Source organism: Oncorhynchus nerka, linkage group LG10 (genome assembly GCF_034236695.1).
Source record: "Oncorhynchus nerka isolate Pitt River linkage group LG10, Oner_Uvic_2.0, whole genome shotgun sequence".
Lineage (NCBI taxonomy): Eukaryota > Metazoa > Chordata > Actinopteri > Salmoniformes > Salmonidae > Oncorhynchus > Oncorhynchus nerka.
In genome coordinates this window covers 33,469,543-33,540,291 of record NC_088405.1, presented here as the reverse complement: position 1 = coordinate 33,540,291, position 70,749 = coordinate 33,469,543, and the positions used below count along the sequence as shown (strand labels likewise).

The 70,749-nt window shown below is 42.9% G+C and overlaps 5 protein-coding genes across 9 annotated transcripts; 2 read left to right on the top strand and 3 right to left on the bottom strand.

The window, feature by feature from the left end:
- Positions 1-19,528: 19,528 nt before the first annotated feature.
- On the bottom strand, positions 19,529-23,094 carry LOC115136350 (steroid 17-alpha-hydroxylase/17,20 lyase). Its single transcript, XM_029671940.2, has 7 exons — positions 22,569-23,094; positions 22,166-22,304; positions 21,552-21,781; positions 21,362-21,448; positions 20,812-21,200; positions 20,616-20,719; positions 19,529-20,496 (listed from the first exon to the last, which is right to left on the bottom strand). The coding sequence occupies exons 1-7, from the start codon at positions 22,881-22,883 to the stop codon at positions 20,216-20,218; spliced, it is 1,545 nt and encodes a 514-aa protein (XP_029527800.1). The 5' UTR covers positions 22,884-23,094; the 3' UTR covers positions 19,529-20,215.
- A 582-nt stretch (positions 23,095-23,676) lies between these two features.
- borcs7 (BLOC-1 related complex subunit 7) lies at positions 23,677-26,310 on the top strand. Its single transcript, XM_029669602.2, has 5 exons — positions 23,677-23,840; positions 24,259-24,321; positions 24,440-24,483; positions 24,654-24,674; positions 24,787-26,310. The coding sequence occupies exons 1-5, from the start codon at positions 23,709-23,711 to the stop codon at positions 24,836-24,838; spliced, it is 312 nt and encodes a 103-aa protein (XP_029525462.1). The 5' UTR covers positions 23,677-23,708; the 3' UTR covers positions 24,839-26,310.
- Positions 26,311-27,875: 1,565 nt separating this feature from the next.
- On the bottom strand, positions 27,876-56,955 carry nt5c2a (5'-nucleotidase, cytosolic IIa). Of its 5 annotated transcripts, none has more exons than XM_029669596.2 (20): positions 56,854-56,955; positions 53,330-53,448; positions 52,644-52,682; positions 45,557-45,630; positions 44,077-44,194; positions 43,660-43,755; positions 43,434-43,525; positions 42,900-42,957; positions 42,715-42,808; positions 42,028-42,081; positions 41,821-41,904; positions 41,695-41,736; positions 41,451-41,558; positions 41,256-41,322; positions 39,236-39,406; positions 39,065-39,116; positions 31,901-31,961; positions 31,587-31,763; positions 31,161-31,393; positions 27,876-30,880 (listed from the first exon to the last, which is right to left on the bottom strand). In XM_029669596.2, the coding sequence occupies exons 2-20, from the start codon at positions 53,425-53,427 to the stop codon at positions 30,829-30,831; spliced, it is 1,770 nt and encodes a 589-aa protein (XP_029525456.1). In that variant the 5' UTR covers positions 53,428-53,448; positions 56,854-56,955; the 3' UTR covers positions 27,876-30,828. The 5 variants fall into 5 exon arrangements, with proteins under 5 accessions (XP_029525456.1, XP_029525457.1, XP_029525458.1 ...); XM_029669597.2 differs by lacking the exon at positions 56,854-56,955 and adding an exon at positions 55,635-55,969; XM_029669598.2 differs by lacking the exon at positions 52,644-52,682.
- inaa (internexin neuronal intermediate filament protein, alpha a) lies at positions 56,487-60,850 on the top strand. The gene is made up of 3 exons (XM_029669600.2): positions 56,487-58,827; positions 59,888-60,012; positions 60,198-60,850. The coding sequence occupies exons 1-3, from the start codon at positions 57,757-57,759 to the stop codon at positions 60,412-60,414; spliced, it is 1,413 nt and encodes a 470-aa protein (XP_029525460.1). The 5' UTR covers positions 56,487-57,756; the 3' UTR covers positions 60,415-60,850.
- A 472-nt stretch (positions 60,851-61,322) lies between these two features.
- pcgf6 (polycomb group ring finger 6) lies at positions 61,323-68,453 on the bottom strand. The gene is made up of 10 exons (XM_029669601.2): positions 67,954-68,453; positions 67,665-67,764; positions 67,463-67,559; positions 65,462-65,517; positions 65,302-65,361; positions 64,968-65,088; positions 64,678-64,705; positions 64,365-64,463; positions 62,053-62,139; positions 61,323-61,932 (listed from the first exon to the last, which is right to left on the bottom strand). The coding sequence occupies exons 1-10, from the start codon at positions 68,113-68,115 to the stop codon at positions 61,882-61,884; spliced, it is 861 nt and encodes a 286-aa protein (XP_029525461.2). The 5' UTR covers positions 68,116-68,453; the 3' UTR covers positions 61,323-61,881.
- Between the last annotated feature and the right edge of the window lie 2,296 nt (positions 68,454-70,749).

Below are 70,749 nucleotides of genomic sequence, written 5' to 3'. Positions count from 1 at the left end.
CCCTCTGCAACTAGATCCTGGACTTCCTGATAGGCCGTCCCCAGGTGGTAAGGGTAGGTAACAACACATCCGCCACGCTGATCCTCAGCACGGGGGCCCCTCAGGGGTGTGTGCTCAGTCCCCTCCTGTACTCCCTGTTCACTCATGACTACACGGCCAGGCATGACTCCAACACCATCATTAAGTTTGCTGATGACACAACAGTGACAACGATGAGACAGCCTATAGGGAGGAGGTCAGAGACCTGACCGTGTGGTGCAAGGACAACAACCTCTCCCTCAATGTGACCAAGACAAAGGAGATGATTGTGGACTACAGGAAAATAAGGACAGAGCACGCCCCCATTCTCATCGACGGGGCTGTTGTGGAGAGCTTCAAGTTCCTTGGCGTCCACATCACCATCAAACTAACATGGTCCAAGCACACCAAGGCAGTCGTGAAGAGGGCACGACAAATCCTATTCCCCCCAGGAGACTGAAAAGATTTGGCATGGGTCCTCAGATCCTCAAAAGGTTTTACAGCTGCACGATTTAGAGCATCCTGATGGGTTGCATCACTGCCTGGTATTGCAACTGCTCGGCCTCCGACCGCAAGGCACTGCAGAGGGTAGTGCGTACGGCCCAGTACATCACTGGGGCCAAGCTTCCTGCCATCCAGGACCTCCATACCTGGCGGTGTCAGAGGAAGGCCATAACAATTGTCAAAGACTCAAGCCACCCTAGTCATAGACTGTTCTCTCTGCTATCGCATGGCAAGCGGTAACGGAGTGCCAAGTTTAGGTCCAAGAGGCTTCTAAACAACTTCTACCCGCAAGCCATAAGACTCCTGAACATCTAATCAAATGGCTACCCAGACTATTTGCAGTGCCCCCCTCCCCCTTCTACGCTTCTCTGTTATTATCTATGCATAGTCACTTTAATAACTCTACCTACATGTACATATTACCTCAATTACCTCGACACCGGTGCCCCTTCACATTGACTCTGTATCGGTACCCCCTGTATATAGTCCCGCTATTGTTATTTACTGCTGCTCTTTAATTATTTGTTATTTTTATCTCTTACTTTTTTTGGTAGGGAATCTGTTTTTATATTTGGTGTGTCATCATAGTGGTCTCTGACTTGTGGTTAGACTCGCTCAGGTGGAACAAACTTAAATTTGCACCTTTTTCAATGCTGATTTGAATGTCATTGATAAAACATAGAGGTGTCAAATATTTTTTTCCGCAAACATCTTTTCTGAATTTAAAAGTATCCTCGAAGTAATCATCTATTTTTTTTCAAAAGTATCTGTATTCTGATTACAATATTTTTACTGGGATTACAGTTACCATCTTTTGTAATCCGATACTCCCCAACCCCACTTAATACCGTTATTTTATTGATAGGAGTGGCAAAAAAGCTGCTTGTGCATTGATAAGCAAGCAATATCCACAGTCGAAGTACAGATTGAGCTGGAGCTGGAATGTGAAGCTAACTGCAGCTGGCTAGCTTTAGAAAACCTTGAGCAGATCTAGCTTCCTTCGTAGTATACCCCTCGGGTCTGGCCAGCGTGTTTCAGTAATAGCCTATACAGGAGTGAGGCTAATCTAAATTCAGGGCTGCTTGGCAGTCGTTGTTGTGATTGCGTGACATCTACTTGTCAAATCTGCATTTGCGATTTTCGAGGCTGCAATTAAAATTGAGACTACATAGGTCAGACATGGGAGTGTCGGTTAGGGTGTACGTGTGTTTATGTGAGACTGTGAAAGAAGGGGCTTGGGTCTTAAACTGGCCTCTGTTGCCCTGTTTACTTGCATTCCCTGGCACCATATTGGGGGTCTATATCCAGAGGGGTTCTGTTGCATTTAAATCGAGACCTCTTCTGGGTTGCTGCTCACTCTGTGCTGCTGGCTACTCAACTAAGTCATTTTGAGTGCACCATACAGCAATGCTGCGTTCAACCACTCCAGTGATCCATGCAGTGCAAAAAAAGGAAAAGCTCAACACAAAATTCTTCCTGACTGGCCTTCCTTTGGTCGCCTCCCTCCTCTTCCTCTCTCCTGCATATTTTGTTGGGTTTGTTATCCCAGCCGAGGGCATTGATGAGACCATGGCATTGTTGCTGGAAATTAAACAGGTATGCTAGCACAGGGCATTTCCATCTGAAAGGACCCATGAGCACCAACGTGTGAAGTTCATAGGAGTATGTCAAATTGGGTGTCAAATGAAAGCTAAGAGTTGATCTTTTTGAGAAATTAAGGGAAATATACATTTTTCAAAAATGTTCTGTCCTAAAAATTGGGAATAAACAAAGGCTTGGATTTCTGATCAAATAGATGGAAAGGGGGTTTTAGAAAACATCTACCAGAAAAAGTCTTACAAGGTATTTGAAATACATCAAAACACAATAATGTTGAAGTAAAGAACCCTACCAACTAAAATCAACACATATTTAGTTTTGAAGAAATGATTTGTGTTTTTGCTGATATCAAGTGTGTTTAGGAATTTTTAAGTGATTAAAAGATACATTGAAAAATCAGTAATGGAATTACTGCAATTGAATTGGCTACAATGGCATGTACAGCTCATAACTATTTTTTTTCTCTTTCTGTCATCTGGTGAACAAAGCAAGACTGAACTGTCTGGACAACCCCTACCTGCCTCTCTATCTCTCCGCTGCTCTCTTTTTCACAATGATCTCTTTCTCTCCAGCTAATGTCACCTCTCCTGGCTCTTACGGACACCTATCACAACACCTACCAGTTGCCCTCTTTCCATTTAATGTAACAAGCACTCTCACCCACTGAACACCGACCAACACCAGACGTCCATAGACGTTGAAAAGTAGTTGAAATTTTGTCATTCGCCCTGGCCGGATCAAATCTGAACCAATCATAGACGTTTATGTTTCACAAGTTTGGTCAGCACAGTAGAGTACAGTAGAGAAAAAACACACACATACTCTAAAACACACACACATTATTCTTTGTAATGTAATATTCTAATGGAGCAATGTAAATTTGTATAATGCTCAATGTTGGACGCCAGGAAGAGTAGCTGCTGCCTTGGTAACAGCTAATGGGGATCCTAAAACTAAGTACAGTAACGTCACAATAAAGAAAAGCAGAGAACAGTAAAGTGCAATACAGCACAGTAGAGTAGAGCACACTAGAGTATAGTATAAGGTACCGTACTCTACTGTGATGTCCAAACTTGTGACATAGATGTCCATGATTGTTTCAGACTTGGTCTGGTCTGGACCAAACAGATTAGGTCTTGTTTGGAGGCGGAGCCAGGATGTAGACTAACTGCCCAGGACCCGGTTTCCGATAGCAATGGAATTTAGGCTTACCATTTTTTGATGATGCATCTTTCCTACAACCTGAAGATAACATGCGTTTCCCTAAACACCACACAGAGAGAATGGTCGCTGGTGCGTTGTTGGAGCGTGTGTTGATAGGATCTGAAGAAAGGATCTAACAATTCCTTAACATTATAATTATTTCACAATACAGACGATGGATTAGCTCCTGAAGAGATATGACCACCTATGGCTGCAAATATTGAGGTGGCTTATTCTAATGCTTACCCGATAAAAATGCACTAAATCACAGCACATCATTGAGCACGTTAGGCTACACATCGTGAAATATGTTGAGATAAATTACAGACAGTACTCTACAAGTAGCAAAATAGAACTCAATTGATTGAACATTAAATGTATTTCAATATGATTGATGTTTATATATTAATGCTGTGATCTCGGTTTTCATTTGAAGCATATTTTGTATACGTCGCTTGTTTGTATCAATTGCAAAGACATTGGCAACTTTGTATTTGTAGTCGACTTTGTTCTGCAGTTCTACTTCATACCTTTCAGACCATCAGTACGGTTGAGAGTATGGATTATATCCCTCTCACTCTGCGTAGGTCACAGTGGGAGCACGACCACGCACGGTTTCTTATTTCTTCTCGCAAAATTGGCTTAGCCGTATTGCGAAAATGTACTGCATCTTCCCAAGTCCCGTTAGGGTAAGCTTAACTCTATGCGAGTTGAGTATACTGTCAGTCTGTCACCAACAGCATGTGGGTCACAGTGCAAGATTCGCCCTCCAAGGCTGTGTGACAGCTCTCCCCTACCTATCTCTTTTACTGGAGGATGCCGGGCTTCCTTGTCTTGTGCTGACTTAGCCCACCAGCTAGCGTATGTATTGGCCACCGTACTCCGGTGCTAACCTTGTCAAGATATCCTCCACTGCTGTGCTCGTTATAGAGGCCACCAGGCACTAGTGCATTCAGGAGGAAATTAAAGCTTATTAGAGCAAAAGAGTGACATTGGCAACTCCGTTTTCTGAGTTTTGGAAACATTTTTGACAGACATTACATCACACCTTAATCAACTGAATGTTAAGCTGCGCGGACGGGAAAACACAGTGTGTGATATGATAACAGCAGTCCGGACTTTCCAGAAGACATTTGAGTTTTTCAAAAATGATCTCCAGAGAGAACTTGTCCACTTCCTCAATTTTCTGATGCAAACACAGGAAGACAAAGATGTTCTCAACCATGTTGATTTCATCCTGAAGCTGATGGATAACTTCACGGCTCGCTTTGATGACTTCAGTGTTGGAAGAGAAGTGCTTCTGCTCATCCAGAACCCCTTCTTGGTCACAAATGTTACAAAGTTGTCAGAAGAAGAAAAATAGATCTTCAGATGGATAGATGTTGCATCACAGCAAATGGAGTTGATTGAACTGCAATAAAATGTGGCTTTAAAGGAGCAGGCTGGTGATTGTGACACTGTCACTTTCTGGGGAAATATTATTGCACCTGCAGCTGATGTCCCTGTTCTCAAGAAACTGGCACTATACATCCTGACCATGTTTGGCTCCACATACAGCGGTGAATCCACCTACTCCATAATGAACTTTATGAAAAACAAATACCCCACCAGGTTCACCAATGAACACCTGCACCAGTGTCTCAGAGTTGCTCTCACACCATTTGTTCCGAAGTTCATAGCATTGGCAGGAGACAGTGTTCTTGGGCTGAGTGGGAGAAAACAAGGATGTCATCGAGGTAGACGAAAACGAACCGGTTCAATATGTCGTGGAGAACGTCATTAACCAGGGTCTCGAACACAGCAGGGGTGTTGGTAAGTGCAAATGCCATGACCAGGTATTTGTAGTGGCCATAGGCCACGTTGAAGGCAGTCTTCCACTAGTCCCCTGCCCGTATCCGCTCCAGATGGTAGGCGTTCCGCAGGTCCAACTTGGAGAAAACGGTGGCGACCAGGGCGGCTCGAAGGCCAAGGTGATGAGTGGTAGCGGGTAGCAGTTCTTCACCGTGATGTCATTGAAGCCCCGGTAGTCGATGCATTGGCGCAGGGTTTTGTCCTTCTTCTAAACAAAGAAGAACCCTGCGCCGGAAGGGGAGGCAGAAGGACGGATACACCCTGCAGCTAGGGAGTCCTCGATGTAGGTCTCAATTGCCTTGGTCTCCGGATGCGACAGAGAGTACAGTCGTCCCCGGGGCAGTGTGGTGCCTGGGAGAAGGTCGATCCCGGCATCATAGGGTTGGTGAAGAGGAAGTGAAGTGGCTAGGGCCTTACTGAAAACCTCCCGGAGGTCCTGGCACTCCGCAGGAATGGCGGAGAGGTCCAGGGCAACTTCTGATCCCACAGGAAGACATCCCGGGGCAGGCTGCGCTGACTTCAGACAATGGGCGTGGCAGAACGGTCTCCAGCCCATAATGGCACCAGCAGTCCAGTCTGAGGGGATTGTGCCGCTGGAGCCAAGAGAATCTCAATACCACGGGAAGCTGAGGAGACTTAATCAGCATAAATTGGATTGCCTCGCTGTGGTTCCCTGACACTCGTAGGTTGATAGGAGTGGTATTGTGAGTGACCCGGCCTACAGAGTGCCTGTCCAGCGCTCTAATGTCCATGGGAATGGAGAGGGGCTGAGTGGGGATGCCCAGCTCGGACGCCAGGGTAGCGTCCAAAAAACTCTCATCATCCCCAAAGTCAATGAGTACCAGGTGAGATTTCGACTGGTTCCCCCACAGCAGGATAGCATGGAAAGGGATGTGAGTAAGGGGAGAGGAAAAGTTATGTATGGCCCACCAGAGTACTCGCCCCTTCTTGATGAGCCTGGGTTTTTAATTGGCAGATAGCTAAGAAATGTCCCGTAGCTCCACAATATAGACAGCTCTGGGTATGGAGTCAGCGGAAGTGCTCAGCCGGAGTCAATCTAGCACTACCCAGGTGCATGGACACCGAAGGAGGCGAGTCAGCAGCCCTCTGTAATTCCCGAGAGAACTCGGGTGACGTTGGGTTCACTTGGACATGTAGACTTCAGGGGTCTCCGGGATTCCTCGGAGGCTAGGTGGGAATCGAGAGCGAACGAGGGCAACAGGGCACAGATTCCCTCTCCCTCCTACGTTCTCGAAGCCGCCCATCAATCCGGATGGTCAAGGCTATGAGGGAGTCAAGGTCCATGGGCAGCTCCCGGGCTGCAAGCTAATCTTTGATCACCTCCGATAATCCGTGAAGGAACATGCCGAACATTGCTTCCGTGCTCCAGGCACACTCAGCCGCCAATGTGCGAAAATCCACCGTGTAGTCTGCCACACTACGGTCTTGACGTAGCTGGTAGGGATGCAATGGTGCGCACCCTATGGTTCGATACTCACACGTGATCGCAGAATTACGATATGCCTTTTCCTATCATTTCCAAAAGTTGCTTATTGCACTGCAGACGACATGCACGTTGTATATTCAGATCCACAGAACCAGACACGCACCTTGTGAACAGGCAAGGCAGACAACTGCTTGGGCCCCCAGGCCGTTAGTGGGCTCTTGAGGGCTGACAAACTTTACTCCACAGCAATGTCTCAAAATGTGGCAATCGCAGTGACCGCAACCCCCTCTACCTTAAACAACCAATGGATGATTTGCAATGACATCTCAGAAGGAAACCTCCCTAAAGGGGGCCCCATGAAGAGAGGGGAAACTCTCGCCTCCAATGTGACAATGGCGAGCGCTAGCGAGACAGAGAGAAGCAAATTTGAAGAGGCACCGGCGCCTTTCAAATCTGCTGTGTGGGAACATTTTGGATTCAACGTTCAATACGATGACGAGGTTAAGAAGACCGTAAACAAAGAAAGTACAGTCTGCAAGCATTGCTTTGTTACTGTCGGCTACTCAAGTGGAAACACTTCTAACATGTTGTGTCATTTACTTGCCATCACCCAGCCGTATCCCTTGCAGGTTGACCTGGTGCAAGGAGAGTCCACTTGTTAGCGAAAACACAACAATCTCTCACTGCTGCCTTCCAACAATAATTTAACCGAGTTACAATGTCCCCTCCCACCCACATTTCAGCAGAAAATTAATTCCCAAACTCTATGAAACATCACAGAGAGAAATTGAAAACGAATTGACACAGACATCCTATCTAGCTCTCTCCACTGATAGTTGGAACTCCAGAGGGACTTAAAGCTACCTCCGGTTCTATATGTACTGGATTGGGAGATGAAGAGCTACGTGTTGCAAAAAGGGTGATGTGTTTATTTTTTTCCTTAAATATAAAGATAGCGAAACCATACCGTTACTGTGGCCCACAAAACGTGATACATACCGAACCATGGGCCACTGTACTGTTGCATCCCTAGTAGGCGGAGCAGCTTAAGAGCAGCCTCTCTCCCGGACAACAGAGAATCAAACACCTTCCGCACTTCCAACTCCTCCAGACTGAGGCAGGCGGCGGACTGTTGCTCCCACACCACCGTAGCCCAGGTGAGTGCCCCCCTGGACATCAGCGTTGAGATACGCTATCCTCGAACAGTCAGAGGGAAACGAAGAAGTGCGAAAATGAGGGAGCACTGGGAGAGAAAAGCCAGCGCTCTGGAGGAGGTAAGCGGGGTTTTCGGGACACTGGGGTAGGCTGGAAGATTACGGATGTGACCCGCTGCCCAGTAGGGAATCCGCGGAATTGCTCCAGCAATGTATCGAACTCCTGGTCATGGCGTTCTGCCAGGGTATGGAGTCCCTCCATAAGACATTGCAGTAACTCCTTGTGTCTTCCAATGGTGTGTCCTTGCAGGGAGACAGCATTGTGGAGCTGGTCTTAGTTTGCTGGGTCAGTCATGGCCAGTTCGTAATATCAGAACTCAGGATAAGACCCAGATGCAGACAGCTAGAGTCACAGATGTTTAGGGGGCAGGCAAAAGACAGGTTAAAGGCAGGCAGAGGTCTGTAATCCCGGGCAGTCAATAAGGTACAGAACAGCAGGCTCAGAGTCAGGACAGGCAGAGGTTTGTAACCGGGTCAGAGTCAGGCAGGTGTAGAACGACAGGCAGGCTCGGGATCAGGGCAGACAGAATGGTCAGAACCGGGAAAACTAGGAAACAGAACTTGAGAAAGCAGGGAGATGGGAAAACACGCTGGTAAGAAAAGACAAGACAAACTGGCAACAGAGAATACAGGTATACATACACTGGGGCTAATGAGGAAGATGGGTGACACCTGGATGGGGGTGGAGATAAGCACAAAGAGGTGAAACAGACCAGGTGTAATTTCTCTCATTAATGCAGGGCAAGGCCCAGCGTGACTTAAACACAAATATTGCATGGCCCACAGTGACGTTCTGTGCACTCAGATTATTATTTTCGTTCAACACTCCTTTGTACTCCATAAAACATGCACTTAGTTTTATTTTAAAATATATAACATATTCAAGGCCCATGTTCAATGGTTCACAGTGTGCTTTCTTGCACAGACAATTATACAACCACTTTTGTTCTTCAGCCATGTTGATGCAATGTTGCACATGTTTACATTTGAAAGAAGTTGTAGTTCATTCAAATTCTTAGTCTCATTTAATGTATTTAATGTACATTTTATATAACAACATGTTTCCTAAGTCGTAGATGATTATGCTTATTACCACAGTGCCGATAAAGGGCGATATCCATCCGGACCTTTGCCACCTAGGACATTTGTGTCGCTGGGCCTTCTCAAAGAGTAGTTGAGTACCCCTGGTTTAGGGGGAAATGCTCTGAGTTTTAAAGATGCTCTAGGCCGGGTCACTCACGCACAGAATACAACAATTGTGACTTTACTGTGAAATACTTACTTAGCCCTTGCAGTTAAAAAGGGAGAAAATTAACAAATAGATTTAAAAAAGAATAGTAACACAATAAAATAACAATAACCAGGCTATATACAAGGAGTACCGGTACCAAGTCAGTGTACTGGGGAACGAGGTAGTTGGACTGATTGATTGAGGTAATATGTACATGATGGTTTGATGGGTGACTGATTGAGGTAATACGTATATGTATGTAGGGGGTGAAAAGCAGAAAGTCCAGGTAGCCATTTAATTAACTGTCTTATGGCTTTGGGGTAGAAGCTGTTCAGGAGCCTTTCGGTCCCAGACTTAGCATCCCCCAGTACCGCTTGCCGTGCGGTAAACCTGGTTCTCAATGTTAGAATGGAAAATCATGAATCAATTATGTATATTTCTGTGCTTTTCTTTTAGAGCAGGTTGGTGTGCCGTGGAGACAACAACCAGAGTTATGTATGTGAATCAGACCACTGCTGTGGAGAGTCTCAGTGCTGCAGCTACTACTATGAGCTCTGGTGTGAGTTACCAGCTTCCTTCTCTCTGCTCCCCTTTCCCCCTTGTCTTTTCTCTCCCTGTACTATTCCATGTCTCCTCTCCTCCATACAGTGTATGCCTAACCAGAGTTATTTGTGTGAGCCTGTTGCTATCTCCTCTGTTCTGCTCTCCCCCTCTATCCTCTCCTCATATCGTATTCCCTGTCTATCCTCTGTCTCCATAGGTTGTGTAACTCTTAAATTAATACTGTGAGAGGGTAGCTCTAGTTGTTTACAGGCAGGGTTGTAGTCTCATGTTACTGGTGCAGTCCCTTTTTATAATAACTCAAGACTGACTGCATGGGCTTTAAAGGTACTGAGTCTGGAGTTTTTCATTTGTTGTTTAGGCCTATGTTGCGCTCAACAAATGATCCTGAGCACTGAGGTGTGTGTGTCAGAGGTTTGAGACCTACAGATCTGTTGGAAATGGATGCTATTGCATTAACACGTAGCTCTGTTTTCAGGGTTCTGGTTGGTGTGGACTCTCATCATCATATTAATGTGCTGCTGTGTATCTCAGCACCGGCGCTACAAGCAGAGCTTCCAGCAGCAGAGGAGACAGAATGAGATCAACCTCATTGTATACAGAGAGGCCCACAACAACACACAGCATCTCCCCCTCTATCTCAGTGAGTGCCTGTGTCTGTCTGTAGCATTTTGATATCCTTTAGTAGTGGTTTCTTTGCAGCAATTCGACCATGAAGGCTTGATTCACGTAGTCTCTGAACAGTTGATGTTGAGATGTGTCTGTTACTTGAACTCTGTGAGGCGCAATCTGAGGTGCAGTTAATTGCCGATTTCTGGAGCTGGTAACTGTAATGAACTTATCCTCTGCAGCAGAGGTAACTCTGGGTCTTCCTTTCCTGTGGCGGTCCTCATGAGAGACAGTTTTTGCAACTGCAGTTCTGTACATTTTCCCTATTGACTGACCTTCATGTCTTAAAGTTATGATGGACTGTCGTTTCTCTTTGCTTATTATTTGAGCTGTTCTTGCCATAATATGGACTTAGTCTTTTACCAAATAGGGCTATCTTCCGCATATCAATCCTACCTTGTCACAACACAACTTATTGGCTCAAACGCATTAAGGAAATAAATACCACAAATTAACTTTTAACAAGGCACTCCTGTTAATTGACATGCATTCCAGGTGACTACCTCATGAAGCTGGTTAAGAGAATGCCAAGAGTGTGCAAAGCTCTCTTTAAGGCAAAGGGTGGCTACTTTGAAGAATCTCAAATATAAAATAGATTTTGATTTGTTTAATTTAAATGCGGAAGACTTATTTCAGTTGAAGGTATTCAGTTGTACAACTGACTAGGTATCCCCCTTTCCCTTAATACTTTTTTGGTTACTACATGATTCCATATGTGTTATTTCATAGTTTTGATGTCTTCACTATTATTCTACAATGTAGAAAATAGTACAAATAAAGAAAATACATTGAATGAGTAGGTGTGTCCAAAGGATTGACTGGTACTGTATACCAAGACATTTCAATTAATATCCGCTCCTTCCCTCTCTCGTTGTATAGGATTCCTGCCTGACTACATGCTGCCAACCTATGAGGAGGTAGTTGACAGCACTGCCACTCCTCCCCCTCCCTACAGTCCCCATCCAGTTAGCCTCTCTGTCCACCCAGCACCCTGACTGCCCTCGTCCTTCCCCCAGACCACCACCACATACCCAGACACAACCCCCACTGCGGCCCCCCGTGTCTACACCGGGGGAGCATGGCAATGGTTTCCCTGACAACAATAACTCGGCGTTGGGCAGGTAACTGCGCTTTACAGGTGGCTCGGCAATCGAGATGTGTGATAACCAGGAACTCTGGGAGGGAGGAGGAAGACACATGCTGGGAAGGGAGGAGGAAGAAAACATCTGTGATAGATGCAGACCCCAGATTCAGATCCACACAGACACCAATATACACACAGACATAGAGACTCAGAGTTGATCCCCCAAACCTGTGAGTGAGAGGTGTGTGTGTGTGTGCCTGTGAATGTGTCCCTCCTTAGAAGAAAGTAGCACAATGCTTGCATCACAATGTGCATTCCTCTGTAATGCAGCCGTGCCATATGTAGCCATATCTTAAGGTGGTGATGCACTCTAAAAGCCTGGCGTCTCACTGCTGTGCCACACAAAGGCCAGTAGATTATAGAGTTCCTGTACAGTTCAAATTATGAATTTATGCCATGTCGAACTGAATAGAAACTAAAAGCGGGCTGGCACGGTTGAGAGCTTTGCTGGAGGTACAAATTGGTTTCATAGAACCGCTTTCAACACTGTAGACTTCCTCATTGGTTTTGGGTCGAATTCAGGCATAACAGCGGCCTCTTGTGTTTATATATATATATATATATATATATATATATATATATATATATATAATCGTTGATTTATTCAGACAAGACATAAATGACTAAATGAGATACACAGTCTAACATCAACATATGATGTAGGAATATACACAACCGGAATTAACAAAGCAAGAGAGATGCGCCAAGAAGGATTACAAGGTATATTCTTATTTTTAATTTTTAGATTAGCATGGAGCATCATCGTCTGACCTCATGTTAAAGAGACACCACGTTTATTGCACAAAAACTCACACACCCAATGCAGTGCGGAGGTTAATGTTTGAAACGGTGAATATGACCGGTTTAATGTGTCTCGGTCATTGTAATGTGTCTTCAGAACTCCCGTTTATTAAGGAATCACGAAGTCTTGTTACGTAGCCTTTCTGTAATATATTATATGATTGAATAGCCTACGCTTTGATTAATACTGTGTAGCCTTATTGGGAACTGTGTTTCACATACCTCTATAGAGTAGTAGAGCAGCTCCCAGAGGCCATGATTGTACTTCCGATGTGGTTTTATTTATTATTATTATTATTATTATTATATATATTTATATATAACAATAATTCTCTAAAGAAAAGTAAAAGAACATTGAAGTAATATATATATAAAAACATTCACTACACATTAATTGAGTTTCAAAAGTTAAAATAAATAGAATAAGGTCAGGGGTTACAGTTGTATAAACCTATGGTAGTGTTGTAAGAATACAATGTTTAAAAAAAAAGAAGTTTTTGACTAATTCTAGAGATTTTATAAAATATTGTATTTCAAGTAAAAATATATTGCATTTGGGAACAGATTTCCAATATGTGTTTTTGTGAATACAACATTTACCAGAGAGAATGAAGAAATGAATGACTAATTCAGCTGTTTTGTTTTCATTTGAGTAATAACAATAACAACATGACATCTTTCATTGTAGATACATGGGTCTTATTAATGAAATAAAACATGTAATTACTTAACTCGCTCCAAAATAACTTCACAGAGTTTCCGATGTGGGTGTGGTAGCGAATCAACCTTTATTTGTATGAGAGGCGAAGCCCAACTTGGCCAAAAAATCTGTCTTCTCCAGCAGTTTGCAATGTTTTGTTTCTTTCACAAAAGCGATGAGTTTTTGTATGGAGGTCAATGAGAGGCTGTGGGAGTTTTATTTGATCAAAGTTTCGTAATGCTGGTTGTTACTAGTGTACTGATAAAAGTCGGTAGGACACGTGACATCTCGGCTACTTTGAGATAAAACACTTTATATCGAAGTTGTTTCAAGATTACTTTGCATATTCATGACATGAGCTTCTTTCTCCATTTAAAACAGGCGGTTGACGTCAACAACAATATTGAAAACTAAATTAAAATAATGAGATGTATCCACCAATCCAAATAGAGGAATAGGTCGCATACACACATTTAACAGATGTTATTGAGTGTGTAGCGAAAAGCTTGTGTTCCTAGCTCCAACAGTGCAGTCATATCTAACAATTCACAACAATACACAAATCTAAAAGTAAAAGAATGGAATTAGGAAATATATAAATATTAGGACGAGCAAAGTCCAGAGTATAAATACAGTGTGTGTGTGTGTGTGTGTGTGTGTATATATATATTATACAGTATTTGGGGGTGTATATGTGTGATAGGATGTATAGACATTATGGACACTGTGGATAGAATATTTAGTGTATCTGTAGAATACGTAGGATAGAATAGTATACATACAGCAATCGTGGAATAGGATGGTATTGACTAGAATACTGTATATACATATGAAATGAGTAAAGCAGTTTAAAGTGACCAGTGTTCCATTATTAAAGTGACAGTGTTCCATGTCTATGTACATTGGGCAGCAGTCTCTAAGGTGCAGGGTTGAGTAACCAGGTGGTAGTCAACTAGTGACAGTGACTAAGTTCAGGGCAGGGTACTGGGTGGAGGCCGGCTAGTGATGGCTATTTAACAGTCTGATGGCCCTGAGATAGAAGCAGTTTTTCAGTCTCTCATCCCAGCTTTGATGCACCTGTACTGACCTCGCCTTCTGGATGATAGCGGAATGAACAGGCCGTGGCTTAGGTGGTTGGTGTCCTTGATTATCTTTTTGGCCTGCCTGTGACATCGGTCCTGTAGATGTCCTGGAGGGTAGGCAGTGTGCCCCCCCCCGTGATGCGTTGGGCAGACTGCACCACCCTCTGAAGAGCCCTGTGGTTGTGGACGGTGCAGTTGCCATGCCAGGCGGTGATACAGCCCGACAGGATGCCCTCATTGTTGCATCTGTGAAAGTTTGTGAGAGTCTTAGGGGATTTCTTCAGCCTCCTGAGGTTGAAGAGGCGCTGTTGCACCTTCTTCACCACACTGTCTGTGTGGGTGGACCATTTCAGATTGTCAGTGATGTGTACACTGAGGAACTTGAAGCTTTTCACCTCCACAATGTGGATGTGGGCGTGCGCCCTCTGCTGTCTCCATGGTCGGCTCACTTGAGAAATACTGCACCGAACATCTTAGTTAGATGTAAAATGGCACAACTAAGTTTTCCTCTGCAAAAACGTCAAAATTAATGACAGATGTCGAGTTATCTTAGATTAATTCTGACTATTATGAGGAAGTGTATACTGGCTACGGTGTCTCAAGATGGACAAACAGTACTACTGTCGCTTTTTCTAGTTTTTCAAGTGAAGATATTTTAAGGGAGTATGCAAGCTAGCCGAACTGGAGCATGAGGAAGCTTTTGAACTCTTTCAACATCTGTATCCATGGGAGCAAGTTTGGTTTTAGAAGTGGGGGGGACATTTTTGTTATTAATATTATTATTACTATTATTATTTTTATCCAGTTGGATAAACACCGACCGCTTGGAGGCGTCCGCATGGTCCTAAAGCACACCGTTTCCTCGTTTTGTATCACATTCCAATGACAAAACTGTGGGGGACATGTCCCCAGTGGAAATTGCACCTACCTGTATCCACTGGTGTACTTAAAAACTGTTTTCTGTTGCAAATGTTGTATTGCAGGAGTGATGCTACCTTGTAGTTCTCTATACCATATGACAAATGAGCAATGGCTAGTCTCACTTTTACATATGCAAAGCTCTGAATGCAAAGCTCTGAATGTGGCATCCATAGACAGACCACTCTCCGCTGAGTCGGCAGAAAGCGGTTGTTTCTGGTTTTCAGGGATACAGTATTTTCAACCTTACTGCTATGGCCCCTGAAAAACAAAAGTGAGGTGTCTCAAGTGTGCATGGCCAGAGCTCTATATAGACCATAATTATTGGCACCCTTGATAAAGACCATAAAATAAATATGCTAATAATGAGCTATATTGTATGCTAAAATATAGGGTTCAAAATGATTGCCACCTCTGTTTTCAATAATCTAGCACCCTCCGCTTGCAAGGATAACAACACTGAGCCTTTTTATAATATGAGATTGGAGAATACATTGGGAGGGATCTTAGACCATCCCTCCATACAGAGTCTTTCCAGGTCCTTGATATCTGTCTGCTCTAATGGACGGCCTTCTTCAATTCAAACCACAGGTTTTCAATGGGGTTCAAGTCCGGAGACTGAGATGGCCATTGTGAAATGTTGATTCTGTGGTCAATTAACCATTTCTTTGTGGATTTTGATGTGTGCTTGGGGTTATTGTCTTGCTGAAAGATCCACGTGTGGCCAAGTGCCCGCCTCCTGGCAGAGGCAAACAGGTTTTTATCTAAAATGTCCTGGTAAGCTACTGGGTAAAGTTAATTACAGTTGAAGTCGGAAGTTTACATACACCTTAGCCAAATACATTTAAACTCAGTTTTTCACAATTCCTGACATTTAATCCTAGTATAAATTCCCTGTATTAGGTCAATTAGGATCACCACTTTATTTTAAGAATGTGAAATGTCAGAATAATAGTAGAGAGAATTATTTATTTCAGCTTTTGTTTATTTTGTCACATTCCCAGTGGGTCAGAAGTTTACACACACTCAATTAGTATTCGGTAGCATTGCCTTTAAATTGTTGAACTTGGGTCAAACTTTTTGGGTAGCCTTCCACAAGCTTCCCACAAAAAGTTGGGTGAATTTTGGCCCATTCCTCCTGACAGAGCTGGTGCAACTGAGTCAGGTTTGTAGGCCTCCTTGCTCGCACACGACTTTTCAGTTCTGCCCACAAATTTTCTATAGGATTGAGGTCAGGGCTTTGTGATGGCCACTCCAATACCTTGACTTTGTTGTCCTTAAGCCATTTTGCCACAACTTTGCAAGTATGTTTGGGGTCATTGTCCATTTGAAAGACCCATTTGCGACCAAGCTTTAACTTCCTGACTGATGTCTTGAGATGTTGCTTCAATATATCCATGTAATTTTCCGTCCTGATGATGCCATCTATTTTGTGAAGTGCACCAGTCCCTCCTACAGCAAAGCACCCTCACAACATGATGCTGCCACCCCTGTGCTTCACAGTTGGGATGGTGTTCTTCGGCTTGCAAGTGTCATGACGTTGCCCTCTTTGGGTACAGCAAGCCCCATCCCCCTCTCCCTGCCTCCCCCCTGCCTCCTTCAACTAGGCTGCTGTGGTCAGAGAGAGGTCGTAAATTCCTGAGAAGACCCTGCCACATGGCCACACAGTATAAGAGGCAGAGTGAATTTTCATAGAGAACAAAGGAATTTCTTCCACCTCACAGAACTTGAGGTACGAACAAATTTCATGTTCCGGGGAAAGTATAAAAGTTCGGTGAAGAATCCAGCTACGAACTGGTCCGTTTGTTATAACTTGGGGAAGCTCATGGGAGACGGTGTGGCCACATTACCATAACGCTATTTATATAATAGCCTCAGATATGAGGTTTACATCTAATTGTTGTATAAGATGAATGAGTGAGTATGATACTGTTTGTAAAATTGTGTAATATGATTTTAGTTCATTTGTTTAGTTCATTTTATTTTTACAGGGACAGTGCACATTAATCAACGTTTCAGTAAAAGTGCCGGTTTTAGCCAGCCGGCTAATTTTCAACCGCAGTCCCTGGGCAGGTTATTAAAAACAATTACAATATAGACAATAGCACCATAGAACAAGCAAGACATAGCAACATAGGACAAGCAAGACATAGCATACAGACAGAGCAACATAGAACAAAAAGCAGCAAGACAAAATTCATAAAAGCAACAAAGTGTTTCCACACCTCACAAGCTACAGACAACAGACAACATGGAAAGCGGCAACACACAGCTAGGGACCATGTTCACAAATCTGATTGACCTTCAGCCAGGTCTTCAAGCATTTTGTGAAAGTGTGATATGTGGTGCAGTTATGTGTGTCTGATGGCAGTGTATTCCAGACATGGGAAGCTCTTTTGGACTGTTTAATGAAGGAAAATCCAATTCCCTTTTGATTTGAGCAGTTAGGGTCAGGCATCCTGGGACTGTCCCTTTTCTGCAATTCCGAATAAAACCCAACTTTGAGAAATTATCACCAGACCATGTTTTTCTCCATTAGGAGGGGACAAAGGTTGCAGACCATTGCTAAATCTTTTAACCATACCACGTGGTTAAACTCTTAGATTATCGATACCGACAGAATAAGAACAAGTCTTTGATATTAATTACTAGTCTGCAGCTAGGAATTCGGTTTCATTGAACGCGAAGAACGACAACCGCCAAAACATCCATTCTATAACGAATGAAGGAATGTCACTCTGAACAAACCACTCTAACCACAACAGAGAGAGAGAGAGGGAGAGAGAAGGACAATTCTACAAAAGAAACAACTTTTCACCAGCGATCAAGACGACACACTGAGCGTAAATATATATATTGATTGTGTAGCCGATGTGAAATGGCTAGCTAGTTAGAGGTGGTGCGCGCTAGTGGCGTTTCAATCAGTGACGTCACTTGCTCTGAGACCTTGAAGTAGTGGTTCCCCTTGCTCTGCAAGGGCCATGGCTTTTGTGGAGTGATGGGTAACGATGCTTCGAGGGTGACTGTTGACATGTGCAGAGCGTCCCTGGTTCGCGCCCAGGTCGGGGTGAGGGGACGGACGTAATTGTTCTGAATGAGTGAGCGTTCATGTGCAAAGGATTAGCATTTCAATTGTTACAATTATCAACTCTGTAGTGACTTCTCAGCTGACCCCCACTCCCCATTTTGTCCACCAAGCCGCGATGCCGGTTTAGCACACTAGGGCACATTTCCTATCATTTCTGGTAACCATATTTACTTTGTTGTTTTGTTCATGCATTTCTGTGAATTACTTAAGTAATAAATAAATGATTTAAGACAATTGATGTATGGATGACTCATAGTGAAGACTGGGTTCGTGCAGATAACCAACAATTAACGACGTTTGGAATGAGACTAACGTGAGGTAAAGTAAATAATTAATTAATCAGAAGACTATGGATCAGATATGAAAATATCTGAAAGGTTATATTGGAAAATTATAACCTTGTAATCTGAATATTTTCCTTGGTGCCCCGACTTTCTAGTTGATTACAGTTACATGATTAATCAGTCTAATCGGGTAATACTAATTACAGAGAATCTTTGAGAAAACTAAGTCTTCAATTTAATGATAGTAAAGACACGACACAAGCGTCCCATTTTCCCCTCCAAACATAACGATGGTCATTACGGCCAAGCAGTTCTATTTTTGTTTCATCAGACCAGAGGACATTTCTCCAAAAAGTACGATCTTTGTCTCCGTGTGCAGTTGCAAGCCGTAGTCTTGCTTTTTTATTGAGGTTTTGGAGCAGCAGCTTCTTCCTTGCTGAGCGGTCTTTCATGTCAATATACGACTCGTTTTACTGTGGATACAGATCATTTTGTACCAGATCTGAATCTCATCTAAAACCTATGGCAAAATCTGACAACAGCATTAAAGAATTGAACAATTTGCAACTGAAGAATGGGCCAAATTGGCAGTAGAAAGTTGCAGCTACAAGAAGCATTATTCTGTAGTTATCTTGGCCAAAGGCTGTGGACAACCGAGTACTTGCTCCAGGGTGCCAATAATTATGTTAATGCAATTAGTTTTTATTTTCAAAATAAAAATGGTAAACTTAAGGTTCCCTTAAAAAAAGTGGGTTCTGCAATGTTGAAAATCCAATTACAGTTATTTTTTTATTTATTATTTCAATGTATTTTAGAAGAAATACGGAATTATTTTTGAAAAATACCAATATATTTCTTCCAATTGAAGAAGCCATTGGTGCTAAATTGCATTTTGATCTTTTCCTCTTTGTTATCATCTGCTGAAGGAAATTGCAATTTATATTTCATTGATAATCTTTTGTACAAATGAATAGATATTAAAGAATGCTGAATATGACATGTGCTTTATGCTGTTGACATTTATTTGTCAGTGAGGCCATTTTGTGAGTGTGTCTTACTTGGAAGGCCAGTATATTGTTAGGATGCCAGCGCCACTAAGGGGACTTCTCTGCAAGAATACGCTCTCACTTGGATTTTCTCTGTAGCTGGAAATACTGTGGTTAGTTTTATTGACCAAACATCAACAGAGTGCTATATGATTTTTTATTTATCACTAAAAGACAGTATTATGTAAAACAGTACTAACACGGAATACATTAGTACAGCTCATTAAGGCAAACAAATATACAGCATTGTTCAACATCAATACACATGCATCAGTGAAAAATAGCAGTCATTACAAGGGCTGTCTCTGCGTAATATATCACAACCTTAGTTCACGCCTGTTTCCATGTTCTATGGTGCATTCGAGAGCTCTCTGAAATGTGGAAATACGAGTTCCCGACTCCAAAATAGCCAGTACAATGCCCTCCAAGTCAATGCCCTCCAAGTTCCAAGTGAGAAACTCAGGCCAGAATGATGATACCTTGAGTATCATCGAGTTCTGACGTTTCATCAATGACCTGTCACCTTTGCGACCAGAAGATGGTAAAACAATGCCTTTAGCTATGTGGATAAAGAAGCTACTTTGACCAATACAGTCTATGGTTTGACACATTGTCAGCTAGTTAACCAACTTATTATTAGAAACACTATCTTGCTTAGCTCTCTAGCTAAAAATATAATTCATTGTAGAGTTGTACCAACCTCAAAAGCACTAGAATGCATTTATATCATCTTCACAACTTGACCAACTGGAGCTATGAGATTCCAAGGTCAATTCGAATGCACCACTATTATTGTTTAAACATTAACACCCATGCATGTCATTCGGTAAGGGTGGGGGTGGAGGGGGGGGGGGTCTAAGAGGTCTGGAGATGGCTCTTCTCCCAGCCTGCTCTTGGTGTGGCATTGACCTTGTATTTGACCGGCTGGAGGACTACCCCAAACTTTCCTTCCAGGCTGGGCAGTGGCTGGCCCGGGGACACGGTCATAGTTAAACGCTGAAGTATCCAGGAGAGGAAGAGGAAGATCTCCATCTTAGCCAGCGCCTCCCCCAGACACACTCTCACCCCTGCCCCAAACGGCAAGTAGCTGGGCGAGGGGATGCACAGACCTGTCCCCTCCTCGTTCAGGAAGCGACCTGTGGAGACACAAGAGAGAAAGACTGAGACACAGAAAACTGAGGACACAGGGAGGACTGAGGACACTAATACACAGAGAATGAGGTATAAATAGTCTATTAACTTGAGACATTCTCACCAGGGTCAAACATCTCTGGGTTCTTCCACTCCTTCTCATCGTGATGCAGGGACCACAAGTTGATGATGATGCGAGCACCTTTCCTAACAGTGAACTTGCCAATACTGCAAATTAAATACATACAGAAACAGAACAGAGTGAACTTGCTATCAGTACAAAGAAACGTCTTTAGATCAAAACAGTAATGTGTGTGTACCTGGTGTCTGTTTGGGCTACATGGGGGATGAGTAGAGGGGCAACAGGCCGGATGCGTAGCACCTCTCTAATGGTGGCTTCCAGGTAGGGCAGGCTCCCCCTGTCACTGAGCTGGGGGGTTCTGTCTCCCCCCACCACACTGTCCAGTTCCTCCTGAATTCGCTTTTGTACCTGTGGATGGTGGATGAGGTAGGCAATTGCCCATTTTAGGACTGTTGATGTGGTTTCCACTCCGGCTCCAAATATGTCACCCACGGTCATGAGCAGGTGGTCTTCACTAAGGCCCACGGTCTCCATGGTGATCTCGGCAGTGTTGTTGTTCTCAGCACTGCGTTTGGCCCTTAGCAGGGCGTCCAGCAGGTCTCTCTGTTCATGATCGCTGTAGTCCGACTGTTGAGGAGGATAACGTAAAGCACGGCCATACAGCATGGCCTGCTGCAACTGGTATTTCCCTGATATTCATAAAAGATGATGAGGTACAATAGATACTTTCATCTATATTCTATTTATATAGAGGAAAGTACCTACTGTACCTACCTGCTGTAGCCTACCTTGTGTTCCTCGTATTTTTTCTGAAGCAGCTTGTCTCTGATTGACACACACTTCTTTAGGAGACGCAGGTCTGCGTTGGGGAAGACCTAAGAGGGAGAAAATAAGACGTGTATAGAGGCACTGAGGAAACCTGAGAGATGTACTGGTCCATTCCATCCAGGTGGCTATAAACAACAAGTTGCACTGTACCTGTAGCCATGGGAAGATGTCCACCAGACTGTCCTTAGCGACCGTATCCACGATGCCCTGGCTGAACTGCAGCATGGCCTCAAACTCGGGGTCACCGCGGCAATAGGAGGAGCTGAAGCAGAGAGAGCAGACCACGTTGGTGACAGCTCTTGTCAGCTCTGGGGACAAGTCCAACGATGCACTTCCTGACTCTCGCAGAGTGTCACACAGGGAGAGAGCTTCCCTACAGACTGGAGAGAGAGAGAGAGAGAGAGAGAGAGAGGGAGAGGGAGAGAGAGGAGAGAGAGAGAGACAGGGAGAGAGAGAGAGAGGAGAGAGAGAGAGAGAGAGAGAGAGAGAGAGGAGAGAGAGAGAGAGAGAGAGAGAGAGAGGAGAGAGAGAGAGAGAGAGAGAGAGAGAGAGAGAGAGACAGGGAGAGAGAGAGAGAGAGAGAGAGAGAGAGAGAGAGAGAGAGAGAGAGAGAGAGAGAGAGAGAGAGAGAGAGAGAGAGAGAGACAGAGAGACAGAGACAGAGAGACACAGAGACAGAGAGGGTTTCTCAGTACACCTGAATCAAAGTGGTCAGATTCAACAACAAATTGTTATAATGGATATAAACTTTGTTTGGTACTCACTAATCTTCTCGATGGAGGCAGAGCCCTCACCAAACATACACAAGGCTCCATGCACTGTTTTACGATGAAATCTCCAAGTGGCACCGTAGTCTGCAAAGGCAATATCTTTACCGTCCCTCGTCAACAGGTCTGTGGTTACCTTGTTAAGAACAAATATTTTATTATGTAGGCTAGGAGAGCATAAGGAGTGAGAAATGCCAATCAATGATTATGTAACAAATGTTAACTGTAAAAATTCACTGCATTACACATTACATTTATTTTAATGTACATTTCAGGCACAATTATATCAATGTTATTATGCATCAAAGACAAGCAAATAAGTGATCAGGCTGACTTTAAATTGTCTCTGTCATATAGAATAAAGTAAAACAAGTTAAAACAAGAAAAAATAACCACTCACTGTTCTGGGTCTTCCTGCAAAGATTTTCCCCTTTTTAAGGAGGACCTCTTTGGCGTGCTGGTGGTGGTTGACAAGGATGACTGTGTGTGGGCCCATCATTAGAGAATAGGTCTGTCCATACTTCTGCTGCAGCTTCTGGAAGAGGACATGCGGTGCCTGATTGCTTCGCAGGCTCAACAGGCTCCCGATGAGTGGGAATGCGGGCAGGCTCGGAGGGCCCCCTCTGGTCTCCAGGGACCTTCGAAGTTTCACCTGCAAGAGCAGTAGACCCAGCCCGACCACAGAGAATACACACATGCACAAAAACCACGCCATGCTGTATGTTGGGCCGAGAGGGGCTGGCGTCGTTATCAGAGCGTCGCTGAACTTCGATAGCAACAGCACTGAGGAGCAGAGGGGTTTTATACGGCTCCTTCAATGCCATACCTTGACCCTGCATATTTTAAGCTTAGATATCTTTAACAGCTCATGCCAATTTAAACAAGATAAGCTTGTTTAACTTGGATTAATCCCACTAAAGATGTTTGATAAAATAATATATATTGTTGCAAATGGACTATAATAGGCTAACGAAATACAACAATTAATAAATGAATTAACTGTTTAACTGTTTTTTAACTGTTTTATGCATAAAGGAATGCCTATTATAGGCAAGAGACACCAATAGCCTAACCTTATAATGGCAATGGACTTTTGACAATTATTTTCTGGGGTTTCAAATATGTTGTGGCTGTTTAAGAGTGGGCGTTTTCATGACAAGCTGCAATTCCGTAGTCATAACACTGCAATCACCGATAGAACAATGAGCCAGATGTTCACCGGATGTATAAATCTGAAGCATCCGGTTTGCGTTTCTAAGAGGAAGCCCAGTGCCCAGCAGTGGGAGAAGATGGCTTTCTCAAAACTAGAATTTGTTACGAACAGAGTGGACTAAGTTTTGTAGACTTTACCCTTTGCAAAAGTTTCAAAGTAGGCGTTTCCTATTGGAAAATGCAAATACATCCATAGAATGTGCCAATAGGATCTTGCCAACTAGTGCCAACCCCAAGCTTGTCCTGCCCACTATGATTAATTTGCTGCGATTGGAAACGCGACACTGTGTGCTCTATCTTGTTTGTTTATAAAAAAATCTTTGCTGCAATGGCTTCCGTGGAGTCGCAACCACGGTTTGGTCAATCTGTCAAAGGATTGTTGTCTGATAAAGTGGGCTCCTGCAGCGGGGATGTGATCGCCCTGACTCGCCAGGTGCTAAAGGGATCACGGAGTCAAGAGGTAAAGCTGGAAATCGATTAGCACCTTATTGTGAGACCTTGCTGCATTTGGTTAGCTAGCTGGTTGCCCCACAACGACAGCTAACGTTAACTAGCTAGCAAGAAAAGCCATAGAATCGCTGACCAACTGATGTCAGCTAGCTAAGGTTATTGTGTCTAGCTAACGTTAACTAGTTAGGCTGGACAAAGCTAGCGAGCTCATTTGTATAGCAGCTACATCACATGATGGGTGCATCTCAATATGCCCGATCCACTATCTAAATTCCTTTTGTCATTTTCTTAACTACTTCACTTGCCTCTTTCATTTATGTCTTGAACTATGGCTACCATTCTCACTGGTCCAGTGTCTTACTATATCTTTATGAAGGGAGGTGTGGAAAGGAAGCCACTTTAAACTATTTACTCAATGTGTCTTTCAGCTTCTGGGACAGGCTGCCAGAAACATGGTCATTCAGGAGGACGCCATTCTGCACTCAGAGGATGTAAGTAGTACTGGGATCCAGGTCCACACTACAGTAGCTCAACTAACAGGAACTGTGTTCACCCTGATCTAGCGCTGATATTGTCGGACTACAAAAACATAATTTGTTTGTTTTACAGAGTTTGAGAAAAATGTCCATCATCACCACCCATTTGCAATATCAGTAAGTTATCCCCAGTTTATTTTGGACAAGATAGACCAATGTGCATCCGGTAATCATGATAGTCAGAATTGATTCTCATGTGCCATTTGTGTATTGCTATGCTTGGATAATAAACATTGACTAGGGAGATGACTATCATACTTTACATGACTCTTTGTTTTATCTTCCAGACAAGAGGCCATCCAGAAGAAGTAAGTCAAAATATGAACTTTGTTTGTTAGTCGACCTGCATCATTGTCCAAATACAGTCATAACACTACTTGATGACGCAATCGACCATATCTCCCCTTGCTTTCTCCACAGTGTGGAACACTCCAAAAACCTTCAGGATCAACTGAGGCATTTACTGAAATGAAGTGTGCACTGAGACACTTAAATGAAAGACTTTGAGCTGCTCCTGTCTGTGTTACCATGTTGCTTCTTCTGAGAAAATATGTGCAGACCCCCCCCCCTGCTGCAACCTTGGGACAACATTTCCCAGGAAGCCCAATTCCTCATTGAAACTAGTGGAGAACCCCCCCCCCCTTACAATGATCTCAAACTGTGATTTTAATACACAATTAAATTAAACACAGACTACCCCTTGCTAATCAGAACTCTCAGGTATGTTGTGGTGGGCTGTCATTACAATTGCTTCACAGGAACCTAACCAGCTGAGCTAACAATGTAACAAATGTCTCATTTTGTATAAAATAATCCAACAGGCTCCACATTACAAGAATCGCAGTACCCCCTGGTGCGCTGTTCACTTATTTAGCCATTTAATCTGTTTTTGAAGGAAAATCTAATTTTTCCACTGCTTTCATGTGTTTGAAAGGAGAGCTTGAATAAAGTGTCCCACAGCAGTTGCTTTCCATTGGAGCACTGCGATTGGTTGGCCAAAACTCTGGGGCGGTGCTTGGCGAAGGGTAAATTATATCAGAATGTTCTCTAACATGGCACCTTCCTGATGTAGCCCCTGGCCTTTTGGACTGGAGGCTGCCTGGAAGTCTCCCCAGGTACATGCTGTTCTTATGAATATGCATACCAGCATATGGTGGTCTTATCCTGCATATTAGTGACTCTTATTTATTAAAGCCCTACTCCAGTCTCCATTTTAGCTCATTTATCACATGATTTACTTAACAAAAGGCACATCTCAATTGGGTGCCTTTCCTCTTTTGGTCTTTATTCTTGCAAGCAAGGGGGAGGCCAATGACATCAGAAGGCACCATCAGACCAATGACCTACTCCATTGGAGATTATTGTTTGGGCAAAATACCATCCTCCCCTCTGTGACCCGGAAACCAATAAGTGGTTGAGGAGTGTGTCATTTCATTAGTAGGCAAACAGAATAGTGTCCTCCCCCACCTACCTTTCATTGAGGATACTCGTGTTTCCTACAACAGAAGAGTTTAGAAAATCTGGCACACCTTTGAATCAGCTTTTGTTTTGTCAGAGGAGAAAGATGCACACAAAAAAATATATATGTCACTCATTGTTTTATCTATAAAATGTCTTGCACAACTGAACTTTTTTTAATCACTTAACATAGTTATTTTGGGATCAACCCCGTAAACATCATTGCCTAAGGATGCGCGAGGGGAGAATGGTCGTCTCCCGAGTGGCGCAGCAATCTAAAGCATTGAATCTCAGTGCAAGAGGCGACACTACAGTCCCTGGTTCGAATCCAGGCTGAATCACATCCGGCCGTGATTGGGAGTCCCATAGCGTGGTGCACAATTGGCCCAGTGTTGTCCAGGTTTGGCTGGGTTAGGCTGTCATTGTAAATAAGAATTAGTTCTTAACTGACTTGCCTAGTTAAATAAAGGTTAAATCAAATTTAAAGCAAGCGGTTTTCCATCCACATTAATTTTCCACGCCAACTCTCCTCGATTACCTTTGACCTTTTGCAAAAGGAGGCGAGGACATCTAATTGGGAAAAGGCCCATGAAGTTTGCACTTGTCTAAAACTTTTTTTACCCTTGTGTGTGTACATTATAATATTTATATGTGGGATATTGTTTTTCAACAGGAAAAGTTCTAAAAGTGTATAAATTAGAATATTTTCCTTCACAGTAGGGCGGGGGTCGGAATAATGTAATTTCAATATGAATTATTTTTTTACACTGGATCTAGAACATACTTAAAATTGATTGACGTTAGCCTATTTATTGTGAAAATATTAAAGTCGATATTTTACCTATACATTTTGAAATCTGTATGTCCACATTGTAGCCATTGTATCGACATCTGGTAGTAAAATGTCTTACCTGTCCACTGTGTCTGCATTGTGACCAGATATCCTAGTCCCTCATATGCAAATGATTTCATTCTTTCAAAATAATATTTATTCTAAGACACATTGAAGCCATAAATCAATTGCATCACCTGTTGATGATTTTAAAGAGCTGGATAATGATGATTTAAATGGTTTAACTGTTCAGGCCTCTTCGATATCCAGACAAGCTCCATCTCCTAATCTACACCTGTAAAAATGTTGGTACAATCACAATGTGGACAAGATCAGGACAAAGGATGCATGTTAGAACCAGGTATAAATAGGGCTTTAGAGAGTACACAGGGTAGTAGATAGAGTTTAGATAAGGGATGAGAAGTCATTCAATTTCAATAAGGAAGCATATCGCATTTAAGCTTGATTAGCATGCTAATAGTGGTATTAGAGCTAGCAGTCAGGGTACATTAGGTACATTGAAATGTGAGTGGTCTTTAAACTTCCTCAAACTTGGCATAAAAGAGGCTGCCATGGCAACAGTATCAGCAACCTTCGAAGGCTAAGCAGCTGGCTGTCCTAGACCGTGACCCTGAGTGTCGTCAAGGGGAGGTTTGCATCTCAATGACCTACTCTCACAAGGGCCAAGTAAAGTGTTGCAAGTCTCGTGTATTGTGCATGTGCTATATCATGCACACTAGGAAAGAAGTGATGCGACTCGAGGGCTCTAGAGAGGTTGGCGTGTTGGGGACGAGCACTCCATTTGAGCTCCATGCAACTACTCCAGCCAAGATCTGGAACCTTGAGAATGTTCTTGCTGAGGGAAGAACAATGCCACTTTATCAGCTTCAAGGCCTATCAGGCTGCAATGATTCATATGCACAGCGACCTCCTGTCACCTACCTCTATTATATAAAGGTTTGCTGAAGCAAATGTGCAGACACTATTTTTGATTAAACTAGACATAAGAAATGTAAAGAAAAGTACAAATAAATGTATAATGACCTGCTTATTTCTATGTCATATACCTCAATTGCAATCAATAACCCTAGAAATTGCTGTCACCTCAGCACCTGAATAGTCCACAAACTATCCCTGCTCTCTCAGATGTTTGTCTCCCCCTGTTGGTATGATATTGTAAGCCACTCAATGGAGTAAAAGGTTTGACATTACACAGTAATTCCAATCTATTGCAACGGCGCATTACATTTTATTAAACATCAAAATGGATATTCCTCCAAGTAAAATTCTCAGAAACAAATTCCACACTTAAACAGCAACTGCAGAACATGCACAAAATGTTTTCAAGAAAATACATTTTCATAAATTGCTTTAAATCCATTGGCACGGTTTACTTTTGTAAGTCGTCTCACATTCCACAGTGAATTCAAAAAGCAGCTCCAAACTCAACAGATTCAGATCATGCAAAAAAATTATAAATCTTAAAAAGTTGGAAAACATATTTAAAAAAAAAAATAACAGCATGACATTCATTGGCACAGTTAGCGTTGCTTTTATACAGTAGGTAAATCCGCCACAAGGTAAAGGGACTTCTGAATTGAAACATTTGAGTTAATGGTAGTTTTCAAACTTCCAGTAGAGGGAGTCAGTCCAGTTCCATACAGTAGGACAAGACTGTACAGTAACAGCTATTAAAACAAACAAACAGCCAATCATATGAGCACATAGCTTACGGGCATAGTAAGATCTTTGACCTACATTAGGGGGAGGGGTTAGAAATAAACATGAGGGCAGCCTGGACCAGTTTATGGTCATGCTACGCACCATAATAAACCATAAACACTCATACATAACCGTACACCCAGAGACACTTGGTTAGCCTATACTATTGCAGAAATAAGAAAATGATTCTTGCAGTGCAGAATTTCACCTCTTATATAAAAAAATATTCATGCAGCTGAATACTTACAGTTGTTAAGCCTGTTTTCTGCAGAAGCGCAGATGCATTTCAATACCATGTTTTTCAGGCTTTCAACAAAATGCCTGCAATTTGATGAGTTTTAAGCATGTCTCTGGTTATAGATACTCCGGGAGCATGCTGTGAACTTAGGCAATGTCATTGAACTACAGCCATTTGAAATGCGCATAGAAGAGGCCTACAACATCAAAGCCCTTCAGAACACTTTTACAGTAAATAACACAAGCAGCTTTTACCAGGACTGTCTTCCCTTTCAAGCATTATTCAAAAGACACACAAAAATATACTTATCTTGTATATACATTGTCTCACAAATCCAGACCAGACTAAGGCAATAACAGTTTCATAGGGCTGATATACACAGTATTTCTTGATACAGAAATGGTCTGAATTAAAATGATAATACAGGGCATATTATTGCCATAATCTGTATAATGTGTAGGGCACTAAGTAGAGACAGGGACTCTGATTGGCTGAGCTATGGAATACAACTGAATTCTGGGAAATGTAGTCTATTAGTCAGTGGGGGATGGTAAATTAGTAGGAGGAATCTGGTAACTAGAGCAGGTAACCAGATGCCAAAAGGAGAATTGCGGCTTCTGCCGGCTGCTCTGGATCTGCAGCTGCTGTGTAACGTCACGTAACGTGATACTTTTATTTGTCACATTCCTCAGACAGATGTGTACTGTACCACAGCAAAGAACAGGAAGGCCCACACACAGTTTATGCACCCAATTCAGTGCTTTTTTGGGAGCGTAAACAGGCCTTCCTGTTCTTCATAAGTATTCTTTATTAGCCCAGCACCTACGTTTTTTAAGAATGTGCGTATGATCACAAACTTTTATACTGTTCCACAGCAGCCATCACATGCTCTCTGTTTCCATAAAAATACTATTCTATAACAGTTCAGAGAAAAGCATTTCTATAATCAAAGTCTGGTGCAAATAGGACTCCATATAAATTATACTATTGTTCCTTGGTGGTTCAAACATTAAAGCTGCAATATATAACTTTTTGGGCGACCCCAACCAAATTACATAGAAATGTGAATTATAGATCTGGCATTCTTATCGAAAGCAAGTCTAAGAAGCGGTAGATCTGTTCTATGTGCCCTATTTCTATGCTTACCGTGCTGAAGTTTCGCTTGTGTCTTTTTGTTGTGTTTTGTATAGCAGCTTCAAACAGCTGAATATACTATTTTTGGTTATGGAAAATATATCTCACTGCGGATTACATGGTACAATGATTCTATACACTAAACTTGCTTGTTTCGTCACATATACATTAGGCAAACTATTCTAATTTTAGCAACCAGGAAATGGCAGAGCGATTTCTGCATAGTGCATCTTTAACCAAGGGAACAGTTTCATTCAGTAAAACAAACTAAAAGGCACACCACTCACAGCTAGGGGACAGTAGCAGGGCAGCGTAAGTGCATTAGTCTGGAAAATCCGACCCTAGGCTTGGGTCTTGTTTCAATTATGGACACTTTTGGCATAGAGGAACAACATCATTGCCTACGTCACAGCTTTATCAACTTGAATAAAATACAAAATAGTAGCTAGCAAGATGAAGATCATAGCGGTTCTTTTTAAATGAGTGAATTTCACATGGCCCGTTTGCATCCTTAACTAAAAGCACTGCAAAGTTTGTTTTTGTTGGGAAAGCCCCAGATTTTTCCCTCCCTTATCGACATAGGCAGTGACGTAGCTCCTCTATACCAGGGATTGGCAATTGGCGGGCCGCTCCCCTTTGAAGTCCTTTGGATCAATTTACCTCCCCGGCAAAATGTATAGAATTGCAGCAAACTTGCTTTAAAACTGCAACATTTTCTCTACGCCCCATGACAAAATGTGTAGAATTGCACAAAATTAACTCTTTGGTGTCAAGAGGGGGGCTGCAAAAATGTTTTGCTTGCAATGTGGTGGGAAAAGGGCTATGCATATGTGGGTATGCAGACCTGCTAGCAACGGCGCCTCATGTGGCCCCCACACCAATCAAAGTGGCCCCCACACCAATCAATGTGGCCCATCCCTGCTCTATGCCAAATGAGTCCACCATTGAAACCAGACCCTGGTCACTGTGTTGCCTAGGGTGGGGTTTTCAAGACTATGCGTGCACAGCTCAAGTATGTGATACTGACTGCATAATGATGCCAGGTCAGTGCAGGCATGATAGGGGGGCCAAGTCACCATCAGTCTCTTAGGTGTGGTCCGAAGAGCTCCATCTGGAAACTTCTCTGGAAACTTCACCAAGCAAAAAGAACAAAACAAACAACATTTACATAGCCTGTGCTGAGAAATATATACAAACGGTACAACTAAAATCTGTGTAACCCTTACCCTAATCCTGACACTTACTCCAATCCCTTTGCTGGGGATATTCAGTTACCTAGCTAACTACACAACACTACGCGCTATACACCCTCCTGGAGCAGTAGGAGTTTGCCACTAGACACTAAACTGATGCTAGATCTGTCCCTAAAGTAAAAGTCTACCCTTTGGTGAGCCTCCTCTCCCTGCTTACTCTTCCTCCTCTTCCTCTTCCTCGTCATCATCCTCGTCGTGGCAGTGGGTGATCTCCTGGGGGGTCTGTGGGAACAGGTTTGGGGGCTGGATCTCACTTATGGAGCGGGTCAGCTGGTGCCTCTTACAGTCTAACTCCAACAGGTCCACGGAGTGGCGGTTACGCGTTGCCAGGGGCGACTCGGTATCGTTGATGTCCACGTGGGCGTGCTCAACCGTCGACTCATGGGGCATCTGGGAGAGAAGGGCACGAGGGAGGAAGTGTCATACAAATCCACAGAGAACAAAAAGCAACCCATAGTAGTGCTGCTCTCAATGTATTGTCTTCATACAGACAAACAACGTTCCTCCATTTTGTCCTAACTTTTGTATCCAACGAGGGAATTTACATCCGGATGTCCTATGAGACAACATTAGCTGAGCTCACCAGTACGTGTGCTGCTCTGAACAGGTAGCTGAATGGGTAGTAGAGGAGGTTGATGAAGGAGGCAGCGTACAGGTCAGCATAGCGCATCACCTGTGACGCAAAGAGAGTCTGTCTGGAGCCACTGCGGAACAGACTGCCCATCATCCCATAGCACATGTCCATGTCATGGGTCACTTTCTGTGGCGGACAGGGTAAGAGAAGAAAGAAAGTTAGAAGATTTAGAGGTTGTGTGGACTGTATGCTATGTGTACGTTTGGGTATGCATATGTGCGTGGTGCCAGTTTGCAGGGTGTACAGTATGTGTGTGTGTGTACCTTGATCCTGCGCTGGAGGGAACTGATATCAGGTCTCTCGTTGCTGCTGCTGTCAAGATTTCTGTGGACAGAGAGACAGTTCTATTGGATTGGGCTTTGGTGGAGTCAAGCTACATTCATTTGTACTTGTCTCACCATTCTATGGTAGAATAGGAATGGCGCCGGAATGTATAGCGGCTGATTTACGAGTTCCTGACCAATTCTGTGTTTTGTTGCAATTCTTTTTTTGTGCATAATGTTTCCGACATTTTTCAAGTCAGAGGAAACAAGCTTCTGGCCACCACCTTGATTCAGCTGCACAGTGCATACTGATCACCCCCAGACCAGGCCCCGACACTCGGGAAAAGAAAGAGACTACGATATAGAGGCCGACGTGTGGGTACCCTGATGAAGCTACCGCGGCGAGTAAATAAAATCACTGGAGAAAAACCTGGATGAGCTCCGTTCAAAACTATCCTATCGGCTTCCCGAGTGGCGCAGTGGTCTAAGGCACTGCATCGCAGTTGCAAGCTGTGCCACTAGAGATCCTGGTTCGAGTCCAGGCTCTGTCGCAGCCGGGAGACTCATGGGGCGACGCACAATTGTCCCAGCGTCGTCCGGGTTAGGGGAGGGTTTGGCCTGGCAGTGATGTTCTTGTCCCATCACGCTCTAGCGACTCCTGTGGCGGGCAGGGCGCATGCACACTAACACGGTTGCCAGGTGTACGGTGTTTCCTCCGACATATTGGTAGGGCTGGCTTTCGAGTTAAGTGGGCATTGTGTCAAGAAGCAGTGCGGCTTGCGCTTGGTTGGTTTGTGTTTCGGGAACGCATGGCTCTCGACCTTCGTCTCTCCCGAATTCGTATGGGAGTTTGGATACCACGAAATTGGGGAGACCTTTTGTATTTTCATTTTTGGAAAAAATACGTTCCCGTAGTAAACGGGATATTTTGTCAGGACAAGATGCTAGAATATGCATTTAATTGACAGCTTAGGATAGAAAACACTCTAAAGTTTCCAAAACTGTAAAAATATTGTCTGCGAGTATAACAGAACTGATGTTTCAGGCGAAAGCCTGAGTAAAATCCAATCCGGAAGTGCCTCATGTTTTGAAAGCGCTGCGTTCAAATGCATCCCTATTGAGCAGTGAATGGGCTATTAACCAGATTACTCTTTCTCCGTATTCCTGAAGGTGTCTACAGCATTGTGACGTAGTTTTACGCATTTATGTTGAAGAATACCCGTAGGCGGCTACATTGCGCAAGTGGTCACCTGATGCCTCCCAAGGTGACTCTCGCGTAAAATACAGAGGTAGCCATTACTCCAATCGGTCCTACTGAAAAACTAATTGTCCCGATGGATATATTATCTAATAGATATTTGAAAAACACCTTGAGGATTGATTATAAACAACGTTTGCCATGTTTCTGTCGATATTATGGAGCTCATTTGGAATATTTTTCGCCATTTTCGTGACTGCAATTTCCGGGCGATTTCTCAGCCAAACGTGAAGAACAAACGGAGCTATTTCACCTACAAACATAATCTTTTTGGAAAAAAGGAACATTTGCTATCTAACTGGGAGTCTCGTGAGTGATTTCCGTGACCAAGTTACCTGCTGCTAGCTGGACAAAATGCTATGCTAGGCTATCGATAAACTTACACAAATGCTTGTCTAGCTTTGGCTGTAAAGCATATTTTGAAAATCTGAGATGACAGGGTGATTAACAAAAGGCTAAGCTGTGTCTCAATATATTTCATTTGTGATTTTCATGAATAGGAATATTCTCTAGGAATATTTATGTCCGTTGCGTTATGCTAATTAGTGTCAGATGATGACAACGGTCCCGTTCACAGGATGGGGTGTCACTAGAGGTTAACTATCCCATCAACGGGACCTGAAGAACTGTTTATCTTTGTTATAAACAGCTGGTGTACAATCTCTATTATTGAAGGCTTGTGGTTGTGCTCGCCCGAGTTAGAATACTTCATGATTAGCTGTAGACCATCCTACTTACCAAAATAGTTGATCTATATTTTTCGTAGCTGTCTATTTACCACCACAAACTGATGCTGGCACTAAGACCACTCTCAACGAGCTGTATAGGGCCATAAGCAAACAGACACATACAAAGCTCTCCCTCGCCCTCCATTTGGCAAAACAGACCATAACTCTATCCTCCTGATACCTGCTTACAAGCAAAAACTCAAAACAGGAGATACAGTGCCAGCGATCAATACAGAAGTGGTCAAATGAAGCGGATGCTAAGCTACAGAACTTTCACTAACACAAACTGGAATATGTTCTGGGACTCATCCAATGGCATTAAGGAGTTAGCACATCAGTCACCGGCTTCATTAATAAGTGCATCGACGATGACATCCCCACAGTGACCGTACGTACATATCCCAACCAGAAGCCATAGGTCACAGACAACATCAGCACTGAGCTAAAGACTAGAGCTGCCTCTTTCAAGGCCCCGGACGCTGATAAGAAATCCCGCTACGCCCTCAGACGAACCATCAAACATGCAAAGCATCAATACAGGACTAAGATCAAATCCCTTACACCGGCGCTGACACTCATCGGATGTGGCAGGGCTTGTAAACTATCACGGATTACAAAGGGAAACCCAGCCACAAGCTGCCTAATGAGCAAAATTCCTTCTATATTTCGAGGCAAGCAACACTGAACCAATCATGAAAGCACAAGCTGTTCCGGACGACTGTGTAATCAGCTCTCCTTATCCAATGTGAGTAAGACCTTTAACTCGTAAGGATTATTTGGCTATTTGATTTTGAATTTTAAGACCCCTTGAAGTATCAAAAATAAAATAAAAATATTATTTGGCCTTACTGCTATTAGCCCATACAAACGCATTGAATAACAGAGTCCCTCCCAAACAATCTAAAGGAAGTTTGTCCTTTTCCTCATTTTGCTACGTTAACTTCTTGCGTCTATGGGTGCGCTATGTCATTATTGGATAAAAAGACGTGCCCATTTAAGCGTGATATTTTGTGGCGAAAAGATGCTCGACTATGCATGGAATTGACAGCCTTGGAAAGACACAACTCTGGCGTCTCCAAAACTGCAAAGATATTATCTGTGCGTGCCCCAGAACTAATGCGACAGGCGAAACCAAGATGCAACTTCTAACAGGAAATGAACAGGATTTTTGACGCTGTGTTTACTAACGTCTCCTTATATGGCTGTGAATATGCTGGGAACGAGCTTATGCGCTCTGCCGTTCATCCAAGATGTTTGCAGCATTGTGGCGTATTTGTAGGCATATCATTGGAAGATTGGCCATAAGAGACTACATTTGCCAGGGGGCCGTCCGGTGGCCTTTGTCTAAATTGGTGCGTAATTCCCAGTGGCATTCATTTTACCTTGCGATACAGAAGGAGAAGGATACTTCCAGGAACGATACATCATTGAAGAGATATGTGAAAAACACCTTGAGGATTGATTCTAAACAACGTTTACCATGTTTCAGTCGATATTATGGAGTTAATTTGGAAAAAAGTTCGGCGTTTGGATAACTGAATTTTCGGGTTTTTTTGGTAGCCAAATGTGACGCACCAAACGGACCGATTTCTCCTGCACAAAAAATCTTTCAGGAAAAACTGAACATTTGCTATCTAACTGAGTCTCCTCATTGAAAACATCCGAAGTTCTTCAAAGGTAAATTATTTATTGAATGTTTTTGCTGGTTTTTGTGAAAATGTGGCCTGCTAATGCTAACGCTAAATGCTAAATGCTAGTTTGCTATGGTAGAGAAGCATATTTTTGAAAATCTGAGATGACAGTGTTGTTAACAAAAGGCTAAGCTTGAGAGCAAATAGATTCATTTCATTTCATTTGCGATTTTCATGAATAGTTAACGTTGCGTTATGGTAATGAGCTTGAGGCTGTAGCCACGATACCGGATCCGGGATGGCTCGACGCAAGAAGTTAAACAGTCTCTATCCAGAGTCTCATCTTTCCATAGAGGGGTTATATTAGCTTTCCGGACGCTACAGACGGTCTGACATACACCGCTCTATTTCTGTCACCTTTTACCGCAAATGTGTAAGTGTTACATAGGCGGTTGCGGTGGATTGAGACGCAACCAATGCAAAAAAAACAAAACAGAAAGCTCTAGTTTAAACTGACATATTTTATAGGGATTTTTGTATTATGCTAAGTTGTTTTTCGCAGAGGCGCGCACATCGACCTTAGGGGTTAAACAGGTTAACATTCACAAGGCTGCAGGGCCAGACGGATTACCAGGACGCGTACTCAGAGCATGCGCTGACCTCTCCCTGACGCAGTCTGTAATAGAGGTCGACCGATTATGATTTTTCAACGCCGATACTGATACCGATTATTGGAGGACCAAAAAAAAAAAACCCGATACCGATTAATCGGCCGTTTTGTTTTTTAAATTTGTAATAATGACAATTACAACAATACTGAATGAACACTTATTTTAACTTAATATAATACTTCAATAAAATCAATTTAGCCTCAAATAAATAATGAAACATGTTCAATTTGGTTTAAATAATGCAAAAACAAAGTGTTGGAGAAGAACGTAAAAGTGCAATATGTGCCATGTAAGAAAGCTAACGTTTAAGTTCCTTGCTCAGAACATGAGAACATATGAAAGCTGGTGGTTCCTATTAACATGAGTCTTCAATATTCCCAGGTAAGAAGTTTTAGGTTGTAGTTATTATAGGAATTATAGGACTATTTCCCTCTATACCATTTGTATTTCATTAACCTTTGACTATTGGATGTTCTTATAGGCATTTTAGTATTGCCAGTGTAACAGTATAGCTTCCGTCCCTCTCCTCGCTCCTCCCTGGGCTCGAACCAGGAACACAACGACAACAGCCACCCTCGAAGCAGCGTTACCCATGCAGAGCAAGGGGAACAACTGCTCCAAGTCTCAGAGTGACGTTTGAAACGCTATTAGCGCGCACCACGCTAACTAGCTAGCCATTTCACATTGGTTACACCAGCCTCATCTCGGGAGTTGATAGGCTTGAAGTCATAAACAGCGCAATGCTTGATGCACAACGAAGAGCTGCTGGCAAAACGCATGAAAGTGCTGTTTGAATGAATGCTTACGAACCTGCTGCTGCCTACCACCGCTCAGTCAGATACTTGTATGCTTAGTCAGATTATATGCAGCACAGGACACGCTAGATAAACTAGTAATATCATCAACCATGTGTAGTTAACTAGTGATTATAATTGATTGATTGTTTTTTATAAGATAAGTTTAATGCTAGCTAGCAACTTACCTTGGCTTACTTCATTCGCGTAACAGGCAGTCTCCTTGTGGAGAGCAACGAGAGGCAGGTGGTTATAGCGTTGGACTAGTTGCAAGATTGGATCCCCCGAGCTGACATGGTGAAAATCTGTCGTTCTGCCCCTGAACGAGGCAGTTAACCCACCGTTCCTAGGCCGTCATTGAAAATAAGAACGTGTTCTTAACTGACTTGCCTAGTTAAATAAAGATTAAATAAAGGTGTAAAAAATATATTTAAAAAAAAATCTGCCATATCGGTGTCCAAAAATACCCTAATTAATCGGCCATTCCGATTAATCGGTCGACCTCTAGTCTGTAATACCTACATGTTTCAAGAAGACCACCATAGCCTCTGTGCCCAAGAACCTCAAGGTAACCAGTCTAAATTACTATCGCCCCGTAGCACTCACATCTGTAGCCATGAAATGCTTTGAAATGCTGGTCATGGCTCACATCAACACTATGATCGCAGACACCCTGGACCCACTCTAATTTGCCTACCGCCCCAATTGATCCATAGATGGCACAATCTCAATTGCACTCCACAATGCCCTTTCCAACTTGTACAAAATGAACACCTACGTGAGAATTCTGTTAATTGACTACAGCTCAGCGTTCAACACCATAGTGCCCTCCAAGCTCATCACCAAGTGGGGAGGGTAGACAACAACACATCAGCCACACTACACTGACCCTCAACACGGGGCCCCCTCAGGGGTGTGTTCTTAATCCCCTCCTGTACTCCCTGTTCTCCCACAACTGCGTGGCCGCGCACAACTCCAACACCATCATTAAGTTTGCAGATGACACAACAGTGGTAGACCTGATCACCGACAACAATGAGACGGCCTATAGGGAGGATGTAAGAGACCTGGCAGTGTGATGCCATGACAACCTCTCCCTCAACGTCAGCAAGACAAAAGGAGGTGATCGTGAACTACAGGAAAAGGAGAGCTGAGCACACCCCCATTCAAATTGAGGGGGCTGTACTGGAGTGGTTGAGAGGTTCAAGTTTCTCAGTGTCTACATCCATAAGGATCTATCATGGTCCAAACACACCAACCCAGTCGTGAAGAGGGCCCGACAACGCCTCTTCACCCTCAGTTGGCTGAAAAGATTTGGCATGGGCCCTCAGATCCTCAGAAAGTTCTACAATTGCACTACTGAGAGCATCTTGACTGGCTGCATCACCGCTTGGTATGGCAACTGTGACCATCCAAACGCAAGGCACTACAGAGGGTTGTGTGTACGGCCCAGTACATCACTGGAGCCGAGCTCCCTGCTGTCCAGGACGTCTATACCAGGCGATGTCAGAGGGAGGCCCTAAAAATGACCAGACTCCAGCCACTCAAGTCATAGTACCAATGCACCAAGTCTGGAACCAAAAGGACCCTGAACAGCTTATACCTACAAGCCAACCAAACAGCTACCCAGACTATCTGCATTGACCCTAATTGCAATAACTTTTTTTGACTCATCTCATACGCGGCTGTTACAGTTTACTATCCGTCACTGTTATTCACAGTTATATGTACATATCTACCTCAATTATCTCATACCACTCACTGCACATCGACTCAGTAGCCCTTGTATATAGCCAAGTTATCGCTACTCATTGTGTATCTATTATTAGGTGTTTTACTTTCCTTTATTTCTCTATTTTCTTTCTCTCTGCATTGTTGGGAAGGGCCCCCCCATAAGTAAGCATTTCACTGTTAGTCCATACCTGTTGTTTACGAAGCATGTAAATAAATTTAATTTGATTTTTTTTTTGATAGAGCACATTCGGTCAATAAAACCATGCCTAATTTAGTTTGTCAAACTTGAGCCTAAGTTTTGGCCGGATGTGGTTCAGTTTGTTGTGTAGACGAGGCAGAGACACTCACTTATAGAGCTCTGCCAGGAAGATGTCCAGAGACTGGAGCTCCTCAAACAGAGCTGGAACACAGAAACACACACGGTTGTAAGATATGCACAACAGTGCACAAAGACGCACAAATATACCTAAATACTGTTGTCAAGCATCAGTATCTATGACATGGGTGTGTTAAGCTCACAGCTCTTGTCAGTCCACACGTGCAGCTCCTGAGCGAGTTCAGGGATCACCAAGAAGGTCCTCCATCCCTGGCGTTTTTTGGACTTGAGGATGTCCCCAAAGATGTGGTCCCCAATGTATACTATGTCCTTCCCTTTGGCCCCCAGCAGGTCACACACTATGTCAGAGGAACCTGTGAGGAGAGAGAGAACTGAAAACTAAGGCCTTGTTGGAATACTTTTGGACCGTTTCCTTCCTCTGAGTCATCACTAGAGGTTCAACTACCACACGATAGTGATAGGTGAAAAGGGTTAGTCATGTCATATCAGTGATTAGAATGCTTTTCCAAAGTATTCGAACAGGGCTGTTGATGTTTGGCTCCTTGTAAATTCCCCGGCCCCTAAAGAGTGTATCCTTACAGGCTACAGACAGACATGGGAAATGAGACAGTATGGAAGCTCTACTTACATGTTTGTGTCAACAATACATTTCTAATTTATGAACGATATTTGTATATACAGTGCATTCGGAAAGTATTCAGACCCCTTGACTTTTGACACAATTTAAAAAATGATCCTCATCAAACTACACACAAACCCACAAAGTGAAAACAGTTTTTGAAAAACAGAAATATCTTATTTACATAAGTATTCAGACCCTTCGCTATTAGACTCGAAATTGAGCTCAGGAGCATCCTGTTTCCATTGATCATCTTTATGATGTTACTACAACTTGATTGGAGTCCACCTGTGGTAAATTAAATTGTACATGATTTGGAAAGGCACACACCTGTCTATATAAAGTCCCACAGTTGACAGTGCATGTCAGAGCAAAAACCAAGCCATGAGGTCAAAGGAATTGTCCTAGAGCTCCAAGACAGGATTGTGTCGAGAAACAGATCTGGGGAACAGTACCAAAAAATGTCTGCAGCATTGGATCTCCCAAGAACACAGCGGCCTCCATCATTCTTAAATGGAAGAAGTTTGGAACCACCAAGACTCTTCCTAAAGCTGCCTGCCTGGCCAAACTGAGCAATCCGGGGAGAAGGGCCTTGGTCAGGGAGGTGACCAAGAACCCAATGGTCACCGACAGAACTCAGGAGTGCCTCTGTGGAGATGGGAGAACCTTCCAGAAGGACAACCATCTCTGCAGCACTTCACCAAAAGGGCCTTTATGGTAGAGTGGCCAGACGGAAGCTACTCCTCAGGAAAAGGCACATGCAGCCGGCTTGGAGTTTGCCAAAAGGCACCGAAAGGACTCTCAGACCATTAGAAACAAGATTCTCTGGTCTGATGAAACCAAGATTGAACTCTTTGTCCTGAATGCCAAGCGTCATGTCTGGAGAAAACCTGGCACCATCCTTACGGTGAAGCACGGTGGTGGCAGCATCATGCTGTGGGGATGTTTTTCAGAGGCGGAGACTAGTCAGGATCGAGGGAAAGATGATCAGAGCAAAGTACAGAGAGATCCTTGATGAAAACCTTCTCCAGAGTGCTTAGGACCTGGGGAGACGGTTCACCTTCCTACTGGACAACGACCCTAAGCACACAGCCAAGACAACGCAGGAGTGGCTTCAGGACATCTCTGAAAGTCCTTGAGTGGTCCAGCCAGAGCACAGACTTGAAACCGATCAAACATCTCTGGAGAGACCTGAAAATAGCTGTGCAGCGACGTTCCCCATCCAACCCGACAGAGCTTGAGAGGATCTGCAGAGAAGAATGGGAGAAACTCCCCAAATACAGGTGTGCCAAGCTTGTAGCCTCATACCCAAGAAGAATCGAGGCTCGTAATTGCTGCCAAAGGTGCTTCAAAAAAGTACTGAGTAAACGGTCTCAATATTTATGTAAATGTGATCGTTTTTTTACTTATAATAAATTTGCAAAAATGTTTGCCATTATGGGGTATTGTGTGTAGATTGATGAGGGGAAAACAATTTAATCAATTTCAGAACAAGGCTGTAACGTAACAAAATGTGGAAAAAGCCAAGGGGTCTGAATACTTTCAGTATGCACTGTATAAATGATGTGTCAGGAGTGCGTTACCTCCAGAGTACACGATGCCGTGCTGCAGTGGTCCTGTGTATGTGCCAATCTTCAGCCGGCCTGTGGTCTGCAACAGCAAGCACTCTGGTAAGGTCATCGTGGCCATGCCAAAATGAACACACAAAAACGTGCACACACACAGACACCACACTGCTAGACAGTTTAACACATACTCGAGCCCAAACACACACTCACTGTGTCGACCTGCCGTAGCACTGTCCCCTCTCCGAAGAACACGGGTTTGCGGGCATCTACTAAGATCAGGTCAAAGTAGGACTGCCAGGGCCGATGGGGCATTCCCACCTGCAGCACAAACATACACACTGAACCTCTGTTCCATTTCAGCAGCTTGCCGCCTCCCCTAAACCCCTCTTCTCTTAGAGTTCTTAGGTCTGAAAGGAAGCAACAAGAATCTAAACAAGACAATTCAGTCTCTTACCTTTGGACCATGGGGGAAGTCAAACAGGTATGTCATTATTTTCTGAAATGATAAACAGAGAGACGTTATACGTGATGTTCATTGATTGTGTATGGGGTTATGTACAGTGCAGTCGGTAGGCCTCACCTCTGTGTATTTGTAGTCACTGTTGGTGGCCAGGAACACCTTGGCCACTTCATTCATCCGACTCAGGAGTAGAGGGAGCTTCCCCTTTAATGAAGAAAAAGTGTATTCAGCATATTACATTTGAAGTGATACGTTTACAGGTGTTAAAAAAGACAAGGTCACTGAAAATGTGTCAGATGCAATTAAATGAATGTGAAGTTCACTTACATCCTTGACCACATACTTTTCCAGGTTTTCAACCGTTTTTTCTTTCAAAGATCCCTGATGAAAACAGGCGACAAAACATTTAGACAGGTAATAGAAGGAATAACAGATACAATAAGTATGTTTACATGCACCCAAATAACCCAATATAAAAAACAGATTATGGCAGTAGGCCGAGTATGGCAATAGTCATGTACACACACCTTACTCTGCTTATCTTAATCAAAGTAAGCATACGCCCATTAAAACACCTGGTTTTCTGAGCAATCTTTCCAATTATTAGCACATGTAAACCCCTTAAATCGGAGGTCCAGCAGTGTATTTGATCTGTGCATGTGGCAGCACCAGCAGTGCAAGCCTCCCTCTTATGCGCGAGAGAAGTATACATCTTAGTTTTCACATAAACTTTATATGTCCGAACTCAGTATCAAATAAGCTTCCCAAAAATAACATGGTCGCTGTTAGTTTGAGTGCCAATTTTCTGCATTTTTCAAAGCCCCATTAGTGTCCATGGAAACAGGATGATTAGGGAAATCGTTCTTGCAAAGCATGTAAACGTTTTAATCAAACTATTATATCAATCTGACTATTCACAATAATGGTATTACTGTGTGCATATAACCATATTCAGTGAAAAATACTTTAATGGATTTAGAAGAGGAAGTGGGTGAGGCAGGGAGGTTGTTTTACCTTCAAGTGGACCCAGTCCACAGCATCACGGACATCCTGGAACATGCTCTTGTAGGACATGAAGAGGTCTCCATTCTTAAAGCCAGTCTCGCAGCTGGGACCACAATAACTTGAATTAGAAATCCCAAACTATCTGATAATCATTCAAAATGATTCAGTTTTCAGAGGGAGAGCAGCACACTCACCTTGTGTATTTGGGGCAGTTGGTGAAGAAATCAACCAGACAAGCAAAGAGGTAGGTTTCTGAAGAGGGAGCAAGGTAAGGCCATTTGAAACAACAATGTGACATCAGCAAAAAGGACATTCCTCAGAAAATAAAAAAACACTAACTTATGGAACAACAACCAGGGGAGTATTTGAGCAGTACTCTGGAGCAGTACTCTGGAGCAGTATCAGCAAGACTGTGAACACAGTTCAGTGAATGTCACTCAGGCAGAGGTATTCAAAGTTGGGGTCAGTGGGGTCACCCAAATAGTTTTTACGGTTTTGTTTTTTTAAACGTAAGAACAAAAAAATAAGAGCACAAACATTTTTGAGAAAGATTATTTGATTTTTTTGATGTTGAGTAATTTTATTTATTGGTTTCTTTTCATTTAGAAAATGTTATGAATTTAAGGTTATTTGAAATTGACAGATTTGAAAGGTTGTGTCATTAGATTTGGAGTGGGGTCGCGAGAGATCCTTGCCCCCAAAAAATGGGGTGAAGACTGCTCTCTCACCTGGGAGGTTGAACAGTGTGTTCAGAATGTAGAAGCGGTCAGTGTCTCCACGCTGGATAAACTTGTTGGGGTACATCTCCCTGATCTCAGGCCTAAAGGAACAGAGTGATTAAATGAGTATGATATGACTATACGCTGTGTGTATGTGCAATATGAGGGTACTTGGCATGAACACATGGTAAATGTTTAGTGTGAGGGTGATATCATTACGAGCAGCAGAACTCACCCCCTCATGAAGTTGAAGCCGTGGGCACAGACCAGGATGTTGCCGTATGCGTCGACCTTGAGCAGATTCCCGTGCATTGTGTCAAACAACAGGCCTCTGGAACCAGAGGGTGGTAGGACAACTTGTCAGAACCGTTTATATGTGTGTGAGATGGGAGCCATCATCTCTAAAAAGGCTTACTAACTAAGATGTGTAACTTTTAACCGGGGCCAGACTGAAAGGGAGTATTTTCCTCAAGACCCCAAGTTATTTTTTAAATCATATATTTGTGAAATGAAATCAGTTCAAACCAAGTACTGTTAGAAAACAAAGAAATAATTATAATTGACCAAATCAAAGACAACTCTATAATGGTATTCATAAGAATTCCATCTGGCCTTACAAATAACCGATATGAACGTGTGATGTCAGACGGACCTGGTGGGGAAAGCGGGGTCGTAGACAAAGTTGAGCAGCTCCTGTGGGTAACCGATGTGGACGAGACGTTCCACGGTCAGGTCAAATCCCAGCGACTCGTACTCAGGTGATTTATACACTGCAGTAAGCAGGGAGAGGGAAACAGTTACTGTAGTACAGGGTGATATACTCACTGGGAGAGAGCTACAATGCGGTCTCTCTGTGTTCATAGAGAGGGAGACAGATTTATGTGGCGAGACTGACAAAGCAAGATAGGGCCTACACACTGGAACATATGGAGGGATTTACACGTGGCCTCTGTGGACAGTTGAAATGAATCGGGTATGGGTATGTTAAGTGAATAACGTGCACATCCAGAACACATGTAAGCACATACACGACACACACGACCCACTAACTCACTAAGAGTGCTTCGACTGCACTGCAGATAGTGGCTATAGAAGCAAATGACCTGTAGCGGTTGGCATGTCAAAAACCCTTTAGTTCCTGGCGCTACTCCCACAGCCCCCTCCCCCCTCCCCCAGGGGTTGTTTCTCCCCACTCACTGTGTGGAAACACAACCCCTTAGCAGCACTTGTTTATGGGACGATGACTGGGCTCTATAAACAGGCGGATGTGAGCCGCTTGGGTTACAGTTATCCTTCAGAGACCCAAAGGAGGGCAGTGGAGTGGGGTGGGGGGTGGGGGTACTGGTTGAGATGGTGACGTATGCGTAAGGTACAAACAATGTCATCCAGGCTACACGTGTCACAAAAAGCAGAGCTGGCCCAATTGAGATTCTAGGCTATATCGAGACCTCCTACATGCAAGGGAGTAAGCTGCTGTATCAACACAAGCATTTCACCGCACCTGCGACAACATCTGCAAATCTGTGTACGCAACCAATAAACTTTGATTTGATTTGAGCAGGCGACTGTACACATTCTAAACACGCACACATTGTCAGTACACATAAAACACACACACACACACACTGAGTACACAAAACATTAGGAACACCTGCAATTTCCATGAGGTAGACTGACCAGGTGAAAGCTATGATCCCTTATTGATGCTACATCAGTCAGTGTAGATGAAGGGGAGGAGAAAGGTTAGATAAGGGTTTTTAAGCCTTGAGACATGGATTGTGTGTGTACCATTTAGAGGGTGACAAAATATTTAATTGCCTGTGGTAGTAGGTGGTAGTAGGTCCCATTTGCATGCGTTTAAAGTGTGTCAAGAACTGCAACGCTGCTGGGTTTTTCACGCTCAACAGTTTCCCGTGTGTATCGAGAATGGTCCACCACCCAAAGGACATCCAGCCAACTTGACAACTGTGGAAAGCATTTGAGTCAACATGGGCCAGCATCCCCATGGAACGCTTTCAACACCTTGTAGAGTCCATGCCCCAACGAATTGAGGCTGTTTTGATGGTAAAAGGGGGTGCAACTCAATATTAGGAAGATGTTCCTAATGTTTTGTACACTCAGTGTACACCTACCTGCCAGAGTGTAGTCCATATCAAAACCAAAGCACTTAATCTTCTCCATTGCCAAGCTTCTGTTCACAAAAACTCTGAAAAGGAAGTAGAGTATCTAGTCAGTCAGAGGTTCTGATGATGAACATATCCTAAAGAGGATACTTTGCATTAAAACAGATGATAGTAAAGGTCAGGGTCGTGAGTTCAACAGTACAGAAGTGGAGCAGTGCAGTAGCAACTCTAAATGTGTCCATACAAAATATGTATTCACAGAGGTTACACAGATCTTTACAATGTTGGAGGGAAAAAAATGGAGTCCAACTCAAAGGCCATATTTCATGTAAAAAAAAAAGTATTTGCCCCTTTTCTGATTTTCTCAATTGTTGCATATTTTTTACACTCAATGTTATGCAACACTAAATGCCCCTGGTGAAAAACTAATTGCCTCCCTAAACTCAATAACTGGTTGTGCCTCCCTACACTCAATAACTGGTTGTGCCCCCTTACATCAATAACTGGTTGTGCCTCCTTACACTCAATAACTGGTTGTGCCTCCTTACACTCAATAACTGGTTGTGCCTCCTTACACTCAATAACTGGTTGTGCCTCCTTACACTCAATAACTGGTTGTGCCTCCTTACACTCAATAACTGGTTGTGCCTCCTTACACTCAATAACTGGTTGTGCCTCCTTACACTCAATAACTGGTTGTGCCTCCTTACACTCAATAACTGGTTGTGCCTCCTTACACTCAATAACTGGTTGTGCCTCGCGGAGGAAGACATTCTTGGGTTTTCGAACATGAACTGCTCGTTTCAGGTCCAGGCACACACCACCTCAAATCAGGTTTACATCTGGACTTTAACTAGGCCATTCCAAAACTTCAAATTTGTTGCTTTTCAGCCATTCTGATGTAGACTTGCTTGTGTATTTTGGATCATTGTCTTGCTGCATGACCCAGCTGCACTTCAGCTCACAGACAGATGGCCTGACATTCTCCTGTAGAATTATCTGATACAGAGCACAATTCATGGTTCCTTCAAGGATGGCAAGTTATCCAGGTCCTGAGGCAGCAAAGCATCGCACTACCACTATCATGCTTGACCGCTGGTATGCGGTTCTTACTGTGGAATGCAGCGTTTGGTTTTCGCCAGACATCAAGGTTTTTTCTGGATCAAAAAGAGGATTAGGTGGGGTGCGTGGCAATGGATGCATTCGGCCTGTTGACACAGCTGGATTTTAGAGAACCTTTTAGAGGCCCCCATCTTTGCGGTGTAGATTCTACTGCAATTCTACTACACATTTTGCCATGGAGCATAGAGAAAATGCTGCAATTTTAAAGCTAATTTCCTGCAATTCTATGCATTTTGCCATGGCGAATGCTGTGTTCTTTTGCTCAAACTTAAAATCAATGCTGCTAAATTCATTGTCTTGGGAATTTTCCATTCTCCCTGACTACCTAGCTTTAATTTTGGTGATTGTTCATTCTCAAATAATATATTATTAAAAAATATAGATTGAGTATACCAAACATTAGGAACACCTTCATAATATTGAGTTGCACCTTCTCATTTGGCCCTCAGTACAGCCTCAATTCATCTGGGAATGTACTCTACAAGGTGTCCAAAGGGTTCCCACAGGGATGCCGCCCACGTTGACTCCATTGCTTCCCACAGTTGTGTCAAGTTGGCTGGATGTCCTTTGGGTGGTGGACCATTCTTGATACACACAGGAAACTGTTGAGTGAAAAGCCCAGCAGCGTTGCAGTTCTTGACACAAACCAGTGCACCTGGCACCTACTACCATACCCCGTTCAAAGGCAGTTCAATCTTTTGTCTTGCCCAATCACCCTCTGAATGGCACACATTCACAATCCATGTCTAAAAAAATAATCTTTAACCCGTCTCCTCCCCTTCATCTACACTGATTGAAGTGGATTTAACAAGTGACATCAATAAGGGATAATAGCTTTCACCTGGTCAGTCTAGAACATGGAAAGAGCAGGTGTTCTTAATGTTTTATGTACAGGTCCATTATATATTTTTTGACATACTTTCTATCTGGTTTTAGTTGTTCACAAGTTGTTTTTTTAGGCAGCAGAAAAATCCCTGTCCATAACAGGACCCATGTCGTCCAAAAGGTTATACTTTTGACTCATCTGTCCATAGAACATTCTTCCCCGAGTCTTTATGACCATCCAGGTGCATCCAGGGGATTTTTGGCAAACTTGAGTTTACTTTTTGAATGACATGGGTCCCACTATGTCTGGCAAAAACCAAACACTGCATTCCACAGTAAGAACATCCTACCAACAGTCAAGAACAGTGGTGGTAGTGTGATGGGTTGGGGATGCATTTCTCCATCCGGACCTGGACGACTTGCCATTATTGACGGAACCTTGAATTGTGCTCTGTATCAGAGAATTCTACAGGAGAATGTCAGGCCATCTGTCTGTGAGCTGAAGCACAGCTGGTTCATGCAGCATGACAATGATCCAAAACACACAAGTCAGTCAACACATGTAAAAGTTTTAGAATGGCCTAGTCATCCAGACCTAAACCAGATTGAGATGTAACAGGACCTGCAATGAGCAGTTCATGCTCGAAAACCAACAAATGCTCAAGGTGACAGTACCAGTTATTGGGTGTAAGGGGGCAAATTATTTTTCACACGGGGCATTGGGTGTTGCATAATGTTTATTAAATAAATTAAATATCATATTTTTGTGTTATTTGTACACTCAGGTTCCCTTTATCTAATATTAGGTTTTGGTTGAAGAGCTGATAACATTCGGTATCAGAAATATGCAAAAATAGAGAAAAACAGCAAAGGGACAAACTTTTTCACGGCACTGCAGTAAGATTTTTTACTTTTTACCATTTTTAGCATTGTTTACATGTAGGCTTATACATGAACAATAATTGGTGTTTGCTTGAAAATAATTTGAAGGAAATTAGCAGAAATCCACACAGAATGGAAGAACCACTGTACAAAAAGGTCCCGTAGTCTTGCATCACTGTTGTGTCAGTGTCAGCATTAACCCACTTCCTGAAAAGACTTGAGCTGTGTTCGAATACCCATACTAAAATACTGTATACTACTAGTTAATTTAGGTATACTGTAACAAAAAAAAAGGTATCTTTTCAGTTTAGCGTACTAGCGCTTCGCCGGACTAACAGAAGTTGATGCTGTTGCTATGCAACCTCTTGCTAGCTTGTTAACATAACAAATGACTAGCTAGACATTTTTACGATTTTGGGTGTGTTCGGAAATACAGTCTGTAGTTCCAGAGTGTGCTCCAGAGTGTTGTCAGATTGTCACTTCGTAAATTCAGAGCGTTTTGCTCTAGGAGCGCGTCACTGGACGCTCTGGCCGAGGAGTAGGGTTGAGCCGAGCGTTCTGACCTCACAACAGCAGTCAATCACCCAAGCTAACTGGCTAACATTAGCTATCTTGCTAGCTAAACTCAGCTAAAAAGAAATGTCCCTTTTCCAGAAACCTGTCTTTCAAAGATAATTCGTAAAAACCTAAATAACTTCACAGATCTTCACTGTAAGTGGTTTGAAACATTGAAACATAAACAATTAATGAACATGCACCTGTGGAAAGGTCATTAAGACACTAGCAGCTTACAGATGGTAGGCAATTAAGGTCACAGTTATGAAAACTTAGGACACTAAAGAGACCTATCTACTGACTCTGAAAAACACCAAAATAAACATGACCAGGGTCCCTGCTCATCTGCGTGAATGTGCCTAAGGCATGAGAGGCATGAGGACTGCAGATGTGGCCTGGGCAATAAATTGCAATGTCCGTACTATGAGACGCCTAAGACAGCGCTACAGGGAGACAGGACGGACAGCTGATCATCCTAGCAGTGGCAGATCACGTCTAACAATACCTACACATGATTGGTACATCCTAACATCAGACCTGCAGAACAGGTACAGGATGGCAACAACAACTTCCTGAGTTACACCAGGAACGCACAATCCCTCCATAAGTGCTCAGACTGTCTGTAATAGGCTGAGAGAGGCTGGACTGAGGGCTTGTAGGCCTGTTGTAAGGCAGGTCCTCACCAGACAACACCGACAACAATGTTGACTATGGGCACAAACCCATCATCGCTGGACCAAACATGACTGGCAAAAAGTGTTCTTCACTGACGAGTCGCGGTTTTGTCTCACCAGGGGTGATGGTCGGATTCGCGTTTATCGTTGAAGGAATGAGCGTTACACCGAGGCCTGTACTCTGGAGCGGGAGTGATTTGGAGGTAGAGGGTCCGTCATGGTCTGGAGCGGTGTGTCACAGCATCATCGGACTGAGCTTGTTGACATTGCAGGCAATCTCAACGCTGTACGTTACAGGAAAGAAATCCTCCTCCCTCATGTGGTACCCTTCCTGCAGGCTCATCCTGACATGACCCTGACATGTTGGATCAGAGGGTGAGTGCTATGGCCATTCCCCCCAAAAATGTCCAGGAACTTGCAGGTGCCTTGGTGAAAGAGTGGGGTAACATCTCACAGCAATAACTGGCAAATCTGGTGCAGTCCATGAGGAGGAGATGCACTGCAGTACTTAATGCAGCTGGTGGCCACACCAGATACTGACTGTTACTTTTGACCCCCCCCTGTTCAAGGACAGATTATTCCATTTCTGTTAATCACATCTGTGGATCTTGTTCAGTTTGTCTAAGTTGAATCTTGTTATGTAAATACAAATATTTACACATGTTAAGTTTGCTGAAAATAAACGCAGTTGACAGTGAGAGGACATTTATTTTTTTTCTGAGTTTATCTCCAGACACAAATAGCTAACTGGCTAACATTAAGTATCTTGGTAGCCATTTCCAGACACAAATTAGAGAACAGCTCGCTCTGACCATTTTACTCGCCCTAGCAGAGCTGGTTACGCTGTTTTGATGGTATCCGGGGTGTTGGTGACTGTTTTTCTGGCAACAATTTAATGACGCTAATAAGATGATGTTAATAATAAAGTCAATAAATGTTGGGTAGTTAGATTATAGTTAATATACTGCCTGTCAAGTTTGATATATTAGTAGCCAACTAACGTTAGGACAGTAACTAACTAACTAAAGGATAGCGTAGCTAACAAATTGTCAGCCAACATAACGTGTAACGTAATTTATTTGAAAAGTCATTACATTGCTCAACATTTGTCATAATTAATTAAAGCAGTGAATTTGTATCCGCTCTCGTCGGACATCGGCAGCATATTTTCCGCCATTTTCTTCAAATCTGAAAACATTGTGAATCCTCGCCCATTTTCTGAAGAATTGCATTATGGGCCCTAACAGCACGGAAATAGTGCCCACTGCTTGTGTACTTCGTATTTTGGCGAATTCAGTATGACATCCGGGGACTTTTGGCAAACTAACTATATCCGTGCTATGACCAATAAGCATACTACATACTCAATTCACGTCACAAATAGTAGAGTTAGTATGAGTTTTCGAACACAGCTTTGGTTTGTTGGGAGACTAGCCTAATGTCTAGATTGAAAGAAACAACCACTCAAACTCAAAAAGAAATCACTACATCAATGGCATGCAAATCCGTTTCTACATTTGTTACGTTGTCTGCTACACACATCTGAACTTCAAACTTCATTAAGCCTTCCTCAGATTTCCCCTGAAACCTGGCATCATTGTATTGAATTATAGGTCCACAAATGTGCTTACACACTGCTATGTTGAGTCAATTCCGTTATAACATAAGCAATCCACGATACAATGAAAGGCTCAGGTAATCCTCTTTTCCAGTGAAAGTGAATTAGGCAAGTGCTTTGTCTGCTGCTGGTGCCCATGGGCATACTGAAAGGCCTTGGCAACCACTCCAGAGTCTGTGCAGTCAACTCTTGCCTGACATCTATTCCAAAAAAAGCAACAGAGGAAGAAGGAATCATTTCACAGCACTATGGCTAATTTTGATTCAAAAGAGAACGGAAGGTAGCACACCAACCAAAGGACACAGTGGCTCCAATATCTAGGCCTCCACTGGCACATCACTTAGAATGGAGCAATGTGTTAGACATGCATTTTAAGTGCTGGGCAAGTGTGAATATTGCAACAAAGCAACACATTGAAGTTCACTGGCCTTTTTGATGCCATTTAAGAGGCACTTTCGGCTCGTCTTGTATTTATTCGGACACTAGGTATATTCACTATGAGAAGCCTACATCGTACGGACCAACAGGAAACACCTGTAGTGAAGTTCACATTTCAGACACAATGAAAATGTGAAAACGATTTTAAAACAAAAGAAGCTTGAAAATGCACCAAGGAAAATGATGCAGATCAGTTGAATATATCTAATAGGAAGCAAAGTAGGCAATAACATTCTAGATACTCCCTCGCTCCAACAAAGCCATACTGTTCCTGGCAAATTCCATTGTAACAGAATTTCACTCACTCAGATATTTCACTTTAAAATGTATACCAAACAAAAACCATTGCTTTCAAAGTTTAACAAACCATAGAACTCTATGCACAAGGACTACTTAAACAAGTTCTAGAGAAAATTTTACAAAAACACATTTAGAGGAAGACCTATGCAGTAACAGAATAAAACTGAGGGAGATTTTACCGTAATTCTGTTACCAAACTTTTCATCTTTTATTTTTTTTGTGTAAATTGTTCAAAGTAGTCATTGTGCATAGTTTCATGCTTTTTAAACTTTGAAAATCAATGGTTTTTGTTTGGTATACATTTTAAAGTGAAAAATCGTAGTCTCAGCGTAATTCCTTTTTATTGTGGAATTGCACTCCTCCAACACTATTCTGGCCTGAAGTTTCTATTCAGATGTTATGGGATAAGACTTCAGACTGATGGCGATGGGGAGGTGGCATTAGGAGCGGGTGAGGGGTGATGCAGTAAGAGAGGGGGAATGAAGGGCAGACACAGGGGGAAGAGAGGTCACACAGAGAACTCATGACCACCTACTACCACCCACCCTCAGAGACCTACCCAGCACACAGAGGGCTAGTGTCAGTATGAACATGGGATACACGGAGTTTGAATGGAAAATAAATACACATGTACAAAAGGGTCATTCAGTCAGTATTGAGGTTCAACAAAAGTTTGGCGTACCTCATTGCAGGATGGTATTGGGCCAGTTCCCTTGGAAAGCTTTGTAATAGAGAATACATGTGCGATAGCATTACCACTGAATGTGAATGTGTCATAGCCTGTGCTCCAGTGATGCACACCACATAAATCAGGTGGTTCTTACACTGCTTTTAGACTTGTTGCATTGACAGTGCCCCTGTTTTCTTATTTGGAAAGGGTATGTAGATTTTCAACCACAGAATGAGGAAGGAAGACACTACACCATGACAACACCACCAGACTTTTTACCTGGAAATGGTTGCCAGGCCACACGATATCGACACCCAAAAGACCTTTCTTACATGTTAATTACACTACATAGTTATACATCAATTTATTAAACATTAAATATATGGAATCGGGAGTATGTGTGTTTCACACAACTTCGATAACATATGAAAACTATGAAGATAAATTAGCCTACATTGCACATAAGCAATAATAAAGGAGCAATGATATATCCATGTAGCCTTGTCCCAGATCTGTTTGTGCGATCACGCCTACCCCTTGTCACTCATTGTTATGTTTGGCGTCACAATGAGTGAGAAGGAGTTGGCAAGAGAGCAGAAACAGACTAGCCTCAGGCTAATCGCCGTGACCGTAACCTGACGGAATCTTGCTCTCAAAGCATACATTTATGTGACACGTTATGCATCTTTATTCTGTACCTGTGGTAGGCCTCACGCCGATACTTCTTCATGGCCAAGCCGTCCATGTTGGCTGGGAGGTCTGCAAAGTTCTGTAAGCGGTCGCTCCATGACGTCATCTTGAACCGTTTGAATTATTTCTGTGAATCAAAGTGAATAGGCTTTAAGGACCGGTATGTTGTCACTGGAACTATGGCAGCAGTAAAATGGTGTAGCCCTCTTGTCTAGGTTGAAGGGACCTCAATTAAGCTCCTCCCATGCTCAGATGAGAATATTTCAAGAGTTTGAGGCTGAACTCAATCATTTAAAAAATGATACTTATTATTGACTGTGACTGAGGATTTTCTTTTTTAATAACATGGCCTTCAGGGAAATCATAGCCTTCTGAAAATCACGAGGTAGGCTTGTTTGTACTCTGAGCCTTGGAGTAGACTAGTTTCTAACAATAATAAGGCTCACTACAGTGGAATCGCAGTTAATCCCTCTGTGCAAGTCTAAACACAGACATCCTCATATAAGGGCAGCTGAACATAATGCAAGAACATGCAGCAAGCTCCTTCAACAAGGTTCATCAACAAAGTGTACAAACTTACGAGGACAGCTATGGAACGAACTACTGGTGTACGACCACAGTAGCCTAGTTGGAAAGATAATGGAATCTGGGTCATCCAATGTTAAAATCGAATGATAGGCTGACAAAACGAGAAGCATGCAGCTGCACTTGGTGCGCACTGAAAGTGAACCTATCAGTGAATCTCAAAGTGCATGCGTCTCAGATGGTATGAGCACAGCTGCACTAATGCCTTGGACCAGAGCTTTAATCTGTCACTAGCTCTGGACCAGGGCCTGGTTTCCTGATAACAATGGAATTTAGGCTTATGAGTTTTAACCATGCATCTTTCCTACCACGGCCGAAGCTATAACATGTTTCCCAAAACACCACGCAGAGAGAACGTTTGCTAATGCTTCGAATACACCGACTGTGTCATTGCACACAATAGTAGGTAGCATCATCTGGATATGTATCCGGGTGGCAGGTAGCATAGTGGTTGAGCCAGTTACTGAAAGGTTGCTAGATCGAATCCCCGAGCTGACAAGGTAAAAATATGTTGTTCTGCTCCCCTAAACAAGACAGTTAACCCACTGTTCCCCGGTAGGCCATCATTGTAAATAGGAAATTGCTCTTAACTGACTTGCCTAGTTAAATGAAGTTAAATACAAAAAAAGTGTGATGCATGCAACAAAAGTTCAACATTCACCTTCTGCTACCATTTCTGTCAAGCCGTCAACACATAATTTCGATAAATCCAACATATGCACCACACTGTAACTGCCTCTGCAACGCAAACACAGTGTTTCATTGGAAATTCATGTAATTCTGGTGTACCAAAATGCAATGACACTATCGGTATGATCAATGTGTAAGTGTGCCTTTAAGGCATGTGTAACAATGGTTTTGGGAAACAGCTCAGAGATGTTTTATTTTATTTCACCTTTATTTAACCAAGTAGGCAAGTTGAGAACAAGTTCTCATTTACAATTGCGACCTGGCCAAGATAAAGCAAAGCAGTTCGACACATACAACGACACAGAATTACACATGGAGTAAAACAAACATACAGTCAATAATACAGTATAAACAAGTCTATATACGATGTGAGCAAATGAGGTGAGATAAGGGAGGTAAAGGCAACAAAAAAAGGCCATGGTGGCAAAGCAAATACAATATAGCAAGTAAAACACTGGAATGGTAGATTTGCAGTGGAAGAATGTGCAAAGTAGAAATAAAAATAATGGGGTGCAAAGGAGCTAAATAAATAATAAAATACAGTAGGGAAAGAGGTAGTTGTTTGGGCTAAATTATAGGTGGGCTATGTACAGGTGCAGTAATCTGTGAGCTGCTCTGACAGTTGGTGCTTAAAGCTAGTGAGGGAGATAAGTGTTTCCAGTTTCAGAGATTTTTGTAGTTCGTTCCAGTCATTAGCAGCAGAGAACTGGAAGGAGAGGCGGCCAAAGAAAGAATTGGTTTTAACGATGTAACGATGCTCATACAAAGGTTCTAATGATGAATGAACGTAAAAGCGGGGCACAGGGCCGAACACACCGAAAGCGTCATTACATTGTGGTACACCAGAATTACATTCATTTCCAATGAAACGCTGTGTTTGCCTTGCAGCATTGCGTTGCAGAGGCAGTTGCAGTGCGTTCGTATGCATAGACGTTAATGACATACTTGTAAATGTTGTGTAATAAATTACTACAACAACTTTAGCTGTCACCTTGCTTAATTTGCTACACTAGCTAGCTATGTACCTCCTTCCCTCACCGTAACGTTAACAGAACTGCGGGAAAGTAGTAACGTTACTTGGCAGGCGAGGGTGAAGCGGGAAAGTAGTAACGTTACTCCGCAGGCGAGGGTGAAGCGGGAAAGTAGTAACGTTAGTAACGTTACTCCGCAGGCGAGGGTGTCCCACACTGTCCCGGTGTTGTGAAACACCGACTTGCCACTCTCCCACTGAGTAGACTGTATCCCGGTGACATCCAGATGGTTACCAATATTATTTACTAAAGTTATTTCTCATGAAGGCTGATATCCTACTGGGGAGGAGAACATGCGGCCATGTTAACTTACTGCCGGCAACAACGTGATACAGCTGCGGAGTGGGAAGCGTCTCAATACAACACACGTGATCCTCCGCACCAGCTAGTCGTCAAGCTTCCTGAAGACTAACGTTAACCAATTGGCGACCAATATTACAGGTTATTGCTCGGTCGCCCTTTAAAATAATCAAAACTAACTCGAGCCCAGTATTTAATATATGTTTGTGTGTGAAGCCTTAGACAACTTTCCACATTGGGCGGACAATTTGTTTTTCTAATTCGGAAAATCGAATTTCACCACCTGTGGTGGCGTGGAGCTCACGCAGCATCCACATAGGCACCATTCGACATCCGGCCATCAGCTTGCATGTCTCAACAGCGTCTGAGGTATGATCTTCAATCAGACTTTACTCGATAAAACAAGCAAATCTGCAACAGCTAGCTAGCTAAGTTGCTAGCTAATGGATAGAGGGACATATGGAGGAGCTTTCTAGGGCTAGTTAGCTACCCGTGTAGCTAGCCTGTTCTGAGTCCGACTCAGTCCCAGATCTTTTTGTTCAATCATGACAACTTCTTGTCACATGAGAACAGTCACTCTTTCTAGCGCTAGCTAACAGGCAACAATAGCAAGTCAGCTAAAGTTTGCTAGGTAGAGATATTTTGACAGCTAGCGGAACATTACTTTATTTGCTTCGTCCAGCAACGAACCATTGTTCAATAATATCTCGTTGCGGGACAAAGCAAGACTTTCTGTCCCCCCCATCAACTACGACAGCTGCTAGCTAAGCTAAAAGCAAGCAAGTCAGCTTAGTGCAGCCGGCTCTTTTAGTCCACACTCGATAAAATAATCAATACATATTTGCATGTCGTGTATGCTTCGTTTATATAACACTTTGTTAGGCTACTATTTATGCTAGAAGCACAGGATGAGACAAGCTACTCACCAGTCTTGTTGCAATATTGAGTGGGTAGATAATGATTCACAGAGCATGCGCAAAGCCTGGTTCAGAATATGTAGATAGAAATGTAATACATAGAATGAACAATCCATATACAGATGTTATAATAATAGGCCTACTGGAACATTCTTATTTGTAGGCGTCATTGAAGGTCTATCTGACCTCTCCCCATTCAGATCAGAGTTTACAGATCAACTTGATGCCAATGACAGGATCTCACGTTTGCATAAGATATGAGCAGTCTGTGCAAAAGAGGGAAAGTGGGCAGACTGTGCGTAAAAACACTGCTATTCGGCTGCAGCACAACTATTTCCCTTCCAATGTAAACATATCACATTTAGAATCCCATTGAAAAGGTTAAATATAAGGCTACGTCTCCATCTGCCGGTGTCATGAGGTGCATGCATGGTGATATACCGGGGAATTCATATTTGTGGGGCAATTCAATTGTGCTACAGTGTCATTACGCACGACCAGAATCAGTGATGTAAAACATAGCTAAGCCGAACGAGTTGTCCATATCGTTTATAGAGCCCAGAGACAGATGTCTAGTTCCGCAGGCTGCAGCAGCTCACACCTGCGCGATTAGTTACAAATCCTCTGACATTAGCACTGCACCAAGTGGACAGTTCCATCGATGCTCGGGAAAGGAACAGCCTCCACCTAAAAATAGTAGAAAATATCAATGTATTTAAAATATATATATATATTTTAGTCTAGGCCTATTAACGTTTTATTCAAATAGATTCGTTTTCGAAAATCGTCCTTCATGCGCTTATTTTATGGGGATAATGTAAAACTCCGGGTGTATTGGGTCGGTCTGCCTAAACCTATATAAGCACTGCAGACAAAGTTTTCCAAAGCCTCTCTTTCTTGCCAACCGCAAAGATGAACTACGGATCTGACCACTATACCTCGTCATCCTACCGAAAGATCTACAGGGACGCTCCTCGTTTCTCACCCTCAACCTCTCGTATGAGTAGTCCTTCCGCCTCCTCCCGCAGTTCTGTGTCCTCCACCAGTTACAGGTCTGCGGTGTCTCTCCCCCGCAGTAGTGCGTCATCGCTGGGCTACTACAGAAGGACCGGTCAGTCTTCTTCCTTTTCGACGGTGCCAGGTGACAGCCTCGAATTGACTCAATCCTCCGTCCTCAGCAATGAGTTGAAAGTCACCCGAACCAATGAGAAGGAACAACTGCAGGGTCTCAATGACCGCTTCGCCATGTTCATCGAGAAAGTGCGTACCCTGGAGCAGCAGAACAAAGTCTTGGAGACGGAGCTGGTGACCCTGCGCCAGAGGCAGCACGAGCCATCCCGCATCGCGGACCTATACCAGCAGGAGATGCGCGAGCTTCGCGCGCAAGTGGAGGAGATCCGCAGCGAGAAAGCCCACATTCTCATCGATAGGGACAACTTAGAAGAAGACCTGCACAAGCTTAGGGCCAAATATGAGGAGGAAATAAGGGCGCGAGAGGAGGCTGAGCAGACCCTGCGGTCGTTCAAAAAGGACGTGGATGACGCCACCATGGCGCGGCTGGATCTAGAGCGCAAAGTGGAGGGCCTCCTGGATGAGATATCCTTCCTGAGGAAGGTCCACGACGAGGAGGTGGCCGAACTGAGCGGTATGGTCCAGGCAGCTCATGTGTCAGTCGAGGTAGAGCTGGCCAAACCCGACCTCACTTCGGCTCTGAAAGAGATCCGCAATCAGTACGAGACTCTGGCTTCTAAGAACCTGCACTCCGCGGAGGAGTGGTATAAATCCAAGTTTGCCAATCTCAACGAGCAGGCCACCAGGAGCAATGAGGCAATGCGGGCCAGCAGGGAGGAGATCAACGAATTCAGGAGACAACTGCAGTCTAAGACAATTGAGTTGGAGAACCTACATGGCATCAATGAGTCTTTGGAACGGCAGATTCGAGAGACAGAAGATGGACACAATTTTGAAATCGCAGGTTTGCAGGTAAAATACGTTTGTTTGCACTTGACAGCTCTCTTCCTCACTCATACACGCACCCCTCCTTGCACAGGTGCGCCTGTGTTGGGGAAGTGAGAACATGTGTGTACGCATGATGGAAAAGTAAGATTACGCAAATATTTTGTAAATAAACACATTTCAATGCATGATTTATATTGCAATGGGTAGCCGTCTTTGCATCTTAAAACATTGTTATTATTTTGAGACTGTTGTATGTTCTGGGATAACACATCTGGAAGTCAACCTTCCCTGTCCATGGTTCTGAAATGCTCTAAATTTGCAACCGCACGAGCTCTCTAAATAAAGAGGATTTCTAACAGATATCAGCAACAGTAAACGTCTGCTTGAATCATGACAGCTGGATGTCGTGTCCTGTCCAGCTGAGAGTCTTATAAGACTGACCATGAGAGCCCGCGGGGGCTCGTGTGACGTGATGTCATGTGTTCATCATAAATACTGAACAAAAATATAAACGCAACATGCAACAATTTCAAAGATTTTAATGAGTTACAGTTCATATAAGTAAATCAGTCAATTGAAATAAATGTATTAGGCCCAAATCTATGGATTTCATGACTGGGCAGGGGTGCAGGTGCCCCCCCTCAGTGTATCACTATCACGCTGCTTGACATGACAGGAAACATAACGGCCGGTCGACGTCAGAGTAGTCTACGAACCTAGCTTCAACCCCGTAGAGTACTCACCAAATGCAGTGCATTATACTGAACGAACCCCGTGTATTTATACTACCCTAAATCGGATTAGTGGTCATCCGTTTATGACCTCTTGCGCAAGCGTTCAAAAACTCTTCCTTGCCACCCACGAGCGAACACTTTACTAGGCTACTGTGTCCTTATAGATAATTCAATGCATATGGTTACCTAGAAATTCAGATTAAACAAAGAGTAGGGCTCAAGGAAAGGATATAGTATTCCAACCTGGACTAAGTTTTTTTCCTTGGTCCATGTAATGACATTCAGTACTGAGAGGCCTTCTGCAAAGGAGATGTTAAGGTCTAATTTGTTTCTTCCTTTCACCCAAACAGGATACCATTGGGCACCTGGACAATGATTTGCGGAACATCAAGAATGACATGGCTCAGCATCTTCGAGAGTACCAGGATCTGCTCAATGTCAAAATGGCTCTGGACATTGAAATAGCTGCCTACAGGTAATTTACGTCTACCAGGACCTGTGACCAGGGTCTGTTAGCAAAGTCTTAGTGATTCCCATTATGGGAATATACCCTTGCCCTCCATACTATTTCAAAAATAATGTTACAATATGTTAGTCACTAATCACTCTCAGCTATAAATATATTGACAAAATACTTGTTGACCTGTGTTTGACCCTCAGAAAACTGCTGGAGGGAGAGGAAACTCACTTTAGCACAGGAATATTATTCGGCGCCTCAAACCATGGCACCAGTCACTTTGGATACCAGCCACGTGCCTCAAGCTATGCACGGAGTACCAATAAGGAGAAAGAGGCTGCTCAGAAAGATGGCTTCAAGGAGATCACTGAGGAAAAAGTGGAGAAGAGCGATGAAGCAGATATCAACTCAAACAACTAGACAACAAATTCAGAGCTTGCAAGCCAGTTATCTAAAGGCACAGAGCAAATGTACTGTATATCTTACATTATTACTGGGATGCATTATGTGCAGCTGAGCACTGCTACACTCTCCAGTTTCAATTAAAATAGTGGAATTCGAGATAGTCTTTGTTAGTAATATGATATATGGAAGGTAGGTAGGTAGTTGAAAGGAGTGATAATTTTGTAATTTAAACAAATAGAATATTTTAACAAAATGTATATATTTTTGTAGCCTGGTTGCCTGATCTGTATGTGTTTTAGCCAACTCTTCTGTCATTCGTTGTCATGCAATGCAAATACAGTACATGGCTAATAATTTTGTGAGTTGGGGCTGTTGATGAAGCCATTAAAAATGTACTGTAACCTATTTATTGAACATTGTCAATAAATGACTGAGAAGTCTTTTCACTGCTCCCTCAGATCCCCCACCGAGTCGAGCAGAGCGGGAAGGATGCAAATAGGTTTGATAAAGATCCAGGCCACACACTGAGCTGAGAGAGGATATTAACTCTCCACGGCTAATTGGCTTGGCATTTGGATCAACTTGAAAATCATCCTTTCAATGCCGACAACCTGCTAAAGACAAACACATCGTTATTCTCATTTTAGTTACTGCAGAGTGAAGACTTCCCTGTCCCTCTCTGAAAAGCTCTGGCTACTGCATGAGCTCCTCAGGGTTAGTCCTAGCTCAGTGACTAAGAGTATGACACTGCACTGAACAGATCAAGCCTCACCTCTAGAGTCACATTCCTTCTTCAGAGCCATATTACAGGTCAAAACAAACATCCTTAGCATATCCACATGTGACCAGAAATCCGAATCACATAATTACCATATCCACACCGGCTAATGCAAAATGTAGCCCAATAAAACACAATGGGTATATAATATTGCATAGTATTTTATTAGTGTTAATATTGAGAAACTGCATGTATCAAAACCCAACTTGTTGTATTGGTTGTATCAAAAAGGCCTGTTTGAATTATCTTCAAGTAACAGCTGTGTGTGTCTCTAAACTCTGGTCAGGAAAAACTTGAATGGTTAATCAATATTCAAAACAATGACATGAAGTGACACTAAGAGTGTACAGACAGTCTGTACAAACGTTCAAAGCTCTAAAATGATGTAAAATAAGGAAACAGTACAGATTACAGATACAGTGTACATTTAACTCATAACTAGTGTTTCAAAAACATGAGATTTTGGTAGTAGTAGCATGACGGGTCCTTTTTCTCTTCGAGCCCTCTGAAATCACTTCAGTCTCTCAGACTGAAAACTATAACCTAACCATAACAATTTACAGAAGAAGGCATCTGGAAAATAGTCAGGCAAGTAGGCAGAGAGGAGAAGACTTGATTCTGTAAGGCATTAGTAACAAGAATGAAGACCGTGGTTCCCTGAAGGTCAGCATTAATATCAGGATCACATCCATCCCACTTTCCCCTCACATGTGAGCAGGCAGCACCAGTCCAAAGTGGAGAACCAAAATACCATCCTGGGAATAAAAACACATACAAGAAAAATAAGCACACAAACTCATAAATGGAGGCTAACGATATCAGGGCTATTTCCAGAGAGAGTGACTATGAGTACATAGGGTCTTGAGTGGACCCACCTGTAGAGCATCGTCTCCCAGGGAGCCCTGAATCTCTCGCAGCGACTGGTAACGGTCCAGGAGGTGGTCTCCACACACGACATCCACCTGCACCACAACACGACATCATATAATTTCCACAGACTGCATGACATCATATGAGAGTGATAGACTGAGCGATAACATACAGTTGCAGTCGGAAGTTTACATACACCAAATAGTTTAAACTCTGTTTTTCACAATTTCTGACATTTAATCCTAGTAAAAATTCCCTGTCTTAGGTCAGTTAGGATCAACACTTTATTTTAAGAATGTGAAATGTCAGAATAATAGTAGAGAGAATGATTTATTTCAGCTTGTATTTCTTTCATCACATTCCCAGTGGGTCAGAAGTTTACATACACTCAATTAGTATTTGGTAGCATTGCCTTTAAATTGTTTAACTTGGGTCAAACGTGTCGGGTAGCCTTTCACAAGCTTCCCACAATAAGTTAGGTGAATATTGGCCCATTCCTCCTGACAGAGCTGGTGTAACCGAGTCAGTAGGCCTCCTTGCAGGCACACGCCTTTTCAGTTCTGTCCACAAATGTTCTATGGGTTTGAGGTCAGGGCTTTGTGATGGCCACTCTAATACCTTGACTTTGTTGTCCTTAGGCCATTTTGCCACAACTTTGGAAGTATGCTTGGGGTCATTGGCCATTTGGAAGACCCATTTGCGACCAAGCTTTAACTTCCTGACTGATGTCTTGAGATGTTGCTTCAATATATCCACATAATTTTCCATCCTCATGATTCCATCTGTTTTGTGAAGTGCGCCAGTCCCTCCTGCAGCAAAGCACCCCCACAACATGATGTTGCCACTCCCGTGCTTCATGGTTGGGATGGTGTTCTTTGGCTTGCAAGCCTCCCCCTTTTCCTCCAAACATAAAAATGGTCATTATGGCCAAACAGTTCTATTTTTGTTTCATCAGACCAGAGGACATTTCTCCAAAAAGTACGATCTTTGTCCCCATGTGCAATTGCAAACTGTAGTCTGGCTTTCTTATGGCGGTTTTGGAGCAGTGGCTTTTTCCTTGCTGAGCGGCCTTTCAGGTTATGTCGATATAGGACTCGTTTTACTGTGGATATAGATACTTTTGTACCCGTTTCCTCCAGCATCTTCACAAGGTCCTTTGCTGTTGTTCTGGGATTGATTTGCACTTTTCACATCAAAGTACATTAATCTCTAGGAGACAGAATAGGTCTCCTTCCTGAGCGGTATGACGGCTGCGTGGTCCCATGGTGTTTATACTTGCGTACTATTGTTTGTACAGATAAACATGGTACATTCAGGCGTTTGGAAATTGCTCCCAAGGATGACACAGACTTGTGGAGGTCTACAATCTTTTTCTGAGGTCTTGGCTGATTTCTTTTGGTTTTCCCATATGTCAAGCAAAGAGGCAGAGTTTGAAGGCCGGCCTTGAAATACATCCACAGGTACACCTCCAATTGACTCAAATGATGTCAATTAGCCTATCAGAAGCTTCTAAAGCCATGATATCATTTTCTGGAATTTTCCAGGCTGTTTAAAGGCACTGAGGGGAAACTGGTAGCTGCAGTTTGGGATGAGCAAATAAAAACAGAAAAAAGGCTACTGATCAATTTCAATAAGACATAGAAATAGTATTCCTGAATAATCACAGTTCCACCCCTGGTTTAGAACTAACCTCAATAAAAATGAACAGAACTCTGGACAATGTCAATGCTTTTGTGATAGTGCTTACAATCTGTTCTCCTGCTATTCAGACCACTGCTGAGCTCTGGGTTAGTTCCCCTTCCTCTGTCCTCTGCAACTCTTACTCCCCATGTTTCCCCAGACGAGGCCAGTGAGTGCCAAGAAATCAGCCTAAGCCTATAATCCCTGTCCAAGTGTGTTACTGCTAAACACGCTATGTACAGGTAGCTCTGCTCCCTGGTTGTGTTACACTCTGCACTTTCATGTTAGACAAAATAACACTCTTCTCTCTCTGTCCTTGGGTGAGCTTAAGGTGCATCGACCTCTCACTTAGCTGCTTATAGCCCGGATGCCCTAGATTGCAACAATGCAGTCCACTAAGGTATATTTCAGGGGATGTGATTGAGATGGATTCCTCACACACAGGTATACACACAATGACATTTAAACATGCCTCTTTCTTGAAGCAGAGAGCCCTCTCACATAAACGAGCAGATATAACGCATGTACATAATTATGCCTTTCTCTTTCTGGCATCTTGCCAGGTTTCCCTTTCAGAAATAGTTCATAACCTAATCAGACATCCTGGTAAAGTCAATGTGAAACTCCTCCCACTGACCTGGCAGGTAGGACTCAGCTCCATCTTCCTCCTGATGAAAAGTTCCACATGGCGGACAGTGGCTTCTCCCGACACTCGCACGTACCGCCTCTCCAAAGGCTGGCCAGGTACACCAGTGTTACAGATTTCAATCCCTTATTCATTTGAGCATTATATCAATATAACTAAAACAACTCAATTTCACAACATTAGTGTATATATGACCATTCCTATATAGTGGATAGCAGCATTATCGCTGATACTGTTATTTATTTTAACAGTCTCGTACAACTGTCATTAAAACTCGAGAAAAGAGCTTGTCAGCAGTAATTACCTTATAGTTGTTAATGCCTTCTTCCGCTCTGGATCAAAACAAAAACACAACATTACATAGAATTTTCTTAATCCCTGCAACCAATTATGTAAAGGTAACCATCAATCTCGTAACTTGAAATGTTCGCCCTAGTGCCTATTCACTCAATGGAAGAACTGTAGCACACCAGCACCATCTACTGGGGAGACAAGAATGACCAGAGACAAACATAAACAATAACATTTCAAAACCTCTTACTGAATATCCCCCATCCCTCAAATAGAAGATACTAATGCTAGGGAGAGACTCACCCCACAAACTCCAGCTGCAGAGACACATCCAGTTCAGGAGGGATGGTGAAGACAGACTGGGGCAGCAACTCCCTCCTCTGCTTCTGGTTCTTCAGCACAGGGACCGCGGGGGACGCCACCACTGAGGTCACAGAGAAAGACGAGCGTTACAGTGGCATTAGGGGAATGCTCCACACACAGCAATAAGACAGACAGAGACTGACACATGGCTAACACCAGAGGTAGAGGCTGTCTTCAGTCTTCAAATACGCAAACCCTTCATATAAACAAAGATCCATCACATATCTGCCAAAAAACTATTCACATCAACAACAAATAAATAAGTATTTTATACCTGGTTTAGGCACCTCCAGTCCTCTCTGTTTGTAAAAATCTATCATCCTTGCTCTCTCCACTGCAAAGAAAATGAAGAGTAAGAACAATATTTATTTAAACTGCCAAACAAAAGATTGAAATGGGAAAATGTGAGAAATGGAAGGCTTGTGGATACTTACATTCTTCTAGATGTGGCAGCATCTTGTAAACAATATCTTGCAACTGTCTGTCAGGTCTGTGGAGGTAAAAATACCCACCATACAGTAAGTATTTACATACCTGTATATAACTGTGTATTAGCCTATAGATCACTATATTCATTGATAATGGGCAAATGGGAGAGTTATAGTTATCGGCTGCAAAGCGGACTTCTGCACACATTGTTTCAGTGAAAATGTCAGTTTATCGTGGCAACGTTTTCATTTAAAATGAGTTTGCACTAGGGTTGCACCCAATTAGTCGACTGGTCGATGGTTTGGTCGATTGTTTGGTCGACCAAGATTTTTTTAGTTGAGCAGTGGCAAATATATATAAACAAATTATGGCACACGAAACACCTGTCTGATTCACACCTGTCAGAGGGGACTAATCCATTGTGGAGGCCGCGGGATGGCACACCAGTATCCCCAATAGCAACATTTACCATTAATTCCCATAATTTTTAATCTACCATGTTTGTTTGGTTACGGTAATTTCTGTTAATGCATTCAATAAATTATTATAGTCCTACTATTGTCATTGTAGGAGTGGACACGCACCTGATTCCGCATTTAAAAGTAGACTAGTCTACTTGTTCTGCGCGCAATGTAGACCTATAAGAGTGCCCATTTGTGGATCTGATACTATTTCTGATTTCCTTAACTCACCATGACTGCAGAGCTCCTCAGAGCAACTTTTTTTCTCTCACCTCAAACACCAGGTAAACAAAGTCTGTCTTTACATCCACTGAGAATGACAATAGTTCCTCAACGTAGCCTATTTTTTAAAATCTTTCCAGCTCTCTCCCTTTCGAGTACCACTCAGTATACCAAAATGTTATGCTTTGATCCGGTGGAAACATAATAAAATAGGCCTACCTGATTAATTCTTATCCCTTGTGCAAAATAGCCTACACCTGTGTCTGTCTGTCTGGAGCTCACTGGCCTGGGAAACTGAGGGCCCAGAATATTTTATACAATGTTGCAAGTTTGCTAGCAGGTGCTTCAGGCCTGACCATGTTAATAAAATATTTCAAGTTCCTTGCAGACAGACCATGTGCAGCCAATGTGATTTATAGGATACTTATTTTTAAATCAGGATATTTTCTACCTGCGGGCTGCAAAGTTTTGTTGGCTTATGTAGGCCATTTTTACATATTGGCAATGGCAATAGAAGTTACTTTATAATTTTCATTAAGATGTAATGTGGTTAATCAAATTCTATTTTGAGACATGAAGACTATTATAAACTAAACTCTTCCACAAAAATGTGCATGTGAAAATCATAACCGGCACGCAGATCAGTAGAAATAGCACTTCAAATTGTAAAGGTTGCCGACCGCTGGTGTAGCCTATTACCGGCAACTTTAGGAGCATAATGCAGAATCTGCGAAGGCCAGTAGCAAGGGGAAACAGGATTGATCTCTGGCTCTCTCTTTAGTAATTTGTGTCTTCATTTTTAAATCACAGTGCTTAAAGCATCAGACAAGCTCAGTGGCCTAAATATAGTTGATTTTATTCAAACATAGGGTGTGTCTATATATGTCAAAATACATGTTTTAAAATGTCCACCAATCGATTGGTCGAAAGAACAGACGATTCTTGGCTAGTTTGCATATTAGTCATCTGTACATTTGTGTCTCTTTGGACTGTGCAGAAGGCAGAGTTGTGCACAGCGGTTCGGTAGACAAGCGTGTGTGCTTGGAATGGATAAAAGTGTCATCTACTGATAGACACATCAGAACCTGTGCGTCACACCAGGACATTGTGTACCAGGTAACTCCCCAGCAGGAAGGGTAACCATAGAAACGTCACCTTAAAAAGAACACTAATGAGGACAAGCAGAAAAACAACCTTTGATCGCTCTTTTTGAACAACTCTCATAAACAACATGAACCGATGTCTTCAAATTCAAAACCTCTGATACAATTGAACAAGACAAGAGCATGGGTGCTCTTAGACATCAGAGGCAGGCATGTTTACCTTATATTGTACAGTGGTTGTGTCTGGTGGACCACAATGCTGCAATTGGGACACCTGTTGCTGTAGAAAAAGTGCTTCACAATGCAGCTTTTACAAACTGGGAAAGGGAAAACGCATAACAAAGCAGTTATGACTAATGTGATGAGACTGAAGTGATTGCATTCATATTTCAGGAATTTTCATTTCAATCATTGTATCTCACAAGTGTGCAGACACTCTGTTATGGTGGTGGCATCGATGAGGAACCCGCAGCAGAGAGCACAGCGGATATATGGGTAGAATTGATTAAGAGGAAGTTCAGGCTGTGAAAAGATGCAAAAACATGCATAATGTCATTCCACATTACAGTGCATCACATTTACAGAGTACAAACCATTGTAACTACCATGTAACTGAACGTTACCATATTCATAACAGTATATTATGACTCGCCACTCTAGCAATATGAGAAACGCTAACGTTAGATATTGCCCAAGTCTCCAGTACTGTACCTCATCCTCGGAGTCAGCATTATTGGATGTCCCATCGTGGTCTTCAGAGCCATCGTTGTCAACGCTGTTCTGGCGGCTACCATCGGTTGGTGTCGCCTCTTCTGAATTCTGACCGACACTCAAGCAACCTGGTCTTTCGAGTTCCTTGGTCCTGTCCTCCATGTTACTGCAATTTGTGTTGATTTCTACGCCAATAAATTTTTCAATTAATCAATAATTTGATATTCACCTGACCCTGGTCTGTCCGTTGAGGGGCAGTGTTGCTAACGTTAGCAAGCGTGCTGGCTACGGTTGCAAGCTCAAGGAATACACAACGATAACAGTCCTACCTTTACCTTAACGGACTACCTATTAACCACATACGTATTTTAACCATTCAACGTTAGCACAAATTAAACTAACAAAACCAAATGTAACAGTTGCTAGCTAGCTACTTTTGTTGTCCTTCGACTTTCAGCAACTTCCGGGTTGGCGCCATGGTGGTGAAACTAGCCAATGAAATCCAAACTGAGCAGAGTCCCATAGAAATAGAACGTATAGAATGGAGCACAGTTGCTTTCTCTTATCGTGCATCAAATGAATGAATATTCATTAATATTACATCAATTAATCATTAGAACAGGGGTCTCCAACCCTGTTCCTGTAGATTTTCGCTCCAACCCCAGTTGTAAACTAACCTGGTTCAGTTTATCAACTAGCTATTAGTATTGGGTGTGCTAGATTATGGTTGGAGTGAAAACCTGCAGGAGGGTAGCTTTCCAGGAATAGAGTTGGAGAGCCCTGGATTAGAACATACTAAATAATGTGATTATTTTTTACTTGATGGTTTACTTAAATTTTATCAAACATATCTCCTATAGGCTTACTTTTGGTAGCTATACATGGATCTAAGTTTATGGATCGGGTGCCGTCAGGCAATGTCCTTTAAAATATCTAACTATTAATTTGTCCATGCAAGACACAGGGAAACATGATAAATTGTTCCATGGCAGTAATATACCCTGGCCAGCAGGGAGCACAGAACCCAGCCCCGCAAGCAGCAAAGTCCTCATGGTTTCATATCATATGCCATCAGATAGAAGTGCTTCAGAATTTCACTTGGTTGTTGCGTCTCTCATATTTTAAAACAGGGATTCAGTGACTCAATGTATACAGTAATTATTCCTTATGGTGTGTGGTACCATTTGGATTGTGGTTCATCAATTACAGCCTTCAAATCATATGAAAACTGGTTTATGTACACTTAATATACTGTGTGTCAACTCCTACCTCTACCTTGTCTGCTTTGAGATCACAGTCACTGTGTGAGTGTTCATGGAGTGTTGTGCTGGAGCATGTTGAGTGCGACATCTCTGAATCTGACAGCAGCAAGTCTGAGCAGCACAGGCATTCATCTCCCTTCTCATTCCTGCCTTCTCATTCCTGCATTCCTGTCCACTATTCAAGTACCATATTTATCTCAGCTCACTGGTCACCATAGCAATACCCACCCGTAGCACAAGCTCCAGCAGGTATATTTCACTGGTCATCCCCAAAGCCAACTCCTCCTTTGGCCACCTTCCCTTCCAGTTGTCTGCTGCCAATGACTGGAATGAATTGCAAAATCACTGAAGTTGGAGGCTTACTAACTTTAAGCGTCAGCTGTCAGAGCAGCTTACCGATCGCTGCAGCTGTACACAGCCCATCTGTAAATAGCCCATCCAACCAACTACCTACCTCATCCCCATATTTGTTTTTGTTTTTCTGCTCTTTGGCACACCAGTATTTCTACCTGCACATCCTTATCTGCACATATATCACTCCAGTGTAAATTGCTAAATTGTAATTACTTCGCCACTATTGGCCTATTTATTGCCTTACCTCCTTACTTCATTTGCACACACTGTATACCTATTTTTCTATTGTGTTATTGACTGTACGAATGTTTATATGTGTAACTCTGTGTTGTTTTTGTCGCACTGCTTTGCTTTATCTTGGCCAAGTCGCAGTTGTAAATGAGAACTTGTTCTCAACTGGCTTACCTGGTTAAATAAAGGTGAACTTAAAAATTAAAAAATAATAATAATTGGTTGGAGTAGGTTTGGAACCAGCTGCACTGATTATGTATGATTGGATACTGGAAAGTGTCTCAAGACGCTTAGAACAGTCAAGTCAGGAAGGAAAACAATATTCCAAAATTGAATTCACTACAAAATCATGGTTCAATCTTGGGTCAGTGTCACGACTTCTGCCGAAGTCGGCCCCTCTCCTTGTTCGGGCGCGTTCGGCGGTCGACGTCACCGGCCTTCTAGCTATCGCTGATCCACTTTTAATTTTCCATTTGTTTTGTCTTTGTTTTACACACCTGGTTTTTATCGCCCAATTACTTGTTCATTATTTAACCCTCTGTTCCCCCAAGTCTGTTTGTGAGTTGTTGTTTGTTGTATTTACGGTCCGTATTGTGGGCTCAGTAATATCGACTTGATTTGTAAGTCTTGAGTAAATTTACATGTATTACTCCTCTGCACCAGCTACACCCAGACCTATTACAGACAGAGTTTGTATCCACTGACCATTACACTGAATATTTGAAGATGAAGGTGAAGACAAACTTGAAGGCAAGGACATAATATTATAAATCCAGCCCATCTTGGTTGTGGATATTTAGCATTAATCTATTTTCTGTTCACAGAAGTTCACGATAGTCAAGCAGTACTTATACTGAACAAAAATATAAACGCAACATGCAACAAATTCAAAGATTACAGTTCATATAAGCAAAATCAGTCAATTGAAATAAACTCATTAGGCCTTAAT

What these genes read in the sequence shown, in the direction of transcription:
- LOC115136350 (XM_029671940.2), bottom strand. Translation starts at nt 22,883, where the DNA reads ATGGCGTGGTTTTTGTGCATGTGTGTATTCTCTGTGGTCGGGCTGGGT. An exon ending in TTGCAGGAAGACCCAGAACA is followed by an intron (nt 22,305 to 22,568) that starts GTGAGTGGTTAT and finishes GTTCTTAACAAG; the next exon opens with GTAACCACAGACCTGTTGAC. An exon ending in GTAGCCCAAACAGACACCAG is followed by an intron (nt 20,720 to 20,811) that starts GTACACACACAT and finishes TTTAATTTGCAG; the next exon opens with TATTGGCAAGTTCACTGTTA.
- borcs7 (XM_029669602.2), top strand. Translation starts at nt 23,709, where the DNA reads ATGGCTTCCGTGGAGTCGCAACCACGGTTTGGTCAATCTGTCAAAGGA. An exon ending in CCATTCTGCACTCAGAGGAT is followed by an intron (nt 24,322 to 24,439) that starts GTAAGTAGTACT and finishes TTTGTTTTACAG; the next exon opens with AGTTTGAGAAAAATGTCCAT. An exon ending in CAAGAGGCCATCCAGAAGAA is followed by an intron (nt 24,675 to 24,786) that starts GTAAGTCAAAAT and finishes CTTTCTCCACAG; the next exon opens with TGTGGAACACTCCAAAAACC.
- nt5c2a (XM_029669596.2), bottom strand. Translation starts at nt 53,427, where the DNA reads ATGACGTCATGGAGCGACCGCTTACAGAACTTTGCAGACCTCCCAGCC. An exon ending in TGGACTGGGTCCACTTGAAG is followed by an intron (nt 42,082 to 42,714) that starts GTAAAACAACCT and finishes TGTTTTCATCAG; the next exon opens with GGATCTTTGAAAGAAAAAAC. An exon ending in GTGACTACAAATACACAGAG is followed by an intron (nt 41,737 to 41,820) that starts GTGAGGCCTACC and finishes TTATCATTTCAG; the next exon opens with AAAATAATGACATACCTGTT.
- inaa (XM_029669600.2), top strand. Translation starts at nt 57,757, where the DNA reads ATGAACTACGGATCTGACCACTATACCTCGTCATCCTACCGAAAGATC. An exon ending in TTGAAATCGCAGGTTTGCAG is followed by an intron (nt 58,828 to 59,887) that starts GTAAAATACGTT and finishes TCACCCAAACAG; the next exon opens with GATACCATTGGGCACCTGGA. An exon ending in ATTGAAATAGCTGCCTACAG is followed by an intron (nt 60,013 to 60,197) that starts GTAATTTACGTC and finishes TTTGACCCTCAG; the next exon opens with AAAACTGCTGGAGGGAGAGG.
- pcgf6 (XM_029669601.2), bottom strand. Translation starts at nt 68,115, where the DNA reads ATGGAGGACAGGACCAAGGAACTCGAAAGACCAGGTTGCTTGAGTGTC. An exon ending in AAGGCATTAACAACTATAAG is followed by an intron (nt 64,464 to 64,677) that starts GTAATTACTGCT and finishes GTACCTGGCCAG; the next exon opens with CCTTTGGAGAGGCGGTACGT. An exon ending in TGGGAGACGATGCTCTACAG is followed by an intron (nt 61,933 to 62,052) that starts GTGGGTCCACTC and finishes TTTTATTCCCAG; the next exon opens with GATGGTATTTTGGTTCTCCA.